Raw genomic sequence first — 64,003 nt, forward strand, 5'->3', positions numbered from 1 at the left:
CTCATGTCCTCACATTTCAAAACAATCATGCCTTCCCAACAGTCCCTCAAAGTCTTAACTCATTTTAGCATTAATTCAGAAGTCTACAGTCCAAAGTCTGGTCTGAGACAAGACAAGTCCCTTCCCTCTAGGAGCCTGTAAAATCAAAAGCAAGTTCAAGTTAGTTACTTCCCAGATACAATGGGGGTACAGGAATTGGGTAAATATGCCTGCTCCAAATGGAAGAAATTGTCCCAAACAAAGGGGCTACAGGCCCCATGCAAGTCTGAAATCCAATAGGGCAGTCTTGAAACCTTAAAGTTCCAAAATGATCTCTTTTGATTCCATTCTCACATCCAGGGTGCATTGATGCAAGATGTGGGCTCCCATGGCCTTGTGCAGCTCTGCCCCTATGGCTTTCTCCTGCCTGCTTTCATGGGCTGGCATTGAGTGTCTGCAGCTTTTCCAGGTACACGGTGCAGACTGTCAGTGGATCTACCATTCTAGGGTCTGGAGGACAGTGGCCCTCTTCTCACAGCTCTACTAGGCAGTACCTCAGTAGAGACTCTGTGTGGGGGTGCCAAACCCACATTTCCCTTCTACACTGCCTTTGTAGAAGTTCTCCATGAGGGGCCCACTCCTGAAGCAAACTTCTGCCTGGACATCCAGGCATTTTTATACATCCTCTGAAATCTAGGCAGAAGTTCCCATACCTCAGTTCTTCACTTCTGTGCACTCATAGGCCCAACACCACACGTAAGCCACCAAGACTTGGGGCTTGCACCCTTTGAAGCAATGGCCTGAGCTGTATGTTGGCCCCTTTTAGCCACAGCTGGAGCTGAAGCAGCTGGGACACAGGGCACCATGTCCCAATGCTGTATAGAGCAGGGGGGGCCCTGGGCCTGGCCCATGAAACCATTGTTCCCTCCTAGGCCTCCAGGCCTGTGATGATAGGGGCTGCTGCAAAGGTCTCTGTCATGCCCTGGAGACATATTTGCCCTTGTCTTGGTGATTAACATTTGGTTCCCCATTACTTTGCAAATTTCTGCAGCTGGCTTGAATTTCTCCCCAGAAAATGAGTTTTTCTTTTCTATCATATTGTCAGTCTGCAAATTTTATAAACTTTTTTGCCCTGCTTCCTCTTGAAGGTTTTTGCCACTTAGAAATTTCTTCTGCCAATCTCTTGAAATCCAGAGTTCAAGACCAGCCTGGCCAACGTGGCAAAACCCCATCTCAACCAAAAGGTACAAAAATTAGCCAGGCATGGTGGCACGTGCCTGCAGTCCCAGCTACTCAGGAGGCTGAAGCAGGAGAATTGCTTGAACCTGGGAGGCAGAGGTTGCAGTGAGCTGAGATAATGTTACTGCACTCCAGCCTGGGCAACAGAGTGAGACTCAGTCTTGGTTTTAAAAAAACGCTGCATGCAGTGGCTCTCACCTGTAATCCCAGTACTTTAGGAGGCTGAGGCAGGTGGATTGCTTGAGGTCAGGAGTTCAAGAACAGCCTGTCCAACGTAGTGAAACCCCATCTCTACTAAAAATACAAAAATTAGCTGGGCATGGGGGTGCATGCTTGTAATCCCAGTTACTGGAAGCTGAGGCATGAGAATCGCTTGCGCCAGGGAGGAGGAGGTTGCAGTGAGCCGAGATTGCAGCACTGCACTCCAGCCTGGGTGACAAAGTGAAACTTTGTCTCAAAATAAATAAATAAATAAATTTCTGCTGCCAGATAGCCTAAATCATCTCTCTCAAGTTCAAAGTTCCACAGATCTCTAGGGCAGGAGCAAAAACCCACCAGTCTCTTTGTATAGCAAGAGTGACTTATTCCAGTTCCCAACAAGTTCCTCATCTTTACCTGAGACCACATCAGCCTGGACCTTATTGTCCATATCACTATTAGCATTTCGGTCAAAGCCATTCAACAAGTCTCTAGGAAGTTCCAAACTTTCCCACATCTCCCTGTCTTTTGAGCACTTCAAGTCTCTAGGAAGTTCCAAACTTTCTCACATTTTTCTCTCTTCTTCTGAGCCCTCCAAACTGTTCTAATCTCTGTGTGCTACCTGGTTCCAAGGTTGCTTTCACATTTTCAGTTATCTTTACAGCAACACCCCATTCCTGGTACCAATTTACTGTATTAGTCTGTTCTAACATTGCTAATAAAGACATATCTGAGACTGGGAAATTTATAAAGTAAAGAGGTTTAATGGACTCAGTTCCACATGGATGGGGAGGCCTCACAATCATGGCAGAAGGTGAATGAGGAGCAAAGTTGTGTCTTACATGGCAGCAGGCAAGAGACTGTGTTCAGGGGAACTCCCATTTATAAAACCATCAGATCTCATGAGACTTATTCACTACCATGAGAACAGTATTGGGAAAACCACTCCACCTGTCCCTGCCCTCAACACATGGGGATTATTACAATTCAAGGTGAGATTTGGGTGGGGACAGAGCCAAAACATATCAGTGACTCACATTGTGTTTCTATAATTTGACAGAGCTGATCTACACTGTTTCCACTGTACTCAGCATGGATTGTGTTCATACACAGGCTAGGCATGCCAATTACCAGGTGTGGGTATGGGGTGAGGTTGGGGTGCACTAAGTCATAAAACTCTTAGTAACTTAGTGCCTCAGAAATTTTGTATCATGCTTATTATGTACCAGGAACGTTTTTCAAGACTTGACATTTATCATTTCATCTAACCTTACCACAATCCTATAAAGTAGATACAATTATCTGCATTTTACAGATGACAAAACTGAGGCATAGAGGCATGTACACATATTTAGTAGCCACTAAATCAAATTAAAGGAACAACTGCAATTGGGATATACACAGAATTTAAAACTTAGTCTTTCAGAACTTTCTTTAAATGGCTTTGATTTAGAGACTTGGTTTCAATTATTTGGACTTCTGAGAATGTTTTCGTCCTCTTAGGACACTGGCCTCGTTTTTGCATGCAAGCCGCTTTCTGAATTGTACATCCCTTCCCAGAATTCTAAGGCATTTATTCAAACAATGTAGATGAAACTAGATAGTTGGCCAAGAGGAGTACATTGTATCTGAGCAAATGGATTATTAGAGGGGTCCCATTTGAGAATTCACCATTTTCTTTCAGTAGAAAGGGTAGTTTAATCTCTTTTAAAAGCCTGCCACACCCTGTGGTAATTGACTTAGCAATGGAATTGCTCTCGAAGAAAGCTCCTGCTTTTCTATGCCAGAGATACTGATGGAAGACTTGAAGTCTGGGGAACAGCTGGGTTGCACTTCCTAGATGTCTGTTCACATAGGAGAGAAGGTGACCATCCTAAGGCAGTTAATTTTCTTTTGTTTTTTTTTCTGAGATGGAGTTTCGCTTTTGTTGCCCAGGGTGGGGTGCAACGGTGCAATCTCGACTCACCTGCAACCTCTGCCTCCTGAGTTCAAGCGATTCTCCTGCCTCAGCCTCCCGGGTAGCTGAGATTACAGGCATGCGCCACCATGCCCAGCTAATTTTGTAGTTTTGGTAGAGATAGGGTTTCTCCATATTGGTCAGGCTGGTCTCAAACTCCCGACCTCAGGTGATCTGCCCACCTCGACCTCTCAAAGTGCTGGGATTACAGGCGTGAGCCACCTCGCCCAGCTGAGGGAGTTTATTTAATTTTTTTTTTTTTGAGATGGAGACTTGCTCTGTCGCCAGGCTGGAGTGCAGTGGTGTGATCTTGGCTCACCACAACCTCCACCTCCTGGGTTCAAGTGATTCTCCTGCCTCACCCTCCTGAGTAGCCAGGACTACAGGTGTGCCACCACGCCCAGCTAATTTTTGTATTTTTAGTAGAGGCAAGGTTTCACCATGTTGGCCAGGATGGTCTCGATTTCTTGACCTTGCGATTCGCCCACCTTGGCCTCCCGAAGTGCTGGGATTACATGCGTGGGCCACTGTGCCCGGCTGAGGCAGTTAATTTTCTAAGTGCTAAGCTTTGTTCATTTTGAAGGGAACCTCGATTGGCCAGTGTTCTAGAAACCATAGTAAAGAAACTCAGAGAAGACATCCTAAGTTACTGGAGCATTTTGGATAGGCAGGCACGATTGGTTTTCTGTGTGAGAGATCAACCCCTACCCTTCTTTTATGAGTATGTCTTAAAAGTTCAGGTCAGTGCTGACGCCAGTTATAATCTATGTCTATTGCATGAAGGCAATGACTGCTATGGTCATTAGACCCAGCATGCTCTATGCTGCTAACACATTGGCAAATCTTTCAAATAATAAAAATAAAACAGGGAGCTTTGTAAATTCAGGAAAAATGCCACCATAGCGTCAATTCTCTGAGGGTAGAAGGTGGTAACATGGAAAAATCTTGAAGAGCAGAACACTCTGAGGATAACAAATGTTAATTTCTGCATTCTCCTAAAAGCACAGAAGGTGGCAAATATAAATATCTAAAAGGTGTTATGTTCTGAAACCACAAAATTAAAATATCCAGGTTTGTTAATCATCAGTGACAAATGGTGTGGAGCACCTTGCATTTTGTTTACTCTAGACCAGTGCTGCTCAGAGCGTGGTCCCCACCAGAAGCATCACCTGGGATCCTGTTAGAAATGCAAATTCACAACCGGGTGCAGTGGCTCACGCCTGTAATCCCAGCACTTTGGGAGGCTGAGGCGGGTGGATCATCTGAGGTCAGGAGTTCAAGACCAGCCTGACCAACATGGTGAAACCCCGTCTCTACCAAAAATACAAAATTAGCCGGGCATGGTGTCGCATGCCTGTAATCCCAGCTACTTGGGAGGCTGAGGCAGGAGACTTGCTTGAACCCAGGAGGCAGAGGTTGCAGTGAGCCGAGATTGTGCCATTGCACTATAGTCTGGGCAAAAAGAGCGAAACTCCGTCTTGAACAAACAAACAAAAAAAGAAATTCAAATTCACAAGCTTCCCTCCAAATCTAGTGAATCAGAATTACTGGGATTGGTGATTTGAAAAAAAAAATCTGCTTTTTGAAGAGATATATGAGTTCTTATGTTCATTGCAGCATTTTTCACAATAGCCAAGATATAAAATCAAGCTAAGTGTGCATCAACAGATAAATGGGTAAAGAAAAGTGTATATGGTTTATATACACAATGGAATTCTATTAAGCTGTAAAAAAGAAAGAAATTCTTCTTTGTCATTTGCAACAACACAGATTAGCCTAGAGGACATTACGTTAAGTGAAATGAGCCAGGCACAGAAAGACAAATACTGCATGATCTTACTTCTATGCAGAATCTGAGAAAAGTCGAGCTCGTAAAAGTAGACAGTAGAATGATAGTTACCAGAACTTGTGGGCTAGGGAGGGAGGGGTAGGGAGGGAAAGAAGTGACTCAGTTAGACAGGAGGAGTAAGTTTTAGAGATCTAAACTTAGAGTCATGATTTCAGAATCATCACAGCATGATGATTTTAGTTATAATAATGCATATTTCAAAATTGCTAGAAGAGTAGATTTTAAAAGTTCTAATCACAAAAAATAAGTATGTGAAGTGATAGATATGCTAATTAGCTTGATTTAATCATTCCACAATGTAAATATTTATCAAAACATCACATTGTACCCCATAAAACCCCATAAATATATACAATTATTATTTGTCAAGTAAAGAGTCTGCATTTTGACAAGATCCCTAGATGAGTCAGACCAGTGCTTTCTAAACTATCTGTGGAGAAGGAGCTAAATTTCTTGTTTCTGTTTTAAGTTTGTTACTGACCCATTACTTTAGAAAACTTCTTATTCAGCAAGACAAATCCAGTGATCACTGACTGGCCTGCTGCAGGAATGTCCAATTGCTACATTTTTTTAAAAAAACTTACTCTAACTTGTGTACCTTTCTTACTGGACACTGGTAACAAGAGTCCCTGGGCTGGTACCAGTCCATGGACCACATTTGAGTAGCATTCATCCAGACCATACCTCTCCAGTTCACTGGCATTTCAGATCCAGAATAGCCACTGTCGCTGCCTAGAACTTATAGATCTTTGCCAGGGAAACACCACGAGCCTTACAGAGAATAAAGACATGGACGTGCAAGTTAATCAGCAGCCACTTCTTCTATCTAGATTGGTCAGACAGTTGCTAAACACACTTTCAAATGACCCTTTTCAGCTTAAATAGATCAGGTGGATGGTTTGTCTCTCATTGCATTAGGATGATGAATTACAAAGATTTGCTCTTCATGTATTACTGCTGTGGTTCATGAAACTCACAGTTCCCATGAGTATGTAGATATTATGGAGCAAAGCAAATTTATTTTCATGTCTCTCTTCCAAATAGGGCTGAGTTTATAATTTTCTGCTAAAATGTTGTGTTGCGAAATTTGGCTGGTCAGATGACATTTGGAGGCCATCAGATTATAATTGACGAATAAACACAGGAGACTATTTTTTTCCCAGACTTAAATTATGGAGCTGTCTTTGTCATAAGAGATGGAAGTATTATACAACTTTTGCTTTAGTCTGTACTCCATTTGGCTATTCTCATCCCAAGGCCACATCCTTTTAAATCTTGTTAAAATACATTAGGGCTTAATGTATTTAAATCTTGTTAAAATATACCCCTTGTTTATATTAGGGATTCACTAAGAGAAGGTGTCAATGATGTAAACATTACATAAAAGTAAAGACTGCAGAGATGAAAACAGTGCTTAATGGAGCTGCTTTGCTAGTGGGAAATGAGTTCTGATATTAACCAGAACTGTTTCTTACTCTGAGATGTTCCCCACTTACAAAGAGTGTCAAACAGCCTTTTAGCAACCTTCAGGGAAAAAAAATCTAGGATTGTTTACATGAAAGTGTTTCAAACTCTTCCTCTGCTATAAATTGTCTACAGCCAAGTGGGTGCATTAGGATTTATACTAAATCTCTTTATCTGGTAAGATAAAAGGAATGTTTATGATTTCCCTGAAATATATTTGCTTTTCTCATGGCTTTTGATAATACCCCCTAGGAGGAACCATTTAAGAAACAGCTGTTTAACCTACAACACAAACAGTAGCATAAGACCTTTGGTATTTTCTAATGTCCAGAAAATGAATAATTGTGCTTTTTCCAATTATTCAGCCTCTCCTCTAAGAAGGGGCCTAATTTGTGAAGTTTTTCTGGTTTTTAAGGATACAGGTGGCAAAATGTTTCTCATTTTGGTTTCTTGAATTCATATATGAGGAAATTATGCCCTAAAGAAAATACAAACTAAAACCACAATGAGATACCATTTCGCAGCCACCACAGAGGCAAAAAGAGAAAAAGGCCAACAATACCAAGTGTTGGTGAGGATGTGTTGCAAAGACACTTATACAAGCTGGTGGAAGTGTGAATTGGCACAGCCACTTTGGAAAACAATTCTATCTTATCTCATAAAGTAGAGCATCTGAATACTACACAATTCAGCATTTCCCCTCCTGGGTGTACACCCTAAGGAGATTATTGCGTATATGCACTAGAATATATGCAACAATATTCTTAGTAGTGTAGTTTTTAATAGCAAAAATCCCAAACAGTAAATCCAAATGACCATCTAATAAGAGAAAAAGTAAATTCATTTTGTTATGTTCATACAATATAGTATTCTGCTACATGCATCAGCATGGATGAATGTTAATATTAGATTGAAAAGCAAGTTTGAGAAGAATACATACAGGAAGATTCCATTTGCATAAAGTTAAACAATGTGTAAAACAAAGAGATTCTATATGTGAGATAAAATGATTAAGAAATACAAGTGAATTATTAACACAAAGTGAAATAGTGGTCATCTTTTGGGAGGAGGCAATCAATGGAGGTGAGTTGGGTCATCTTTTGGGAGGGGGCAATCAATGGAGGTTAGTCACCAGTGGACCTTGAAGGAACTGATCATGTTCTATTTCTAAAAGTGGGTGGTAGGTTCATGTGTGCATTTTAAAAATTAGGCAGGTATGTCATATATAATTTGCAAGTGTGAAATTTTTATAACAAAATATGAGTACATGGAAAAGAAGAGTATGACTAAAAATAAATCACATGGGACCTATATGTCTCATTAGTTTATTCTCCAAATTCTCAGTGACTTAATGAACTAAAATTTTTTTTTTCTCTCATGCTACATGTCCAGTGAGAGTCATCAGGGGCCTCTGATTATTGTGGTAACTCAGGGACTCAGACTCAAGAGTTTATATGGAAAAGAAATTCTGTGATTACTGCCTGTGGGTAAAGTTATCACCAGATCATGACAGGGCTGGGGCAGGGAAGGAGGACAGGAACATGATGAGTCAAGCACTGGCTCTCCAGGTTTCTATCTGGAAATGACATGTCACTTCCACTCACATTGCATTGGCCAAGTCAAGCCCTAAGGCCCTGCTAACTTCAAAGATGTCAGAAAAGTACAATCTCACTGTGTCTGTAGAAAGAGAACCTGAATATTTGTGGACAGACTTAAAGGCCATAATGACTACCATATAACCATAGCCAAATTTTGAGTTCATTGCTGCTGCTTCTATGCCAAGCTCTAGAAGAACACACATTTGTGCTTATTTTCCATTACAACTCTAATAAAGATACAAAGTGCTGATTTAAAAAGGCTTCTTTCTTGATGATCTTGATAGTCTCAGAAGAGAATGCCTTCTAAAGATAGGTTACTCTTAGTCCAAACAAAAGTCATCCTCATGGAGTAAAAGCCTCTTATCTGGATAAAGGTTCATGGATTTTGTCTGTTATCTGCAGGGGTGAAAGGCTTACTGTTCTACTTCCCAGAATTGTAGAAAGTCATGTTGGGGTGGCACTAAAGATGGGTAGGGGATGGCGGGCAGGGATATCAACAGAAATCCAAGCTTACTGGAAAACATGGCCACTGGGGGTTGCAGATTTATGCCCAGGACCTCCCCTTCTCTTTGTGTTTCACAGAGGATGCTGGCCAATCATTTTTGTTGGACACACCTGCATCCAGGCAATTGAGGGAGTGAGAAAACACATGCCAATCATCTGACCTGGGTGGTGAAGCCAACCTCTACAGTGTTGTCCCCAAACGTGGGGCAGAAACTGGCTCTTTGCTTTCCAGCCCCATTTCCTTATCCAGTGCACACTGCAAAGCTACTTAGGTTAGGGCTATGGAGTCTAAGTTCTGGATGATGGAACATGTTACATGGGATGGGATGTCCAAGCCTGATGATGGAACAGCCGCCTAATATTTCATACTTTCTTATGTCTCTTTCTTTTAGCCAAATGCAGAGGAACCACTCTGAGGAGCCACCAGATGTTAGGAGACTGTGTTCTCAAATCACCACATTGAAGGCTGCCCACTGAAAACCCAATTGGATGATGACGTGAGCAAGAAATAAGCCTTTATTTTATGAAGTCAGTGAGATTTGGAGGTTGTTAGTTTCATGAGCTAGTGTTAGTAACCATCAAAAAATGTAAAAGATCACAGTTCCTTTCTTGAAAGATACTTCTGACAAGGAATTCTGCTGGGTTGAATTCAGATAATGCTCTAGGACAAGTCTTTCTGATTGGTATAAAAAAGAGGCTTGTCATCTTTTCTCACTACCTTTAAAGTGGCTAGGCAAGCCAGGCTCTGCCCACATGTTGAGTGATCATTCAGAATTGGTATTACAATTTGGCACACAAAAATGCTTTGATTGATTAAAACAATGGATCCCATTTAGAGTTTTTTGGGTGTCTGGAATTTTGAACATTGGTTTACCTTTGCAAATGTTAAAATAATTGCTGGGTATTTTTAACAGAAGGTGTGATATGATTTAGGAGATGGCATAATAATTCTGCAAAAGTCTGGACAGGCTACTTTTTATGCTTCAGGGTAGATTACACATAATAAACCCATTGGATGAGGGGAAATACAGGTCACAAATGCTATTTTATGTATGTGGAATGTGGGAAGAGAAATGAGCCAAGGGAAAAAGGCTAGAAACCAAAGTGAATGAGCAGGCAAAAATGATGGTCAGAAGGGGAGTTTTCCAGTGATTTTTTTTGGCAGACATTAAAAAATATATACACTTGCAGATTGTAGTCATAGTAATGGAACCTGTAAGGTGACACTAGCGCCCATGATGTAGGCATGGTGATCCTACATGAGTTTATTCTTCTCTACAGAGTGGGTAGGAATAAGACTGTACTTGTTTGATATAAGACACATAGGGACATTGGAAAAACTATAATATCTGAGTGGCCCCTCAGAGGAGTTAGTTACACATCAGCTAAGGCATTAGACGTGTTGGGCACTTGTCACATAGAGCCATGTATTCTTGTTTTTCATGTACATGCCCATGAGGCAGCCTAGTGCAGTCGCTGACTCATGAGTCAGAAATCTAAACTTAAATTTTGACTCCATACCTTATTCTAGGTGTAACCCTAGGCAAATTCTATAACCCCTTGGAGCTTTAATGTCCACTCCTATCAGATGAGGATCACACAGACATTTTATGAGATACAAATGCAAAAACAACAACAACAACAACAAAAAAAACCACAAAAAAAACAACCATGTGAAAACCATGACAGCAGTACCTGGCATATCACTAGCATTCAATCCATTAATCCCTTCTGTCTTCCATTTGACATGAAGTTCCTTGAGGGAAAGGATCAGGACACGCTCATTTTGCATCACCTTAAGGGCCTGGCACATTGCAGATACTAGATAAATGTTTATTAAATGCACAAATGAAAAGGGCCAGTGGTCAGATTATGGGGCTAACTGGACTCTAGAAAATTAAAATACTGATTTTTCTCCTCTCAGGAAATTTCCCTTAAGATGGGTGTATTAGATAAGATTTAGTTCCACAGCATTCAACAGAGACTCAAGGACAGTGGCTAAAAAGATAGAAGTTCATTTCATGCACATGCAAAAGCCTTACTATAGGCAGAGCAGGGATGGTGTCCTAGCTCCAGTGGAGGTCCCAGGGGCCTTTGACCTCATTGTCCAAGATGGAGGAAAGGGAGGAAGAAGCTGCCCGCAGACACTGCCTTTAACGAAACAGCCAGGAAACTCCTTCATGACCCCTTAGCCAGAAGTTCTAGTTGCAGCACCAGCAATGTGATTTTTAGTTCAGGTGGCCACGTAGCTTCCATTAGCTTGGGAAAGGAGAACAGATAAAACAGTCTAAAGTTCCTCCCATAGACTTTCTTCTGTAACACTGCTTCGAAAGTGGAATGATTGCTGGTATCACATCCGGGACCGTGAGGGTGGTAATCATGTCCCAGTGACGGAGGAGAGAAAGGACAGAAGCACCCCGAGTCCCAGATAAAGGAGAAGCCACCCGATAATCTTGAATTGCCCGTTTATGTGTGAGAAATAAATTCCTTTCTGAAAACTCCGATTCTTTTTGGATCTTTGTTGCCCACAGCTAAATTTCTACGCTAAGCACTACAATCCAGCTGGTGCACGTGTGCGCCTGTGTGGCTCTAGGTGAGCATGGAGCGCTTTAACCCTTCTGCGCATGCTCAGCCTTAGCCATTGCCCAGGATGCTCCGGTCCGCTTCCTTTTCGTCCTGCCTGGGCAGCCCCGTGGACTGGCAGGAAACCGTTGTTCTCTCCACCCAGCTGTGGCTTCATTCCATGAGGCTGGAATTTAAATCAGGGGTGAGTTAATATACAGAATTTTACCCCAGTGACCTCCAATTTATTCTCTTCTCACTTACGGGGTCAGGCCCCGTAGTTATGTTTCATACTAGCAGTACAAATTGTACAAGACTCTTACAAAAATCAAGCCAATCAGAAGTAATAAGATGATAAAACTCAGCCCTACCTCACTGTAAGAACTCTCAGTATGTGAAAATTTATATATGTAGAATGATAATGCCTCTACAAAAAGACGGATCCCATTACAAAATAATTACTGAAAACTAATAATTTGCTAAAGGCCTAAATACACATAAATAGGAGCATTTCCTTACAAATTTACGGTACTGTGCCCAAATTTTGCTCACTTAAAATGTTCTCTTACTGCATTTGTTACACAAAGATAGACCAGCTCAAACACCCATCCTGGGTCTGGATAAGATAGATGGAATTTTATCAATGTCACTTTTGTTTCAGTGTTGCTGCTTTGACATTAAGTAGGCAGTATGAATAACCTGAAGGAATAGTAAATAAATATATTCTAAAGAAATAGTAAGGGAATTAAAGTAAAGTGGTGTTCCGGTGTTCACACAAGATCAAGCTTTCTACGTTTCTTCTCCATTGCATTTTATCATAGTTCTGACATACCTTTTTTTCACATTTTAGAGTTCATGCCTTGTGTACTTTACAGTTTTATACCTTGTATATTTTTAATGTCATTAAAAAAAAAAGCCTCAACTCTAGGCATTTTCACTTCCTATGCCGTGGCTGACACTACAGAAGGTTGGACCTAAAATAATCGTGACCCCTTAAGGCAAGACCTCCAGCTTTTGAAGTGGGCCAGACTTCATGCCTAACAGCTTTAACCTCTAATAACACAGAGGGATAGAAAAAGAGCCTAGGATGAGAAGCCAGCCTTTCATCTGGGCTATCTTTTCCTTCTGAGTTCTTACAAGGGACTACTTTAATTATCTATTCTGTTGCTTTTCTTAGCAGGCAGAAAATTTTCTGGGTTTAAATGTAACATCTTTCTTTACCCATGAATCTATGGAGAAGTCCACTTTTCATGAGCAGTCAATTAAATCACTCCTCAGCTCTGCGGCCCCAGTTCCATTTGCAGCTCACACTGCCACTTCATGAGGAGGAGAGGTGCTGGCAGGCATCCAAGTCCACACACCAGGCTACAGAACCAAAGTTTGGGAAGTGTTGAGTACCATCTCTACAGGATTATGCCGCCACGAGTGTGCCATTGTGAACCGCCGTCAGAGCCCTGGATTAGGTTTATTATCTCCTCTTCCATTCCCCGGAAATGCCTGCTCCAGATAGGCAGGGATTGGCAAATCTTTTATCGGCATTCTAAGTACGAGTTTATGGAACAAAATTCAGTTAGCAGAGGAAAAGGCACACACAGATACAGACCATACATGATTGTCATGATTGTACAAACATCTGGCTTCCACCCAGAATATCCACTCTGCAGTCCATCCTTATTCTCTGCCTCTGGAAAGCAGGATGCTCCCTTTCCAGGGCTCCTCATCCAAGCCTGCCTTGTCTAGGGGTTCCCCCTGTGACCAAGGCAGTGAGCTCTGACCTGGCTGGAGTCCCCTGGTACTTCTCCAAGATTCCAATGGAGCGTGCTCATTAGGAGTTTTGCTTTTCATGTTTCTAGGTTCCCCACGTTGGTTGTTGAACTATAGTCACTCCACTTGGAGAAAGAAAGCAGAGAGAATCCTCGGGGGTTCATTTCTAAAGCAGTGACTCACTTTGTCTTCTTGCCACTGTTGCTGGCCTATCATCTACCTCCATCTGTCTTTATGCTACACCAAGCAGACACCAGAGACATTTAAAAAAAAGTCTCTCTCTGCATCAAAAATGATCAGCAGGACTCCACCTAACCATAGGTCAGGTGCTTCCAGCTTGAATTCTTCTCCATGACAGACCCCTGCAGATGAACTCTGGTGACCACTTTCTGTTCTGCCTTTTGTTTTGTTCCTGTGTGAACCACAGTTGCTCGGCTGAGTGGAGGAGGGTGGAGTGGAAGGAAGACAGTGCTGAACTTGAAGCCGGCAGACAGCGGTTTTGATCCTCCTGGCTTGTGAACTTAGCATTGGTGTAACCTTCAGATATTGTTTAACCTAATTGAGACTCAGTTTCTTCACCAGTAAAATGGATACACGAAAGCCCCTGCTGAGTCAGCAGGAGCTAACAGAAACCCCTTCCTCAGGCCCTCAGACTTAATCTCCATATGATTAAGGATTTACTACACGTGTTCTGTTTAATAGCCAAAAGCCAGACTCACTTAAGAAAGTACAAATGGAAGCCAATATCGAAATCTAGAGACTACTAATTGATAGAAAAAAGCTCAGCAGAGTCTGATATATAGTGGAGATTCAGCGGGATTAGCACTCTTTGCCTTTACAGCAGTCCCCTGCAGCACCTGATGGATATGCTTTCACTCTAGATTCCAGGCAGAAATCCCTAGGAAATCAAGGAAGAGGAGGTGAAAAGTATTAAATCCTCATTGCAAGACATTCGGCATTGTTAGGTTTTCTCTTACAGAGCGAGCTTGTTGGTGTGTGTTCTCTTAAAGCAGAATCGTAAAGCTAAATAGCACTTATCTGATTGTCTTCAGGAGTGTTCACTGAAGGTTTGTTAAGTGCCTCGAGGTGAGGCTTCTCTAACTTCCCAATCTCCTTATTGATTGTGATCTGAGGTGGCAGAGTGTGAGCTTCCCTGAGGTACCTGACAAGCCAAGGAAGGGATTCCCGGGGTGTGTGGTCATTTAAAAAACCGTACTTGTGGATAAGGCAGTCACAGTGCAGGGGGTCGCTTTGGATGTGAAGGGGAGAGCTGAGGCTATTACCATAGAGGAATTCTTTCTTTAGAAAGGCTTCTCATCTCTCTTCATGTGTGGTTTTGGGGCAGAAAAGAGGTGGGAATCAAATTCTGTTCAGCTTTCATCACTCCCACGTCACTCAGATGGGGCACTCTTACTATTTATTGAAATTAATGTCTTTTCTATTAATTCTGATAATACGGCTTCCTTGGAAAGACTGATGGCCGGCCTTTTATTCATTTGCCCTGTGTGCACATTTACTGAGTACTTACATTGACACATTTTGTTTTTCAAGTGTCCTGCAGGTCTTAGCTCATTTATTCCTCACAGCATCTCCATGAAGTGGGCACCATTTTTATCCCCAATGCACAAAGGAAGAAACTGAGGCAGAGAGAGGCAAACTTTCTTAGCACCCTTCTATTGCTAGGGATCCTTTATGTTGTATGGCTATTGACTTGAAAGTCTCAGTTTCCAATGAATTTTTCCTAAATGATCTAGCCTGCACCATTTGCTCACTAAGCAATTAGTATGTTTGTTTCACACAATGACAGACAATCTGGACAGTAGGGGAGAGTACCACCGGGAGGCATCGGTGATACTAGATCCTGTATGTCATAAAGCAGATGGCCTGGACGGTCATGTTTATAGAGTACACCTGTAATTTTAAGATATTTTCTCAGTCTCTGACCTCATGCCTGTGGTTCTGTAAAACATCTCACATTTCCTTCCAAAGCAAAGGCACCAATGTGCATTTCTTCTCAAATGATTTTTAAAGCACTCGATAGTCTATCCAGTTTGAATACATTTGTGAAGCAAATTCCAAAATTGCGTATTATATCTTCTGGAATGGTGCTTGGTTTGGATATGGTTTATTGGTCCCCACTAAATCTTATGCTGAAATGTGATCCCTGTTGTGGCAATATTAGATATATAGCCTGGTGGGGTGTGTTTGGATCATGAGAATGGATCCCTCATGAATGGCTTGGTGTCCCCAGGTTTGGCCCTTCTTCGCACATACTCGTTTCTCCTTTGACCTTCTCTGACATGTTTTGACTCATCATGGAAGACCTCACCAGAAGCCAAGCAGATGTAGGAGCCATGCTTCTTTCACAGCCTACAGAACCGTGAGCTAAATAAACCTCTTTTCTTTATAAATTACTCAGTCTCAGGTATTCTTTTATAGTAACACAAAACGGACTAAGACACATCATTACTGTAAAATAAAGGAAGATTTTAAAAAGTGGAATTAAATATACAGTTACTCCATAGACAATTAGGAATAATTTGGGCAGCATGGTAACAGCTCGTGCACTGCATTTGGGATCCACTCCTGCTCTTTGAACCCAGAAGAACCTGATTCAGATTTGATTGACAACATGACCAGGGTAGGATGCCTAGAGCTGGGGTCTGGTTGAAATGAGATGGGATGATCAAAGTAGGTGATCTGCTGTAGTAGAATGGTAAACCGGGATTCTTTTCAGGATGCTGGCAGACAATATTGAAAAATTGGAGTAAAGTGAGTAAGAAAGAATGTGGAAGGCAGGTAAAATTGATGAAGGCAAGTGATTCAAACCCTAGGCTGTTAATCCCAAGTGTTGTCACCATGCTGTTTTTTATAGTAGCTGGCATAGGTGAAGTGCCACCCAGGAGCCAGGCTAAACAGCACTGGATTTGCTCACGTATGAGCCAAAGAATGCTGAGTTATCTGTGACAACAGGTGTTTTTAAGGATGGAAAAGGAGCAGGGTCTGATTCTTTGCTCTGTTCTTACCCCATGAGTCTAGTGATGACACATTGTGTGTTTCCAATTTTCCCCCAATGCCATGACCTTTAGGAATTCCATCCATTTGGCCCCTTAGCATGGGTTAGTCCAATGCAGGTTGGCAATATTGGGAATTCACCTATTCTCAGGCAGTCAAACAGGCTCTTCCATTCTCCTTTTCCCTCTCCCACCTCTTGAAATACTTTACACCCTTCGAGGTGCATGTCAGAGGCTATTAGTCTACAAGGCTTCTCCAATATTGTTTCCTTCTCTCTGGAGCTGGATTTAGTCTTTCTCTCCTTCGTGCTTCCTGTATTATAGCACACACCAAAGACTATCTTGTATTTATCTTCATTATTTGTGTTCACATCTTACCTTGACTGAAAGCTCCCTGATGGTAGGATTCGTATTTTCCTCATCATTGCTGCCTCCATATCACCCTTCATAGTGCCTTGTACAAAGTGAATGCCCAAGTGACTTCCTGTTGAATTGAAGCAGATTAAAAATCTGCCATAGTCCAGGTTGAAGTGAAAACATCAAATATTTTTGAAAATGTGTAGATTTGGGTGGTGGATTGAGGCAGAAATAGATGAGGCCCCAGGGAGTAGACACATTTGCAAGTTTGATTTCTACACCAAGCCCGTGTAGATCTGTTTCCTCCCTAAGCAATCTATCATTTTCATTGTTTTCTCCTATACGGTCTGTTTGTTCTTCTTGCTTTTTCAGAGATTAACTGAAGAGCATTCATTTTTCTGGCATTGTCTTTGGGTTATAGCAGAGCTTCTTTTGTCAGTGGAGGGGAGGGGCTCTCTGGGTTCCTGCAGGGCTGCTCTCCTCCCTCTCCTCTCTCTTAGTCTGGAGTGCAGCACTGACCTCCTTTCCCTGTGAGGGAGAATCTCATCTGGCCACCAGGCTTGGACTTGTTTGGCGCCAGGAGAAGATAAGACAATGTAAGCAACAAGTTTCCTTTCATACCAGCTGGTTGGGGATTAGCCTCACCAGCCCCAAGGCAAAGCTTGCCTTTGCTGTTTAAAATAATAATCTATGCTTGCTTTTGTATATCTTAAGGACTGGGCGCAACAGTTCACAAATGAAAAGCTAATACAGAAATTCTTCTCTTCCTACCCTAATGTTTTCATTTTGTTTTGGGCCATTTGTTTTAAAACAGGGGATGTTCTATATCTGCAGTGGCCCCCTAACTGAAATATTAGACAATTTCTTTCTTGACAATAATTCTCATCTCTGCGAGCCTGGATTTGGGGAAGGGGGAGAGAGGGAGAGAGAGAAAGAGAGAGAGAGAGAGAGAGAGAGAAGTCTGAGGGCTTGGGGAAGGAGTTTCTCCTCAGCTCCTGGTGACTCAGCTGGGCTGTCTGGGCTATGGAAGACGCAGGAGAAGAGAGGCATTTGGAAGCAGATGAATGGAATGATCCAACACATCTCAATCAGGCCACAGGGGCAATAAAGGAGACATGAAATGTCCCCTAGTCCTTCCAATCCATCTTGAATATTTCAGGCCCCAGTGGTCTTTGGTCTTTAAGAATTTTCATCGTCTCTAGTCTCTTTCTGATCACAACCAGCATTCAGTAACTGAAAGCACAAGAATTTCACCTGTCCCTAAGTGCTGGCAAGACATCAGAAAACAGTAAGCATAAATCAGGAGTAGAAAATACAGCTTCATGCATATGTAACCAGTGGGTTTTACAAGCATCAACTGGGTTATAAGCAAAACACAGCATTATAATCTTTCATCCAGCATATCTTGAAGCTCAATTAAGTGGGATTAATTTTCCCCTGGCTTGGGATGTCAGCTCTGTGGATCTTACTGCTTTTGCCTCCGTTCTTATACAGAAGGTACTCCAAGGTCACTGTAGGTTGCAAACATACTCTCAATTCAGTAATTAGAATGTCATGGTAAAGATACTCATCAAAACTTTGAACGTGATAGCATTGAATCATTTCCATTTCTTCAGTGCTGACCTGCATCGGGGTCCATCCTCTGGTTGACTCTTTCTCAACTGCCTCTCCCTGCTCACCTCTTCTTCCCATACATTTTTTCTTCCTTCTGATTCCTTTCCAGGGTCAAAGGTGGGAGGAGGAGAGATAAGGGTGCACTGTGGTTTTTACAAGGCTGGGTAGCTCTGTTATCTTTGGGCCTAAGGCTGCTGTCCTGAGGTGGGTTGTGGATAAGAAGATGATTAAAACAGATCCTTTCTCTGTGGATGCTTTTTTGGCCTCTTTGATGTACCTGCTGAGCTCCTTCTCCTGTGGCTTCTTTTGCCTGTGTGGATTTCTCTCTTTCAGGTGGCCACTTGTAACTTCTCTATCAGCCTGTAGGATCCGGCCGTACCCTTTCAACTCCTGCTGAGGTCTTCCCACCCTTCTGTGTTACCCTCTTGGGCAGGACCCAAGACAAGATGAGCTTGGTCTCTCTCCAGGGGCATGGCTCACCCCAGTCCCCAGGATCTTTTACCCAACAAGTCCTGGGCGTGCAGGCTGACCCCATGCGGAGCACTCTCCTGGCTTTGTCATGAAAGAGTGAGACAGTTCCTTGCTCCCAGCACAGTGCCTTGCTCCCCACTGGAGGGCAGGCCTTAGATAATGCTTCACTTTGGCTTTCTCAGTCATGAGTCAGAAACCGGTCCTCTACCAACTGCAGGGAACATATTTCAAAATGTACTGTGGGGTTTTAGACATCTTCTTCACCAGCCTGTCGTCCTATACCTTTGTCCCCTCATAATTTCCCAAAAAAGGGAGAATGCAATACAGCAACACCTCTAGCAAACAAACAAAAAAGCCCTTGCCAGCTTTCTTCTACCTTCTTTGATGTCCTTTTATCATTTTGATCTGGCTAGAAGGTTCAAGATTCACGGGACAAGGTTTTGAGGCCATATTCTTTTTCCATTTGCATATGGAGGTGAAGGTCTTGTTTTATTCACTTTGATATGCAATATCTGTTGTTTTATCCTAGTCAAAGCTGAGGCTAGAAGGATTCAGTTCTCACATATGGCTGCACATGTTACCCAAAGCAGCTCTGACTAAAAAGTGATGGGCCTTTAACTCTGCCCTTGCCCAGTAATATTGGGCAAGCCATTTGGGTCTGCCAACTTCAGAAGCCACAGAAGAATAGATCTATAGTGACCAGTCATTTTTATTAAGAGCAAAAGGCGGCTGGGCATGGTGGCTCATGCCTGTAATCCCAGCACTTTGGGAGGCAGAGGCAGGCGAATCACCTGAGGTCAGGAGTTTGATACCAGCCTGGCCAACATGGTAAAACCCCATCTCTACTAAAAATACCAAAAAAAATTTGCCAGGTATAGTGACAGCGCCTGTAATCCCAGCTACTCAGGAGGCTGAGACAGGAGAATTGCTTGAACCTGAGAGGCAGAGGTTGCAGTGAGCCAAGATAGTGAGTGCCATTGTACTCCAGCCTAGGTGACAGAGCGAGACTCCATCTCAAAAAAAAAAAAAAAAAAAGCACAAGGCAATGCCAGTATTTCTACCCAACTCTTGGAGGTAGAGGTGGGGAGGGTAATAAGCGCTTAGGAAGGGTTTTAGCTCATTGTTGTGAGGGGAGAGACAGAAAACTTGAGGATGTTTTCTCCCTAGTGTTTCAATGTACGGGATGTGGTAGGAAGGGAGACAAGCATATTCATTGTATTTAGGGGGAAATCACTAGATTCCTTCTCTAATCAATAAGTTCACAAGTTCCACTATCACATATTTCCCTTATGGGCTATTTGGCTATCTTTTAATATAATAACGCTACAATACAAATGACCACAGGCTTGGCGGCACATAACAGGCAATATGTATTGCTCATGATTCAGGGGGTCGATTGGGGGTCAAGTAGATGGTTCTGCTGATCTGGCTGGGCTCACTCACTTGAATAAAGATTAGACGGGTGATTGAGGCTGACCTTAGCTGTAGCGACAGTGGAGATTTCGCTCTGTTCCATAGACATATTTTGTTTATTTATTATTATTATTGTTTTTTGAGACAGAGTCTCACCATCTTGCCCAGGCTGGAGTGCAGTGGTGCCATCTTGGCTTGCTGAAAACCTCTGCTGTCTGGCTTCAAGTGATTCTCCTGCCTCAGCCTCCCAAGTAGCTGGGATTACAGGCATGCACCATCATGCCTGGTTAATTTTTGTGTTTTTAGTAGAGACGGGGTTTCACTGTGTTGGCCAGGCTGGTTTTGAACTCCTGGTCTCAATTGATTTGCCCACCTCAGCCTTCCAAAGTGCTGGGATGACAGGCTTGAGCCACAGTGCCCAACCTCATAAAATATGCAAGGACTCTTGAGGTTTAGGCTTGGAACACACACACCTCATTTCTACCTGGATGTCCTGTATTTTTTTATTTGCTAGATCTGGCAACTCTACACTTCATTTTACTGGTTGAAACAAGTCACATGGCTGAGCTCAGAGTGAAGGGGTGAGGGAGATCACCTTGTTCACCATCAGAAGCCGTGCAAAGCTACATGGCAAAGGGTGAAGATCTAGAGACATAGTAATGTGGCCGATCTACTACATGGATGTTTGGTGAGCTTCTGTTTTCTGGCTAAGGACCTACACAATACATAAGAATCTTCCTCATGTTCTTTTCACTGTGTTACTGGCAGTAATCTTTGGATTTTTTTTGAGGACCAGAGTTACTGCCTACAGGATGTGTTGAGAGCCATGCAGAGAAACTAAGTGAACACAGTCCCCTGTTAAACTGACTTCTGTCCTCACAGTGGCTTTGCAATACATAGGATTCAAATTCCTGCTTTGGCAACATGACAAATTTCTTTGCCTTTTGGCTGGCACTCCATGGTTCTGAAGAGTCAAAACTGTAAATGTTAACTTTGAGAATATCAGCATGTTATGGTACCTAAATCACATATGAGAGAAAGAGAGAGTGACAAGGTGAGCTGGAAGAACAAGGCAGGTTGCTAAATGGGTGTTAGAGAGTTGGGAAGATGGACAGAAGAAATGGCAGAAAGGAGGTTGGAAATGGAATGTAGCTCAAGCCATGGTTTCCAAGGCTGTATGATTGTCACCTGGTGACATTGTAAGTTCCTTAGTTCCCAGTGAGGATTGGGAAACTTTTGGTTCATATCAGCTATAGAGACAGCAATCCAGTTCCTCAGCTGGGTTCCTTACAGGTTAGATACATGTTAGTGTGAGTGGGATAGCTCCCCTTGGTAGATTGAAAATTGGTTGGAAAACTTTCCTGTGTGAGAACAAATTGCACATAAATATTATTTAATCTCTGTTTTTCTCAACTGCATTTTAATTTTATAACCAACATTTCTTGACATTAGAGAAAATGAGTAAAAACATTGTATTTGATTCATCACATATTCTCTTACATTTTTGAGTTGCAAATCCCCCCAGAGATAAATCAAGCCAATTCCTTATTACTATGGATATTCAGAATTTGGTTCCCGCTTTTGTTAAATGCAGTAACCTTAAAAGTTTTATGATCTATAAGTATTTGTTTTATGAAAATAAGGTTTGGGAGATGGAAGAAGAGAGGGCAGCTATTAGCATGACTTAATTTTTATTGCTTTTGAAGTAAGAAATATTCATTGACTTGAAGGTGAATTGTTTTATTTCTGTAAAAAATATAGTTTACAATGAGTGAGGGATGATGATGATGTATTTTTTTGGGCTAGTACTTTCAAGAAGACTATTTCTAAATGCAAAATGCCAAGCAAAATCCCTAGAAGAGCAATCTCCATATTGCTTTAGTACTTTCCTAGCCATGTACTATACCCCTTCCATTTCCTCTGTGCTTCTTAGGAATCCTTTCTTTATATACTTAGAATTTTTTTCTGCTTTGAAATGAAATACTCCACAGAGAAATTACTTTCTATATCTGTTTTAAACCTTTATTTAGTTAATTAAAATGCATATTTAAGAGTTATAGTCTGTGCAGCTTAGATTTATGACCCTAAACACTTAAAGTCAACAGTGTATGAAGTCTGGTATGGTTGACGGGGCAGAGAAAATATGTAGTGCAAAGTACTGAAATTTTACAAGCTTTGGCAATAAAGGGTAAAGACCTATATTCATTTAGAAACTAATGTTAGAAAACAATGCTTTGTAATTTCAAAGTTTATCATCTCAGTTGATTCTCAGAATAACCTTGTGTAATATAGGCAGGTCAAGTTCTTATATCCCCATGTTAGTAATGAGAAAATTGAGGCTCAGAGAGGTTCAGTGAATTTTCCAGCATCATCTTGCTGGTATACTGAATAACTAGTTTAGGAACCCAGATGTTCTCTACCTGAGTCCTGACTTCTGTGTTACAGCATTATGATTTTCAAGATAGAAATGAATAGTTAGGGCTAGCCCTGGAGATACAAAGACAGATGAGATTTTATTCTATTCTCTGCCTCCATGAAATCAAGGTTGGTTAATAATAAATAATAAATAATAAATTCTAGTGTCCAATAGCTATGTAGAATGGCTGTAGTTAATAATAATTTGTTGTATATTTCAAAATAGCTAGAAGAGAAGATTTGAAATGTTCCCAACACAAAGAAATGATAAATAGTTATGGTGATGGATATTCTATTAATAAATATCCTTATTTGATCATTACACATTGTATGTATGTATCAAATTTATCAAATATACCCCATAATTATGTACAATTATTATATACCAATATAAAATATAAATGAGACATCTTCCCTGTTTTCAAGGGCTGTTTGGGGGTTCATCTGGGAGACAGGAAAGCCAGGATCTTTGCAATACAATTTGATAAGAACAATCTTAAGAGCTACAGAATGAGGCATAAGGGAAGGAGGGCCTATTTCTATTAGGATGGGGGTGAAGAGAGTTCAGGCTGTTGTGTTTAGGAGAAGGAATTTTGGTCCATGGCAATATTTCACAAACTCTGGATATAAAAGAGTAATTTTTCTTTCTGCGGTCAGGAGACTGAGTGATTGAGGAATTAAGTTGATGGTTTTGAATACAATTCCAGCTGAGCAAGAAAGTCTGTGGCAATTAAAGAATTCTTAGTCTGAGAGTAATGGCCCTTCCCAGAGAAGGTAGCAGGGTTAAGTCCTGTAGTAAAAGATGGACCCCGAAATTTGACCCTGCCTGGAATTTCAGAATGCCATTGCGGCAGATGGCATTTTCCAAAGACAGCTACTACAATCTCTTTTGTCTCTCATGCTTTTCTGCAATGTGACCTTCTCCTCTCCTATCAAGAGGTTGAGTCTGATTCTCCTCCTCTTGAATCTGGGTGGACTTGTAACAGCTTCAACCAGTGGAGTATGCAGAAGGGATGCTGTGTGGTTTCCAAGGCTGGTCATAAAAGGTGAGGCAGCTTCTGCATTGTTGTTAGAACACTCCTGTTTTATTTAGGGTACTTTCTATGAAAATTAAATTGGTACCATCAAGGATGAGCTAAACCATTTATATATCACATCTATCTATATAATCTATCTAGTATCTATGTGCCTATCTATCTATTTACCAAAAAGTACCCAAGACAAGCCTCAATTTAGAGATTTATTTTGCCAAGGTTAATGACAATGGCCCGTGACACAGCCTCAGGAGATCCAGAGAACATGTGCCCAAGGTGGTTGGGTTACAGCTTGATTTTATACATTTTAGGGAGACAGACATTATAGGCAAAGACATACATCAATACATGTAAGGTATACATTCGTTAAGCCTAGAAAGGTGGGACATCTTGAAATGGGGACTTTCAGGTCATAAGTGGATTCAAAGATTTCCTAATTGGCAATTGGTTGAAAGAGTTAAGCCCGGCCTGAAGAGTTGAAGTCAGCTTGAGTTAAGGTAAGGGGTGGAATTGGTTGTGGAAACCAAGGTTTTTGTCATGTAGATAAAGCCTCCAGATAGCAGGCTTCAGAGAGAATAGATAGATGGTGAATGTCTCTTATTGGACTTTAAAAGGTGTCAGACTCTTAGTTAATTCTCTCCTGACTCAGGAAAAGACTGGGAAAGTGAAGAGAATTCTCTACACAACGTAGATTTCCCTGACAAGAGATAGCTTTGCAGGGCCATTTCAAAAGATGTCAAAAAATAGATTTTAGGGGTAAAATACTTTGATTTCCTTTAGGACCTATTATCTGTCATGTGATGTTATACCAGCGTCAGGTCGGAATTGGTATCTTATTGCTACAAAGAGTCTGTTCTGTTAGTCTTAGAGTCTCTATTTTAATGTTAATGTTGGTCGGTTGTGTCTGAAATCCAAAAGGGAGAGGGTATAATGAGGTATGTCTGACCCGTCCTTCCTGCAGTGGCCTGAGCTTGTTTTTCAGGTTTCTTTAGAATCCCTTTGGCTGAGAGGGAGGTCCGTTCAGTTGGCTGGGGGGGGTCTTGGAATTTTAATTTGGTTTACATATTCATCTATCTATTCTCTCTCTTTCTCAATGTGAGAGAAAAGTGTTTCTATCACAATTCATTCTATTTTACTATTTTTTGTTTTACTGTCAGTAAAATTATAGATATGTAAAATTTTTTATTACAAAGGATCAGAATAAAAGTTGAAGTTGAAAATGGGTATATTTGTTTATTTAGAAGACAATAGAGAAAGGAAAAAGCTAGTTAAAAGAGAGGAAATATTGTACACCACCCTAAAAGGGTCTAATGTTACTCTTCCACAACGTCTTGTATTTTGGGGGTTTTCTCCATCTCTTAGGCTTCTCTTACTCAGTTTTTTTTGGTAGTCTCTTGTTGCTCTAACTTACTTTTTGATGGTTTCCATGGTTACTTTGAAGGCCCTGTTTTGCTTCCTTTGTCTTCCTTTCTATTCCCATATTTCCCTTCCTTTCTTTTTCCCTACACTCTCCAAGGGTAAGCTTATCCCCTCCTTTGGCTTAATTACTATTTACTGCCAGCAGCCATTAACACTGCAAACATTTATTGAACGCCTTCTGTGTGCCAGGCATTCTTCTAAGAGCTAGGGATACAGTTATAGCTTAAATTATTTAGTGGTTTTATGCTTGTGAAATTTATTTTCAACTGGCAGTTATCACCAGAGAAATTCAAGTATTGTTGTATAAATTTATATTAACATAAAATATGTGTTCTGAAGATGAGTGTTTAGGAAAGAATGAGTAACTATTAGCAGCTTGAGCCACAGACATTTCCCACGTCTCTTGACTTGGAGAGAGTAGCTCATTGTTCTTGGAATTAAGGTAGCATGATTGATGAGAAAATAATTTTCTGTTTTGACACATATTGCACTGAGTAGGATGCGATTGGGAAGTCCTCTATGATGACAGCTATTAATGGCAGAAAATCTGCTTGAAGCAGATGCCAAGAGAAAATAACCAGGAAGACCTTACTTTGTTTGGTCTGCTTGGCTCTCATACCTGCATTGCTGATTAAACTGGATCACTGTGAGCCAGGCTCCTGGACTTTAGATTAATTTTGATAGACTTTTTTCTTGGTCTGGGGTTGTTTGGTAATGTTGATAGAGACTTTCGAGAGGAATAACTAGAAAAAATACCACGAAGCCATTCGTACACTTGAAAGCAGACATCTTTGGTGTTATTTATATTGAGTATATACTATTCCTTATTTTGGGTTATGTATGAGGACATTCTTGGCCTCCAGCAAATTCTAACCCTAGTGTAATTTGTAAAATTATTTGTCTTGGAAAAATACAGAAAATCACATTTTAAATTATTATGTAGCTTTTATTTCCAATCCATTGAAGAACTTAAAAATCAACATAAAGCTACACCCCATCAGTGCTATGTATTTATTATTTCGACTATTTGGAAAAGTCCATCTAAACCAAAATAAACAGTCAACATCTTTTCATAGACTATTTGCTTCTAGACTTTCTGCATATTTGATATATTTTGTTATCATGCTGTTTAGGGCTCTTTTTCCTTTTGAATTCAAGACACCCAAGGACCTTGTTCTGAAACTACCCTCCATGAAAGCAGCTGGTGGTCTGTTGCACACACAAAGAGCCGTTAACTTTGCAAAGCTCAGCCTCCTCTTCTTACGTCCATGTTCTGCACTGTTCTCAAATGCCAGTAGTTACTAATTGTCTTCAACTGTGTCACTCTCTTGAGGGCCCTTTGGTATTAAAATCTACAGAAAAATTTCTCAATCAGACCCAACCCTGGTGATGGGTTTTGTTACGAGCAATTAGTTTGAGTTCCCTTTTGTTTTCCTTGGTCAAGAAGTTGCCCGCTAACCTGAGGAGAAATACAGATGCATCTGTGATAGGAATGGGATAGAAAATAGGAGAAATTAATATTGTAGTGGAGTGCATCTTTGGGTAATGGCAATATGCAAACTTATAAAATTTCTCTGAAGCATAATAACTTCTGAGTATAGCAGAGTAGCAAGAGAGAGAAGGAACAAACTCTTATAGAAATACCTACCATGCACTTTGGGAGGCTGAGGCGGGTAGATCGCTTAAGCTTGGGAGCTTGAGACCAGCCTGGGCAACATGGTCAAACCCTGTCTCTACAAGAAATACAAAAATTGACCAGGCATGGTGGTGTGCACCTGTAGTCCCAGCTACTTTGGAGGCTGAGGTTGGAGGATCACCTCAGTCCAGGGAGGTTGAGGCTGCAGTGAGCTGTGATCGCACCACTGCACTCTAGCCTGTGTGTCAAAGTAAGGCTCTATCTCAACAAACAAACAAACAAACAAACAAACACCTACCATGTAACAGTCTCTGTGGTAAGATTTTCCTAATTTTTCTCATTTATATCTCACAAAACTAAGATGTTATTATTATCCCTAACTCACAGATGAGAAAACTAAAGTTCAAAGATATGAAATGGCAGAGCCAGGATTTGACCCCAAATTCAAATCTAAAAGCTTAACTTGTTTCCAGTTTACTAATGTTAGAGCTCAGAAAAAAATACCCCAAAGTATGGTGCTTTGGCATCCTGAGTACTTTGAAAGCAGATTGGAGGGCCTGAGAAGCAGCCTGAGAAGAAAAGTTCTCTTGACCTTCTCTTGCTTTCCTGTCTTCCAGTCTTTCTCCCCCAAAACAAGACATGGAAACCAAAATTCCTCTTCCCCAAGGAGGTCATAGAAGATAGAACCTCTCTCTCACAAAGCAAGCCATAAAACCTAGAAAGGTCACTCTCTCTCTTCTCCCTTGAAGACTCTTATTCCAGAGGGGACCTGCCCATACCTAGGGGAAAGAATGCTACACAGAGAGGCCAAGAAGAATCTGAACAGACAGGCCTGGTCAGACTTCCTTCCTCAGTCTATTTTCATTAGATTATACCCTCTGTATAATCACATTTCTACATGCTGTTCATTCTTCTTCGAATCTAAGCTTAAAAACAGATAGATTCTGCATCCCACCCGCCCTCCCATCAACCTCCTTTGATCTTTGGGTCTTCATTTCTTTCTTTCTTTTTTTTTTTTTTTTTGAGACCAAGTCTCACTCCGTTGCCTACGCTGGAGCAATCTCAGCTCACTGCAACCTCCGCCTCCCGGGTTCAGGCAATTCTCCTGCCTCAGCCTCTCCAGTAGCTGCGATTACAGGCACCCACCACCATGTCTGGCTAATTTTTGTATTTTTGGTAGAGACAGGGTTTCACCACGTTGGCCAGGCTGGTCTTAAACTCCTGACCTCAGGTGATCCACCCGCCTCGGTTTCCCAAAGTGCTGGGATTACAGGTGTGAGCCACTGCGCCCAGCCTGGGTCTTCATTTCTAAAGGCTCCCATGCTACATAAAATTTGGATTAAACACATTTGTTATGCTTTTCTTGTATTAATCTATTTTTTGTTATAGGAGTGTCAGCTGCGACCCTTTTGATGGGAAAGGAAAGGCACCACACCTTTCTGCCCCTACTCTACAAACACCATACTTTATATGGTATCCCCTGATTATTTCACGATGACTCAAGAAAGGGTGGGTCAGGACATCCCCACAAGTGCTTTAAATGTGACATTTGACCTCCGTAAGTGAAAATAACCAGAGGAAACACCCTCACAGAAAACCAGGAAAGCAAGTTAAGGTTTTCGAATGTCAGCCCAAGATACAGTCTTGACACTCAGATTAAGAGTCCCTATTTGCACTATAAACAAATTGCCTCAAAACCCATGTCTTTCATTCTCCTATTATAACCATAATAATAATAATAACAATATTAACAATAATAATAATTTTAGAAGGGAATCACTATGCTGGTTTTTCTGTGTGTTGAAAGAAAGGTGAAAATGCTGCACCTTGATGCTGTGGGTCTCCCCTCACCTTACACTAATTGGCTTCCGGAAGCTTTTTCTCTAAGTCTTAAATAGAAACACTTTACCTGGTGCTTTAGAAATGTGAAGATTCTTTTTGTTGTTGTTGTTAAGCAGTTCTTAAAAAAAAAAAAAGAAAGAAAGAAACTTAATTCAAAGTTTAGTTTCAATATGCTTGAATTTTAATCTCACATTTCTTAGCTGAGGCACATTTTTTCTTTTGGATGAGAAAGCACTCCTGGCTGCTATCGATAGTAAGAAATACCGTCCTGAGACAGATGTCTGTTTCCTCTGCCAGGCTGGTGTGGAAGCCGACCCATGTCTCCTCCCTCTTCTGAATATCGGAGGAAGCAGAAAGGAGGTATCAAGCTTTCCACCCAAAACATTTTTTCTCACCCTAATGCTCTTGCCATATCCAGTGTCTTTTAAAATAGCAGCAAAATGGCTCTGAAAGTCTATGACGTCAGCCTGAGGTCGGTCCCTACGAGCTCTCTATTTATGAATTGTGCCTATACTGAGAGCGGGGCAAGCTCTGAATTAGGTCAGACCTGGATTTGAATCTCAGTCCTAATACCTTAATTAAGCAGCCTTGCCTTTGCATAGTTATGGAACACAGTGTAGCATAAGACCTTTCCTGAGATCTAGGAATTTCAGTGAAGTCTCATAAACTAAAACAATGGGTGGTAAGTGCGCATACTTTGCAAGAAGTGCTGACATTTCTACGTAGACTTCCTTAGGAAGCAGCCAGACTCATCATTTCACAATTTGTCCCCATTGCCCAGCTTCATTCTATAAAAGAAAAAGGTGATACAGTAGAGAAGAGGAGGATTCATTGAAGGGCATATCAGGCTTAGAAAATGCCAGAGTTTTTCTCCGGTACTCCTTTCTTGGCCTCAATCTCTGGAAAACCATTGTTAGAGACAAGGGCCATCTGATGGAAAGAAAAATGGACATTTCACAATCCTGTTGTTTGCTTTATGGACTACAGCAGAGATCAGCAAACTTTTTTTGCAAAGAGCCAAATAGTAAATATTTCAGGTATTGTGGGTGTTAGGTCCTTATTGCAACTATTCATTTGTGCTGTTGTAGAGTGAAAGGTGTCATAGATAATACATAAATATGGTTGTATTCCAATAAAATTTTATCCTCAAAAATAGACTGGTCAGATTTGGCCTGTGGGTCAGAGTTTGCTGAACCCTGACTTACAGATTTATCCTTTAGTTCTTTTGGTTGGATCACAAATGAATTCCTGGAAGAACGTCTGATGGGCATATGGGAAAATAAAGACTAGAGTATCTTATGATGGCCTTGTTGGGAAAAATCGTAAAAGGTTTTGAAAGGAGCAAAAAAGATAACTGGGTATTTTTTAATAGAAAGCTAGACATTTCCTAGAACATTCTCCATAGTCGTGTGATTTCCTGGGGTCTCTTTCATCTGCTTTGAGTAGCTTTACAATGCTGTAACTTATAGAAAACTGAGTAATGCAAATTATTCCTGTCCATAGACATGCAAGCGAACTTTGTCTAAGGGAGAGGCACTTGATTTCCCTCCCTTCTCCAAAGAAGCAAGTTTTATATCTAAGGAAATTATTTTTACTTCAGCATTATTAAGGGCCTAAGTGTAAATCTGCATTTTGCATTCTTTTTTGAACTGATTCTAACATCTTACTGGTTCTCTCATTAATTAATGACTTGCAGATAATCTTTATACATGCTTTTTTTTTTTTTTTTGAGATGGAGTCTCAATCTGTCACCCAGGCTGGACTGCAATGGCACCATCTTGGTTCACTGCAACCTCGGCCTCCGGGGTTCAAGTGATTTTCCCTCCTCAGGCTCCTCAGTAGCTGGGAATACAGGTGCCCACCATCATGTCCAGCTAATTTTTGTATTTTTGTGGAGATGAGGTTTCACCATGTTGGCCAGGCTGGTCTCGAACTCTTGACCTCAGGTGACCTGCCCACCTCAGCTTCCCAAATTGCTCAGATTAGAGGCATGAGTCACTGCGCCTGGCCTATGCATGTTCATTTATATTTATGTGAGAGTCATAATTTCATCCTTTTATTTATTATTTAATTTTTTTTGAGACATTTCACCCAGGCTGGAATGCAGTGGTGTGATCTTGACTCACTGCAACCTCCGCATCCCAGGCTCAAGCCATCCTCCCACCTCAGCCTCCCAAGTAGCTGGGACTACGGGTGCACACCATCACACTCAGTTAACTTTTTAAATAGTTTTTGTAGAGATAGGGTCTCTCTATGTTGCCTAGGCTGGTCTTCAACTCCTGGGCTCAAGCAGTCCACCCACCTCAGCCTCTCAAAGTGCTGGGATTTCAGGTGTAAACCACTGTGCCTGATGATTTTATCCTTTTGAAAGCAATTATTCTTTAATAGCCAGAAAGGAGAGAGGACTTAGAGAAAGTGTGTTGGGCATCTCTTGTGCATCACTTCAAAGGTTTCTTGGCCACCTCCCTCTCACTCCAATCACTGCTGCCCTTTCCTACAGGTGCAGTGGGACAGGTCCTGGCCTCAGGCCCACACTGCATAGCCTTCCCTTCCTGGCCTTCGGTTTCTCTGATATAGTGAACCTGAACTCATTTATACTCAACTTGGAATTGTGGGGGGTTAATACCAGTGGGGCCACACGTGGTCAACCAGCAATGAGAGACAATAGATAAATGTTTTCCGCTTTCCTCAGCTTACCCGTCACCCCCCAACCCTGGCCACCATCCAACCAGCTCCAAGATGCATTTCAGAAAGGTCCATAGTCGGCCATGACAGGAAGACCACCCCTGTCATTCACTGGGGTCAACTTCATAAAGCATACCTGCTGTGGCTCTGCCTCCTTCTGTTTCTTTCTAGCTCACCTGCTGTCTTGCTTCCTAGGATTGTAATCCCAAGTAAACTACCTGCATGCAAGCCTCTGTCTCAGGCCCTACTTTTAGGGAACTCAGGTGAAGACATGCAGAGGCCTGCACTTGAATTGTTTGTTGGGACAAGGATTCACAATGTTTCCTGGAGGCTAATTGACCCTGAGCAGGACAATCAACAGTGAACGCTGTTGGAAAAATGCCATCCAGGAGGAATGTTTGCTGGGACGACGGGTCCCCACAGAAAGAGATTGCATATGGTGTACAAATAGAGCGTAAGGATTGAGGTGGAGTGAAAGAAACAAGCTTGAAATTGCATCCATCACCCTAGGGAAATGGTGTAATGGGGAGATCTCTGAGGAGGAGATGAAAACATTTACAGTGAACCCCACAGAAGAGCCAGAGTTTGAATGACTGCTTTGCAAGAGCTATTAGGCATATAAAAAAGAACTATAAAAAAGCATCAGCCAAGAAAAAAGCTTATTCCACTTACTGCTCTTGACCGTGGAGGAGCCACAGCCAACAGGATGAGTAGGTGAGGAACTGGATTAAGGACAGGGAGAGAAGAGACCATGCCTCCTCTACTGTCCACTCATGGTCTGAGAAATGGTGGGTTCAGATTAGGGGTGCAGGATGGGAGAAGTTCTTAATTGCTAAAGAGATTGAAGTTTTGATTTGGACTGGATTGGATTTTTCTTTTTTTCTGGGACATAGTCTTGCTCTGTCACTAGGCTGGAGTGTGATGGTGCGATCTTGGCTCACTGCAATCTCTGACTCTTGGGTTCAAGTGATTCCCCTGCCTCAGCCTCCCAAGCAGCTGGGACTACAGGCGCATGCCACCACGCCCAGCTAATTTTTTGTATTTTAGTAGAGATGGGGTTTCACCATGTTGGCCAGGATGATCTCGATCTCCTGACCTCGTGATCCACCCGCCTCTGCCTCCCAAAGTGCTGGGATTACAGGTGTGACCCACCGTGCCCAGCTGGATTGGACTTTTCAATATCTGAAAATGAAACTCTTTCAGTGCCTAAAAATGACTGAAAATCTGTAGAATCTACCTCAGGTATTGTCAAAGAACAGGGAACGAAAAGCTGGTGGTATTTAAGATGGTCTTTCTTGAGTTTGTCCCATTTGAGAAACCAGTTACAGCAGTTCTTTAACATCTCTGGTTTTATTTTTCTTGTCTTTAAGATGGGGATACCAAACCTATCTTAGAGTTTATTTGTAAGGATTCAGATGCTTGGTGTGGTGTATGTTGACTAACTGATTCACTAAAAGAGAGAATGAAGGCACATACATGTCCAGGCCATGGCTGTTTTAAACTTCATAATTAGACTCCATTGGACAGATATTTTTACTCTTCGAGTGATCTCAACTCAAATGATCATCATCAAATGTTGCCACCTTCCAACTCTTACAGACTCTCTTGCTTTAAATACTGTCTAAATCATGAGTGTCCCTTTCTCAGGTAACTCAACTGGATAGATAGGATATTTTGATTGTGGCTTGGATGACATTGTTCCAGTTTCTGTATTATTCCATCAGGGTAGCCCAACACTTTTCCCATCATTTTTTCCTGATGCTCCTCTGTGTAATTTCCCCGTTGTTACCTAAGAACATTAAGGAATATTTCTGCCAAACTTAGCAACAGTATTAGTAAGGAGCAAGGGGCTGCAATGGAAATTTTTTATTCTCAAATGCTCTACCCTGAAGAATTGACTGCTGGGAGCATATACATAAATTTCTGCTTAAAGTCATAAGATGTTATTTGTCACTCAATCAAAATAAAGATGTCATTTTTAAGATGAATTTACAGGATTGCCAGAACTTAATTTTTCTGAGTGAAGCAGGAGATGCCTCCCTCTTTGCTCCACTGTGCTTCTGACTTACACTTTGTTCTTGTGTTTTTACCTTGCTGAGAGAAGCATATGACAAAGGATTTTGTCTGGGGACTGTGGCCAAGTATGACTTGAGAACATTTTCCAAAAACTCCACTATCAACAGGAGATTATCTCCTCACCCCCACCTCTGCCATTGTCTCTTCCATCTGAATTTACTTTGTAAATTTTTTTTTCCAGAAGAGAGAATAGTCTCATTTGGGAAATCATAAGAAAAAAATTCCTTCTGTGATGTTGATGATTATACCAATTGCCCATAAAGCATTTACAGAAGAGCTATGCATATCCTGTCTTTAATTCCTGGAATGTGCAGAGTCTCACCAGCAATAGCACATCTCCCACTAGGCTTGATCCAAATATGTGCCTGTCTCCTTTGAGGCAGAGAGGAAGTCTAGAAAATGACATGTCTATTTGGGTGACTGGTGACTGTGTGGAAGCATATATAGCAGCAAGTCTCCAGTAGGGTTGGCCTTTAGCAAAATATCCAAGTCACAAACACTTGGCACAGGTACATTTTCATTATTATTTTAGCTTGCTTTTTTCTAAAGTCAATCCCAACCTCACTTCCATGTGTCCCAAGCTGCTCATGGTGCCTTGCTGTCTTCTCAGTCCTGCTACCTTAAAGAGGGTGGTGGCTGGCCACACAGTCATATATACTTTGTTGGAAATCGCTGACAATGTATTCTAAGGTTATTGTTTACACAGGTAATTAACTTAAACAGGTAATTATTTTTCATATACCCCCTTCTTTTTCTTTATATTATTTTAAAGTATAGAAAATACATGCTTTTTGTAAAATGTTACATTGATACAGAAGAAGATACAATAGAAATTGAACATCCTCTTTTATCTTCTCTCTCACTCCTCACTCACACATCCTTTCCCAGAAGTAACCACATTTAAGAATTGATGTCAGTGGTCTATACTTCCTTTTCAGCTATTGTTTTTGACCTTCTTTTACTTAATTGAATGTTTATTAGCATGCCTATGGGAAAGTAGATGAACACAGTTAGAATAATATCTCTTGAATGTGGATATTTATGTGAATATTAGCACAGGTTTAGTGAAGGGTAAAGAGCTATACTGTATCTGAATTCTAGCTTCTTTTGAGAGCTTTCCATTAATTAGGACAGGCCAATGTTTCCCCAGTTACCATGGCTAACTCAATGCTGACTATGATACAGACTGGTTTTACAGATTTTAACATTGGGTATCAGATTTTAAGAAAGATTATTTTAAAGAGTTTCCTTGTATTCTACGGTAAGAGAAAGATCCAATTGGGAGAATAAGAATGAGGTAAAGAATCTGAACTGACACCAAAATGAAAGCCTGTGTGCTGTGAGAAGCATTCAAATAATTTTTTAATGAACTGGTTCCTTTGACTTATTTTAAGATCTATATGTAGGGGGTAATAAATGCATGACAGGAATAGAATAGATGGAAAAAAATCAAACGAGATTCTGCCCCATTAGTTATGACTGACAAGGAAAAGATAATAGCCAAAACGCAAATGGAGTTTGTTAGCAGAGGGAGATAATGATAATGGGACTTTTACAAATATATCAGGGAAGAAATAGATAAAAGTTTTTAAAAAGTTCAATAATCAGTAGAGATGGGCATAACATGAATGACTCTAAAATGGCTGAGCTTCTAGTGTTTAAATTCTGTAATTATGAAAAGAAATAAAGAAGGAGAGTTTAGACCACTGATGAATAATGAAGAAAATTGCAAACATGGCTGCCAAAAATGCAGATAAGTGACAGTCTGTACTTGGAACTTAGATATATCAGCACATCTGGTTGGTATGCCTCCTCTTGGGTAATATGAGAATTAGCTAATGTGTTTACCAAACTACTTACGATGCATAATTTTTATAAGATAATTGTGCTGATTTAACATGAACTAAATATCTAAATGCATTGAACTCTGGAGCTGCCAATTTTCAAAGAAAGAAAGGAGGGAAATTTGAGTAACAAATATTTGAAGGCACCAGCTCCATGGTTTTATTCTTTAAATTGACCCCTTTCCACTTTAGCTCAGAAGGCCAATAGTTGAAAAGGATTATGCATAATCCCTTATCTGATGTGAATTTAAGCTAAGAAAATGTAGGCACATTCTTCATCTCATTTCATTCTCTCTCTTATTTGTAAAAAGAGAAAAAAAGCTGTGTTAGTTTATCAAACTCAGGGAAATAATGTGGAAGATTGTCTAGTATCCAAAGCATGTCTCCACAGAGGGATCAATTGAAATATGGGAGAAAAATAGTAGTGCTTCTCTTTGTCTCTTAATCTTCTACTTCTATTAATATATTCTCCAAAATGAGAAATGAACTAAATTTACTGAAATTTAATTTATTGGTTGGCTTGGATATATTTATTTCAGTGTTCCACAAAAGAGATGTTGGTAGACGATTGATGATTTGCTTGCTTTCAGCATCTTGCAACATTTTATAGCCAGTCTGTTAAGTGGTTCTATTTTGTAAAAGTAAGCAGTTAATTTTTTAGAAATGGGGGTCTCATTCGGTTGCCCAGGCTAGGCTGCAGTGGTGCAATCATAGCTCACTGCAGCCACAAACTCCTGGGCTCAAGTGATCCTCTCACCTCAGCTTCCCAAATAGGACTACAAGCATGTGCCACCATGCTTGGCTAACTTTTTCTTTTTGAATTTTGTAAAGATGGGGTCTTGCCATCTTGTCCAGGCTGGTCTCGAAGTCCTAGGCTCAAGCCATCCTCCTGCCTTGGCCTCCCAAAATGCTGGGATTATAGGTATGAGCCACCTCTCCCAGCCTTATGTGGTTTTATAGACAATGTTACCTTGTGTGCATCTCAACCTTTAGATGGCAAGTGGACAAAAAGGTTCTTGCAAAGATACCAAAGATAAAATATATTAATAACAATGATGTAAGCAACAGGCAAGCATCAGAAAAAAAGAGACAGAGCTGACATTTTTGCAACCCCCTACAATATGAGTTCATGGTTAGCCACTTAAGAAGTAAAAGCAATGACAATCTAATTATCTAATTCTTGGACATAAAGCTTAGAAATTTTCAAGAAGACCTTTTGACATGTGAATTTATACCCATAACAAAGGTATTAGCTACTAATAGTATGAAGTCATCATGATTGGCAGAATGTTTATAAGTAGTTTTATCTAACTTTGCTATAGTTTGTTTTGTTTCGGTCCTCCAGATCTCATGTTGAAATTTGATCCCTACTGTTGTAGGTGGAGCCTAATATGATGTGTTTGGGTCACGAGGGTGGATCTTTCACTAATGGCTAGGTGCTGTCCTTGAGGTTGATGAGCGAGTTCTTGCTCTATTAGTCCCCCAGAGAGCTGGTTGTTAAAAAGAGGCCCCACCTCCCCCTTCTCTTGCTTCCTCTTTCTTGCTGTGTGATCTCTGCACATGCCTGCTCCTGTTTGCTTTCTGTCATAAAAGAGAGAAGCCTGAAACCCTCATGAGAAGCAGATGCAGGTGCCATGCTTCTTGTACAGCCTGCAGAATGGTGAGCCAAATAAACCTCTTTTCTTTATGAATTACACAGCCTCAGGTATTTATAGCAACACACAAGTGAACTAACACACACTTTATTTTATCTTTTAAAATTTCTAAATTTGCTACGTATAAGATGTATAAATAAGTATCTATATTTCTGGAATGCTTGCTAAACATTTATTGATGGCATGCTGAATTAAAAATGCTTGAAGATCACTGTATGTGAGAATGCATTTTAAAAAGAGTTGCTGTAGTGATTCCCCAAGGAGTGCTCTATAAAGTATGTGTGTTTATTACCTTATATGTCATATTTAGGTGTAAATTTCATGTACACAGTTTGCAATTGCTAAATTCCTGTGCCTTTCAATGAATTCTTCTACAGGTTGGTCATGGAATTTTCTGTTCTTCCATGGTGTGGAAATATGTGAAGACCAACCAAAAGCAGAGACTGTTTATTCAGAGGTTGTTATAGCAAGGGAGTCAGCTACCATTGCTTGCATTTTAGCAAAGACTTAAAGGCAAGAAGAAGGGTAGGAAAGCTCTATAGCGGAAAAAAGGGAAGGGTTCAGGTATATTCTGACTGACGGTTGTTGGCATGGGGTAGTTGGTAGGCAGGCTAACTAGAAGTGGGGCATCCTATGTGATTGGTTAGGGGTACATATTTGGCTTTGTCTGGTTGATCTTAAGTTAGAAATGGGGAAAAAAATGAGGGAAGCTGTCAGGTTAACCAAATCCTTGCCATTTTGTGCTGTTATAGAAGTTATCATTAAGCTTCTTGGATTGTTACTAGAGATAGGAGTCTGACTTCCTACAAGTCTGATTTATATTAGGCTGGCACCCTGGACTGCTTATTGTAGGTAAAGAGTTGGTTTCCTGGGCAGGTTGCTTCAGGTTGTGGGTCAGCGTTCTACTTTTACTTATGGTCCAGCCATTGTCCATTTGTGTATTTATCTCTCAGTGCCTGTTTAGTTTTATGATGCTCCCTCTATGACTCTGCTTAAAAATGCCTTCCAAGATTTTGCATTAGTACTTTCTGTTTTGACAGTTTGCTAAAAATTATACAAAATGATTTAAAATAGTTTCCACCTTCTGAATGTTGCACAACGAAGACAATAGCGCTGAAATCACTGCTCTGGATACTGCTGGGTGCATGTTAATTCTTTCCAGCCTTTGGGGAAGTAGATCTACAGCATCTATAAAGCTCTGTTCCAGAGGGTCTCTGGGGTCTTTCTGATGCTGGGCCTAAGTAGAATAAGTGTGCTAAAAAAAATTAAGTATATTCCACTCACAGGTGCCCAGCTTTAACTATAAAGATGTTTATTCCAAAAGGCAAAGTTCTTCTCATTTTCTTAGGATAAATGTATCAAATTGAGATAAAAATTATATTGCTTATTAAGAAAAAAGAACATTTTAAAAATACCAATTTTAAAATCTATTGAAATCACCATGTACCTTGGTTCTTAAAAAAGTATTTATTAAATTTTATTAAATATATTAAAAGTTTTAGCAATACTTGCTCATGAAAGGGAATTTGGAACAAACAGAACAGTGAAAAGAAGATAAAAAGAGTTATGAAACCCAAAGGAATTCAGCGTTATTTGAAAGTATTTCCTTCTAGTCTTTTTTTTTCTAGGTAAAAATATAAAAATAACATGTAAATAGAGCCATCGTTTTCCAAGTTTTTTTTTGTTTTTTTTTTTTTTTGTCTTCTTGCTCACTTCAACATATAGAGCATTCTGTTCTTACAAAAAAGTTCTACAAAGCATTCCCTGTAATTCTGCCCCATTCATCTTATCTGGCTTAAGTGAGAAAATAAGAGGAGGAGGTAGCAGCTCACTTGCTAGAAAACCACATTGAATTGTGTCATTGTGTTTCTATTCCCCAACCTGTAGACTCAGGAGGAATTAAGGGGAAATGATGTGATTAGCCACTTTTCTATATAAGCCAAAAAAGATACATGCATATTCTATTAAGACTTCCCTGCTCTATCCCTCCCCTCTCTTACTGTTTCCACAGCAGCATGGACCCTGAGGCTGACTTGTCTGACACTGCACGAAAGGAAAGAGGTAGTTGTACATTGATTCAAAAAGGGTGTGAAAATACCTGTATTATATGGGAAGACATAATATGCTTATAAGTAGGCCAAGTGTGGTGGCTTACACCTGTAATCCCAGCACTTTGGGAGGCCAAGGCAGGCGGATCACTTGATATCAGGAGTTTGAGACCAGCCTGGCTAACATGGTGAAATCCCATCTCTACTAAAAATATAAAAATTAGCCTGGCATGGTGGTGCGTGCCTGTTGTTCCAGCTACATGGGAGGCTGAGGCAGGAAAATTGCTTTAACCTGGGAGGTGGAGGTTGCAGTGAGCCAAGATCACGCCACTGCACTCCAGCCTGAGCAACAGAATGAAACCCTGTCTCATAAAAACAACAACAAACAAACAAACACAATAATAATATGCTTATAAGTAAACATATTTTGCTATTTAATTTGAACATGATGTCATTGAACACAGTATGAATTTTGTTTTTGCTGGTATTTTCAATGCATGCGCTCCCTAACCTCTTTTGTCCCTGAGGGTTATTTTTACCTACTCTGGGATATGAAGGAGTGGTAAAAAGGAATTTAGAAATGTTGGATTTACTGTAGTTGCTGTGAGTTTGTCCTGAATTCTCAACACTTGGGGGTCCACAGCTTTTCACAGATGGATATCCTTAACCATCTCTAAGGAGGTGGTCAATATCTATCAACAGCCGTGGAGAAAGGGAGCCATTCTTCTCCATGGGCCAGATAATTCTTTACCAGCACGTCTCTGAAAGAAGGGGTTTAGGTAGTGATAGTTAATGCCCCTTGGAGATAGGGTGGGGCAGGATGAGGGTGGGTTGGTGGATCAAGTATTATACTGTAATCTGGTTACCTTGTATAACACAGGAGACCTCACTACCAAAGCATTAGGTGAGGAGACAGGATTCTAAAAATTGTAGAAGTGAATTTCATGGAAATTTTGATTTTTTGTTATGTACAGATTAAAAAGGATCTTCAGAGTTATGTTTGTCACCCAGAGTTAATAAACATCTGGCCTCTATTTAGTCTTGGTCATCAGTATTAACACAAAAAGGCAAATGTCAACTTAAGGCAACAACTGAAAAAGCATTCCACAGTTCTCTGTACTACCTTTCTTCTCTAACATCTGTCCTTTTTTGCCTTCATTTTTCACAACCCATAGCTACCTCCTTTATGGGAATCCTCTCCCCCACCTCAATTCTCTTTGCTCCCCATCTCTTGCATTTCACAGAATAGGCTACTCCTCAATACAGAAATAATGATATTCAGAGAACTCTTTGCACTTTGCCAGTTTTACACTGTGTCTGCTCAGTGAATGCCAAAGCTTCTCTACCTCCTGATTTCTGCTGCCTCTGTAGAGGTCTTGAGGGGTGAGAAGATAAAAGGTGAGTCAAACTTTTGACTCTGGACTGTAGTTAGAGTTTATCTAATTTTTGTTACTTTTCTTATGGTCTGTTTGATAATTTTTCTTTTCTCTTTCTCAATATTTTTACCTTATGCAATGGGAGCTAATAATCTTGACTTAGATCATATAATAAGAGAGCATTATTCATTTTTCTTGCTTGCTCTAGGAATGTATAGAACAAAGCTTTCCTGCAATGACAGAACATGAAGGGCACCTGCCCAAATCATTTCTCATTTTATTAATCCATAGGAGTTTCTAGAATGCTGCTCTAGTCTGGTAATTCTGAAAAGAGTTTCCATGAATATTCAGGAAGATTATCCTACTAGTATAATAGTAATCATAAGTATTTTCTATGTTAGAATATTATTAACATCTTTTGTTTCAGATTATATCCCATTCCATCCATGTTAAATAATTTGCTAAACATTTCAAATCATAGCTAATATTTAGGTTGTGGCCAATTAAATTATTATACGTAAGACTTCTCTGAACATCTTGGCATCCCAGAACAGAAAAAGTTTTCTAATAAAAAGAGGCTCTGCAAACAAATAGTTCTTTTATCTTTTCCTTTTTACTGATCTTTAAAAATTGGCATAATACATTTTTCAGTATTATGTTGTTAAAAATAATCCAATTAATATATGTTTCATTATAATACCAAAGGTCAGTGAATACTTATTCCCTCCACCTTGTCTTTCTATTTGTGTATTGTGTTAGTATTTAATAGAACATGTTAGTGAAACTTAATTTCTTATTTATTAAATTAAAAGTACATTCTTTTAATTGAAAATTAGTTAATGTGGCAGTTAAATAGTGAAATGTTAATTTGAAGAAATAGACTGAATTATGTGATTACTTTCTTGAATATATTTTCTTAATTGCTTACAAACCAAAAGATATTATATTAAATTCTTCTCCAAAGGATTACACCAATGGGTAATTTCAAAATCTGAACCAATTTATGTAAAAATAGAAATAAATTAAGATTCTGTTTTGAATCATCTATAAAATAAAAAGGAATTATTATTATTACTTCAAAATTTTTATACCCATTAACACTTCTAGTAAAAGTGCTTAATCTTTGCATATTTCCTTATAAAACTTAGTTTAATTTTTGAGAAACCTGGCCAATAAATATAGAGAGTAGGAAAGTAAATCATTTTTAGGTTTTAATTTGACACCTAATCAAATATGTAATGATCATCTGTGTTGCACAGAATAAAAAGAAATGCGAGGTAAACTCACTGCATTCAAAGAATAGTCAAAATGAAAGAGGCAAAACAGACTTATACAATGTTAATTAATTTATCTAACCTCAATTTAATTGGAGAATTGGACCATCTGAGTGTCACAAGTAATACTATATAAACACAAAAATTTTAATCAAACTTTTGTGATGAAGTATAGTTTGATAAACAGCCTAATTGTTTTGGGAGTGGGCTAGGGAGTGTGTCAGGGAGAACTCCTGAGAGACAAGGGATTTTTATTCTATCCAAACCTCCCTCATCAGTGGCTACATGGAGAACCCATGGAAGGTGTGTAAAGAACAAAGCTTTCCTACATGGACAAACTACGAAGCATGTCCTGCCCAAATCACTGTTCTTTTTATCAAGCCATAGGATGGCAATTGTGCAAGGGAGTTCCACAACTATTTAGGAACGTTATCCTGCAAATATAACACCGACCATAAGTATTTCATGATCTGCAGTTTCTCCAAATCAGTTTGGAGCACATGAGTCCTGGTGAGTGAATAATAACAATGGAAGACTATCTTCAGAGAAATATAGAAAATCTGACAGAGGTTATTGCAATTTAAGCAAAAGTACCATGAAATTTATATGACAAAGATGAACAAGCATAAGGAGCAAACTTCATTTTCACTGAGTGTAATAGGTTGAATGGGTCAGATGCTAAGACAGATATACTAAGAAACATTGGGGAAAGTGTCCGGAATGATAAAAAGGATAGAGAACAGATACAAGTGGAGAAAGCCTTCAGATCATAATAAAGGTTTGACACCTATGAAAGGAGAAAGGGAGGAAAAGAACATCACTTTGAAAGAGCCTCAGACTGTGGGACACATGGCGTTGGAGAAAATCTCAACCAGGCATAGAGCCAAATCAAGGCAGAGGCTGACTGTGCCAACTCCAACCATAAAGAATGAAGACATTTTAAGTAAGATCAAAAGTAAATTACACACGAAAGCTGCTTGATTTTGCAGTAGCAAAAGATTACAAAGGGAAAGGAAATATATTTTAAAGACAGATGATTGGGATTTCAGTTTCTGGCAATATGTGGCAGACTAGATGGCATAAAAATAACAATAACAAGAAAATCTTGGGCTATAAAACAGCTGAAACTGTTTGGTAAAATATAACAAAGGCATTTCTAAGTGAAGAACTGAGCACTGCAGAAACTCAAAGGAGTCCTAGTGACCAAAGATGAAAAGGAACCTGAGGAACTGAGCTGAATGTGGGAGTTAACTTTTGACTGCCTTGGGATGGAGGTGGAGTGCTGGTTCTGAAAACTATGGGCATATATTTTCATGACCACCAGGAAGACAAGAGGAGCTGAATCTCTGGTCTATGTAAGGAACGGAATTAGAAGAGAAATGGACTTTATCTTAAATCTCCACATATAGAAGCCTAACAAGAATTACCCAAATGACAATGGTGTAGGGGAAGCCAACTAAGAAAATGTAAAGAAATGAATACCAAACTACAAAGCTACCTATCAGCCCAAGGAAAGCGGGAGAACAATCTTGTTTTTTGACTTGTGTTCTTGGTGGGGGGAAAAAGTGTGATTTCATAATTATGGCTCTACACTCAACTAGGCTTGTTACACTACTTTTATAATTTTGTAATCTGCAAGTCAAGAATTTATGGTCAACATCAGTGTGGGTCTGATGATATCTCTTGGTGGTCTGACAGAGGCAAACACAAAAGATTTGTAGGGGAATGTAGGATTGAGGAAGGCTGAATGGAAAGGAATGGGATAAGATACGCAACAGAAACATTAACCTGGAGTAAGCTGGTATAGCTACATTTAATTCTGGCCAAGAGCATCTTTAGGGTTAAAAAGATTACTAGACCTGGTGCAATGGCTCATGCCTGTAATTCCAACACTTTGGGAAGCTGAGGCAAGAGGACTGCTTGAGGCCAGGAGTTGGAGACCAGCCTGGACAACACAACGGGACACCATCTCTAAATACTACTACTACTACTACTACTACTACTACTACTACTACTACTAATAAATCAGCCGTGTGCTGTGGCATGTACCTGACGTCCTAGCTGCTTAGGAGGCTGAGGCGAGAAGATCACTTGAGCCCAGGAATTCAAGGTTACAGCGAGCTATGATCTCGTTGCTGTACTCTAACTTGGTTAACAGTTCAAGACTCCATCTCAAAGAAAAAAATTTCAGGAGGCAATATGTGCTATGAAAAATAATGATATAGTGTCAGGGGAGAAAGAAAAACAATACAGGGGTATTACTTTTCATAGGGTGGTGAAAGAAAGCTTTTAAAAATATGATGACATTTGAGCTAAGGCCCAAAGAAAGGGCAGGAATAAGCAATGTAAACATATGAGGGAAGATCTTTCACAGCATAGGGATTAGCAAGTGCAATGTCCTTCAGGTAAGAGTATGCCTAATGTGTTCATGGGACACTGAGGAAGCCAGTGTGATAGGAGTGGAGTGTATCATGCAGAAAGTGGCAAGAAATAATGTCCAAAAAGTCACAGGGGTCAGATTATGGAGACCTTGATGGCCATTTTAGCAATTATGGATTTTATTTTTCAGAGTGAAATGGAAACTCTTTGTGTGTTTTGTTTTAAAAGACTTACTTGGGCTGTAGTACAGAGTTTGGACTGTTCGGAGGGCAAGGAAAGAAGCAGAAAGACCAGTTTGAGTGCTGTTGCAATGGTCCAGATGAGACACAACTGTGGCTTGGACCACTGGAGGTGAGGAGAAGGAATCAGGTTCTGGGTAAATTTCAAAATAGAGTCCATGGGATTTGATGTGAGAGAAAAAGGGGAATGCAGTAATAACCTCATGAATTCTAATTTGAGAACCGGAAAAACAAGAGTTGTCAGTTACTGAGAAGGAGAACAGCAGAGAAGTAGCAGGTATGGGTGGGAAAATTAAAAGTTGGACATGAATACCTAATAAAGAAAATGATGTAATTTCAAGGAGCAGAGGATAATTTAACATAGTGTGGATTGTAATATACTTTTCCCTTTAATGTACTGATCAAGTAGACAAAACTTCAAGTATAAAAGATCTGAACAGTGTCATTAAGAGGTTTTATTTAATGGGAATATATAGACTCCTGCAAGCCATGGTGTCTTTTAAAATGTGCATACAACATTTACAAAAACTGTCCACGTACTGGACCAGAAAACAAGACTCAACAAATTTCAAAGGATTGGTAATCCACAGATTACTTTAACCACAACACAATCAAGGAATAAATCAACAACAAAAGAGAACTAAGGGATAATTAAAAGAAAGATAGCAGGCTGGAAAGAAAAAGACTTTAGAAAAATGAAGTATCACTAACAGTATATTCAAGAAGCTGTAGCTGTGTCTGAATAAGCTCAATGTCTTTGGTTATATCTGGGGTTGGGATAGGCTTTTCATCTCACCTGGTTCGTGATTAGGAGTTTCCTTGAACAAGGCTAATTTTGGTTTTCTTCAGGAACAAGTTAGGGATCCCTGTAACTTGGGCAATTCACTTCAGGGTGATTCATTTCTTGGAATCTGTAAATCTCTTAAGAATTTTTTTCTTCTTACACTTGTCCTAAAATCCACATCATTTTAGCTTTCCAAAAGTAGCTATGGTCGTTGGACCCACCAACCTTTTTCTGTACAGGCTTTAGTGTCTGGATGGTTCTTGGAATGCTAAAGCTGTCCTGAATTCAAAGATATGGCAGAAGACAGGGGCCTCCTTGGGTGATTCTGCTTTAGGTGTCAAGGACTTATCCTTCCCTGCTGTGTAACTGGCACACACGGTTGTGTTAGGAAACCAGCCATGAGCTGGTCCTGACTTGCATAGCTCCCTTAAGCTACTGTGACCATCTTAGAAACATGCACCAACAATGCATAAAGTGAAGCTCTGTAGCTTCCTGCGATGTCTGGTCCTCTTTCTGAACTTACCCCCGCTCGGCTCCAGCTCTCCACTTCTGCTTCTGGTCTTTCTGGCTGTGGACTTTCCTCCTCATACCCCATAGGGTAGATACTGTTGTATTTCCACATATGACATTGAAACATCCATTGATTGGCTTCATATGTTTGATTTTTATTGTTCCTTTATACAATGTTTTTCTTCAGTTAAACATCCCTTTCTAGGTAGTTTCAGTCCAGTGTAAGAATCTGTCTCCAGTACTCCTGGGACCTGGGCTGAGAAGGTGAAGAGCTCACAGCAGACAGCCTGGAATCAGGGCCTGTGCAGATTGGGATAGTTATTCTATAGTTTTCTAATTAGGGTTTTTTTTCTGACTATAAAAGTAATAAGTAATTGTAGGAAATTGAAAAATAAAAAGAACATAAAGAAGAAATAAAGCACTCTTCTAAGTCAGTGGGTATCCCTTGTTCAGTGGGTATTCCACTTCTAACACTCAGGGGTATCCTTTGTTAGCATTTTGGTGTGTGGTGTTAACAGTTCCTACTTAAGCTTTCTATGCATATAAATTACTAAATGAATGGATTTTTAAAAGAATTTAATTATACTCTGTGTACAGAGCTTTAGGCTACTTTTTTCTTTAACATAAATGCATATTACCCCAAGTTTATAAAAATCTTCATAAACACAATTTTAAATGCTTGTTTAATATTTAAGCATATGTATAGCCTTTACACTTAATATTTTATTGATAATTTTAAAATTTGTGTTATTTTTTTCCTGGGAGGCTTGTATTTTTCCTGATGAAACAATGACATTTGCTAGTATTATTTATTTTTTATCATATTTTCTAAAGTTGATGTCTTACATATCTAATTATTTTCCTTTCAAAAAAGGAATAATGAACACTGGTATTCTTAAAGGAAATATAATTTTACCTTTGTGAAAGAATTCAATTATTTGAGTTTCCTATCATGAGTAAATTAGCTTTGGATATTTTTAAAGATTCAAGGTCTTATTAACTTAACAGAGTAACAACTAAATCTCCAAATCCTTTAGGAATGAGACATAATCTCTCAGGAAGGCCAGAAAAGTAAAATTTCAGCTTCACTTTCCATTTCTAGGGATAGTAAAAATCACACTTCTAAAAATATTCCAAATGCTTCCAGACCAACAAATATCTCCTTTTATAAACGATTATAAACTTGAACAGAATAATTTTTCATTTCATCTCTTTATCTCCACAATATTCAGCCCAAGCTCCACCATTTGCTGGTTGTGAGTTTTTGGACAAATTATTGAATCTCCCTAATCCTCAGTTTCCTCATGTATAAATGGAGTAATAATTGTGCCTTCCTCACTGGGCTGTGGTAAGGATTAAACATACTATGCACGGTGGCTAGCCTGGATCATTGAATTTTAGATATTATTAATATTGTTGTTATATTATTGGTGGACATAGCCAAACATGATAGTTAATATTGTGGACTCTGGTGTAAGGGTTGTTGGTTCAAACTTGGCCTGCCACTTACTAGTTCTGTGGCCTTGGGAAGGCATGTGACCTCTTATGCCTCAGTTTCTCATTTGCAAAAAGGATATAATAATATTATCTATCCCATGGCATTTTTATGAGGAGATATATATATATATATATATAGATAGATAGATAGATAGATAGATTGATAGATAGCACTGAGAACAATGTCTACTAATTGCTATCTAAGTGATTGTTTGACTGAAATAAAAAAATGCATAATACATTTTTAAAGCAAAAAGTGAATGGTGTAATTACAAAACAAACTAAATCATTCACTCCATCTTCTTACATGTGCCAATATTTCTTTTTCTCTGGAGTGTTCAGTAACCAGCTGAACTGCAAAATCTGAGATTGTTAGCTTGAAGGGTCCTCAACTTGACCAATATCCAAGGAAGCACTTGTAGTACTGGTAGGGTGTGAGGTTACTGCTTCAGGATCATCAACATCTGAGATGAGTCAGCAGATGCCTACTCTTAGATTCTTCAGTAGAGCCCAAGAATAGTAGAGAAGTATCATGAATAGGTGGCCTTCCCTCTATATGTTTATGGGACTGTTGCCATCCTTTCAAGTACAGAAAGGTAGTTGTGGATTAGAGAGATGAAGTTGCTTTTAGAGATTCAATGTCTTGGACTGTTCCTGGGCAAAAAGGAGTTCACGTAGAAATGAAAATTAAACAATGCGATTCCATTCCTCCTATACTAAGACTCTTCATAAAGTATGACCCAATAGAGTAGAAGACTTTCAAGCAAAGGAAAATTATTTTTCACAAGGCAAATGAGTATTTGGATTATTTCCCTATGTTGTAGACATCTTAAGAGTTCTTCAGATGAGGTCCAAGGTGCAGCAGAACATAATCATCCCACTTGGAAGACAGCCATGGAATGGGATGACTGAATAAATACTACCATCTAGCATCATTTCTCTCAGGCTTTAGTAGGATGTGGGCAAGATTGGGGAAGGATTTCTTGCCAAATTCTAAAGTTAAACCCAGAGAGAAGGCAGTCCAGTCCAGGGGCCACTGTTCCTCCATTATGAACCTTCATGGACTATTATTTATTTATTTATTTAAATGATAGATTTAGGGAGTAAAAGTGCAGTTTTGTTACATGGAAATACCGCATAGTGGTGAAGTCTGGGCTTTTAGCCAGAATAGTGTACATTGTACCCAATGCTAGTATTTCATCCCTCACCCCCACCGTCCCACCATCGCACCCTGCCAAGTCTCCAATGTCTATGATTCCACCCTGTGGGTCCATGTAATTTCATTGATTACTTTAAAATTGTATTTTGATTGGTAGGAGGCAGAGTTGGTTTTGAGCATCTATAATTTGAAAATGTGACTGGAAATGTGATAGTCAGTTTGCATGGATAGGAATATACTTTTGCTGCTGGCCTTTTCTTTAATATATTATTCTGCCGACAAATTAGGGCCATTAAAAATTCCTTGCAGTAGAGGCAGTTGATTATTTAAGGTAAGACTGTGGATACCTCTGTCAGCCTTTGACAGAAGACACAAACCATAATTCATAACCTGTAATGTAAACCTTGAAACAACTGAGTAACTTAACAGACTTGAATCAAGCATAAACAATGAAGTGGTTTGAAAGGGTTGGTCTCCCCAAAATGTCACATTCCACGGAAGAATGCTTTCTCTATTTGATCTGTCACTAGAGCTCTCAAAACATGACACTCCTTGAACACAATATACTTTGATGATAAACTAGATTAACTTTCCCAGTACAAGTGAAAGGCCACCTGTTGCCAGAATGGCCATATTCCTCGTTGGCTGTCTTGTAGCTGTCATCACTTCAATGCAATCTGCAGCCGACATGCTGGAATATAATGAATATGTCAGAAGTTGGAGGTCAGCCATCCAAGTACATGAAAACTTGGCTCGCCTACAGTGTCAGCATGGAGGCCTCCCTATCATCTTGTGCAAAGGATTTCTGCACCACTTGATTTGTTTGCACAGGGTTTGTTGCTGTTGGATGGGGCGTATTTCTGAGAGGCTTTTTGACAGCCCATTCAAATATTTTCAGTGTGGAAAAACAGGGCTTCTGGTTTCAAGCTCTTCAAATAATAGGTGTTGTGAAATGCTGTGGAAGCTGATGGTGGTGGGGATCTGTTGTTGGTTTTAGTGTAAAAACACCCATAGAGACTGTTAGAAGTGTTTTGGTTGGAGTGGAGAGGAAGATGGGTTGGAAGATCAGAGCTACTGAGGAGATCTCAGTGGTGCTCAATTCCTACCTTCTCCTGCCCACCCTTTACTTTCAATGGTGTTGGGTCATGCGGACCACAAGTTCTAGGCACTGGAAGGTATAAAATAGCACATCATTTGTAGTTATATGCTATACATTTATTATAGAGAGAGTGCAATATGCATCTGTTTTCCCAGGCCACAATGCTGAGGAATAATGAGAGGCTTTTGTTCACTCATGGCATGTCTATTCTTTCCCTGTTTCTTCTCCCAGTAAAGTCTGCTTTGGCTAACAGCACCAGAAAGAGGCCCTCTGAAGTCTTGGTCAGTGTAATTAAAGGATCATGAGTAATTCCACTGGCTGAAAGTAAGAGAGTTTAAAAGCAGTCTTAGCTGTTGTGAAATGTTTGCCCCAAACCTTTAAAGATGAACTAAAAGAATTCTGTCCTTGGCTGTAGCTAGGGAAGAATTTCTCAGCCTTGGCACTCTTGACATTTTGGATCAGATAACTCTTTGTTATTGGGGGCAGTCCTGTGCATTTTAGGATGTTTGGCACCTCCTCAGTCATGATAATGAAAATATCTCTACATGTCCCAAATTGAATATCCCAAATGTCCCCTGGGGCCCACTGTGGGGCAAAATTGCCCTTAGTGCAGAACCACTAAGTTAGGGGCATACAAAGATCCTAAAAGGATATTACATTGAAATATCATAAAGAAGCAAATTATATGCATAAACCCATCCTCCCAACTTTACCTCCTCAGTTTTAACATCGAAATATCAACTGAAAAGGAGGAGGATGTTTACTGTACTCTACCCCATAATTCACATTCATACATCCTAAGCTCGGGTGGCCAAGGATGCAAGATAATCTGTTTGTTTTGGTAACAGCAACAAGATTAGTTCTCATATACTGAGAAACTGAGCCATGTGCTAAGTCACCTGTGTGTGTTATTTCACTTCCTCCTCATGACAAATGTAGGGTTAACTATATTATTACCATACTTTCTTATCAGACGAGTACACTGGAGTTTTGAACATTTAAACTACTTTCCCAAGCTTGTACGGTTTGTAGGTGGCAGTGGTTTCACCCAGAGCCTGTATGTTGAAGTCCTTCTGCACAGTTCTCCCTCTGTGGCTGAATCACAGTGGAAGGAAGCCTGCTCCTGGGGTCTGAACGGTTATTGGTCCTCAACAGCTGATGCTCAGCAGATTTCTTTCTAGCACTTTCACATAATTTAGGCCTCAATGAGTCACATCCTATAATAGTTTTATGAGAACAAAGTGGCAAATAGCTAATTTAAAATTATCCCTGTCAAAAGAAGATAAGAAAATTACGTGTGGGTTTGATAAAAAACATTTTATATCTCTTCTAAAACACTTGTTAAATTTTATCGAGCTGTGACCTTATAAACTTAGACCTATAATGTATCAGCAAGCTACATGCTCACTAGGAATCCAAATCCCCACTCAATATTCACTTTGCATTAATTAACTCAGTGTTTAATTTTGCTATTTGTTTCCATCATCTTTAACATTTTCTACATGTGGTGACAAGGAGAAATATTTGACTACCGCATTACCTTTTTTTTCTCTCTCTTGTTCTGCTAGTGGAGGTTTAAAAACTAGTGAAATGGTCAAGAGTCAAAAACATTGAGCAAAATACAACAAAATGAAAACAGAGACACCAATTAATCCACAGCCTGGAAAATGAACTAACAAATTTGCCTTCATCTGTGTTATCTTAGTCCAATGCCAGAGTTCCTTTCCTCCTTTATTTATACATTTTTAAGATCTTCCCTTCAGTTTATCTCCATTTATCCTGCTACAATTCCCCAAGTTGGATATAAAAGTAATGTAAGAAGATACTTTCCTCTTAGTTTCTATTTTAATCTGTGCATTGGGCCATTTCTTCATTAGTAGTTATTAGACACTCAGCAAATGTTTACTGTCATAAAGAGCTCAGTTGACAAATCAGAGTAGAAAACACATCAAAACAGAAGAGATAGACAAAACTTAGCTATATGGAAAAGAACTCTACTGCCATTAAATGGTGCAGGACAGAAAGAATGGTGAATTGTTAATGCTGTATTTCACAGATTCCTTTTTAAGAACTCCTTATCATGGAGAATTTCAAACATATACAAAAGTAGAAAGAATAGTAAATGAACATATACTTGTCACTCAGCCCCAAAAGCCAACCATCCATGGCCTTGTCTAGACTGCATTAGTTATCTATTAAGATGAAATGAGTCATCCCATATTGTAGCAGCTTAAAAAAAATACATCTATTATTTCACAGTTTCTGTGGACTTGGTCTTTGCATTGGGCTTATTCGGGTCCTCTAGCTGTGGTTCTCTCACAGGCTGCAGTCATGTCAAGACTCACCTGGAAAGGATCCATTTTCTAGGCCCGATTCAGTTCCTCATGAGTTGTTGGATGTAGACCTCCCTCTGTTCCTTTTCACGTGGGCAGCTCTATAGAGAGCATCTCACAATATGGAGTTTGCTTCATCAGAGTGCCAACAAGAAAGAGAGAGCAAGGGAGAGCGAGCAAGATGGGAAGATTCAGTCTCACGAAAGAGGTACCTGATCGCCCTTGCCATATCTATTCCTTAGAAAAAAGTCACTAGGTCCAGCCCACACCCAAGGGGAGGGGATCACATGCCAGGAGGCAGGAATCCTTGGAGGCCACTTCTGAAGTCTGCCTGCCATGCCTCCATTCATCTCTACCCTCCAACATTATTTTAAAGCAAATCCCAGATATCATGTCATCTCTTCTGTAAATATTTCAACATACTTGCCTAAAAGATAAGGGCTCCTTCAAAAAATACATAACCAAATATGTCAAAAATATTCTCAAATATCCAGTGTTCAAGTTTTCAATTGTCTCATGACTATCATGATGCATTGAAATTGATTATGTTTTAAAAATATGTGTTAAGTCACTTTTAATCTATTATTTCTCTCTTCTCTCTTGCAATTTACTTGTTGAAGAAGCCAGCTTGTTTGACCTGCAGTTTCCTGTAGTCTGGGTTTTGCCAGTTGGATTCCTGTGGTGTTCATTCATCATGTCCTTTATATTTCCTTATAAATTGATAATCATTTATTTTTAAGATAGCATTTTTCACAAATTGAAATTAGGTCACATCTTATCATCAAAGGCATTGTATTATAATTTCTCAGGTGACAGTTATGATACTGTTGTCATTGCCCAGCCTGTGCAAACTTGTCTTGGCTATTTATATTTTTATTGCATCAATTGAGTTGTGTGGTATTACGTGTGCTGAGTTTAAATGCCATACATTTTTTTTTTCAAAAAGATTATGCTATGATTATGTATTGAAAGGAAAAATTACTGTGTGTGCAGAAAAACAGAAACAGAACAGAGGGGTATAAATTTGATATATTCATGACTGGACCTCAATAACTCCTTGATACTGGTGACCGCAAGCCAAGTAAGAACATTAGAGAAAGGAATGTGTGTCCTGATATTGCCTGAAAAGATCAAGGAAGCACCAGTATCAACACTTGCCAACTGGGTGTCAGTCCTTTGGAAGAAAATTCCATAGTCAACAGTGGAGTATTCTATCCTGTATTATCTTTCAACAAAATAGTATAGAAAAACATAGAGAGACTATTTAAAAAATCATAGAGACCAGGCACGGTGGCTCATGCCTGTAATCCCAGCATTTTGGGAGGCCGAGGCGGGTGGATCACGAGGTCAAGAGATCCAGACCAGCCTGGCCAACATGATGAAACCCCATCTCTACTAAAAATACAAAAATTAGCTGGGCGTGGTGGCGTGTACCTGTAATCCCAGCTACTCAGGAGGCTGAGGCAGGAGAATCACTTGAACCCGAGAGGCAGAAGTTGAAGTGAGCTGAGATCATGCCACTGCACTCCAGCCTGGCCACAGAGCAAGACTCCATCTTAAAAAAAAAAAAAAAAGAAAAAGAAAAAGAAAAAATGAAAAAGAAAAACATAGAAAGACTAATTTCAAGGCATATCATTGGTGATTCAGTGTATAAAAGTGATTCCTGCTGAATTTTTTTCCTTAGAATTTTTTTCAGAGTATTTATTGGCTTTGAGAAATATTAAGTGAAAATGATAAGAAACAGCATTGCAGAATCAATATTATCCTAATTGATACCCAGGGAGAAGATTGGAAAGAAATATATCAAATTGCTACTAATGATGAGATTCTGGGACACCTATTTTTTCATTTATATTTTGTTTTTGTTTTTCTGGATTCTTTACAATAAACAAGGATACTGTTCAAAACCAGAAGAAAACCCCACAAACCCCAGCAAATATTATTTTTGTAAAGGCACCATGTCAGAAGACTAATATGCCAGGTTGTGGGATGGCTTTTGTGAGAGAAGCTCTGGATGTCCTCAGGTTCACAGACTGGGGGTGAATTATATTTCTTGACTGTGGAGGCCCTCAACAATCTTTGTGTCAATGGACCCTGCCTCTTCCTGCTTGTGAAGCAAGCACACTATCCACCCCGACTCTGGCAGTCTTTGATGCTGACTCATGAGGGATTTTCTCCAATCCTTATTGGTTGTTTTCCAGAGTACCCAGGTATAATGTTCTCATGATGAGCTTGGGTTCTTTCCATGAAGATTTTTTGGGTTCTTTCCATGAAGATTTTTTTTTTTTTGGTAGTGTCTTAACTGGTAGCATTTTAGCTGACATTTTCATTGTTTTGGATACAGAGGAGTCTGGAAAAATAAGTTTTAAGAAATAATTTCAATAAGTATAAAATAAAAAATGTAAATAATAAGAAGGCATTTTTATCAGTTTAATTGGTAAGTTTTTTTTCCTTGGTGGCTATTAAAATAACTGTGTGTTTTTCAGCTAAGTTATCAGGTTTGATGAAATATATTAATAATAACAAAACTAAAAAAAAAAAAGAAAAAAACTGAATAAATTCTCTCCTCTACAGCTAAGATTAGGAGATTTGGGGATTTATCTCTTTCTTCTCTCATCATATGTCTTTTCTTGTTGATAATCCCACATTTCCTTGACAGCAGACACCAGAAGTTGCTAAATACATCATGAACTGAATAACAGCTTTTCAGAAAAAAATAGGTACCTATAAAATTGCACAACTTTCTTTTTCCTGACAGATATATATTCTTCAGTTCATAAGTTTGGTTACAGCATAAGCTTTTTTGCATTTAAAGTCCAAATATTCTCCTGGGTCTATTTGGACACCATCCGTGGGATCATGGTGACTTCTCCACTTCTCAGAACCTGAGTTTTGTAGTCTATTCCTCTTTAGCATGTTCAGGAACAAAAGACTAATTTCAAGGCATATCACAGTATTTCAGGCTTCATGAACAGTTCCCATGTGGTTAAAATCATCATTACATTTTTTTTCCTTTTAATTGAATCACATATTGATGGACATTAGACAGTTCTTAAGAGTCAGCTGGGAATTTCTGATGGATGAATGATGGTATCAGAGTGATAGTCATTTAGGATTCAAGAACAGACATCATCAAACCTTCATAGTTTTAGAAACACATGCCCATCCTAAGAGATTTGGCAATTGCTATTGCATGTAATTGTACTACACAGAGCATGACAATTCTGCAAAAACAATACTCATTTGTTTCTCTGTAAAATTTTCATATGTTCTTTTTGAAGACATTTTAAATGACAATTGAAATCCAAATTTAAAAAAAGGTTCAACAACATGCCATACTAACAAGGCTTATATCTCAGCTTAGGTGAGACTCAGATGAATCTCTAACCTTCTACACACATGCTAAATTTGCACATGTGCAGGCATTGACATCTATGTCACAACTCCCTCCTCTGCCAAGTTTCTTTTGGCACTGGTTATAAATTACATGCGAATTTGAGATATGTTAAAATGTGAAAAGTTCTGCATCTTAGACTTGATGAAATTCAGTAATAAATAACATTTATTGAGTATAGATAATATGCTTGATGCTTTACTTATTTCACTTAGTCTTCATAATTACTATAATTACTTTATGAAGATTTACTGTTATTGTCCCCATTATACTGATGAAGAAAACAGAGACTTAGGGAATTTAAACTTAACATTCACTCAAGTGAAAGGCAGAACTGAGTCAAAGTTTGAATTTGAAAGCACATACTATATTTCCTTCCCCAATTTCATCCCAGTAAAGCCTTACTTTTTAAAGCCTTACTTGTGCTGTCCAAAAGAACTTTCTCTGATGAAAATGTTCTCCATCTGAGCTGTCTACTATGGTATAGCCAGTAGCTACCTGGGACTATTGAGCCCTTGAAATGAGGTTAGTGTGACTCAGCAACTAACATTTTAATTTTATTTAATTTTAATTAATTTAATTTTAAACAGGCATATGTGGCTGGTGGCTCCCATACTGAATAGGGCAGCACTGGAATGAAGGTCACTATATTTTCAGGAAAATACCAAAGAATTAAGGGACACAGAATTCGCTTTTTGCTCTTGCAAAAAGTCATGCAAAAACCTCTTGCAAAAAGTCATGTCTACACAAGTGCAAATATTCTGAAGTAATTACTTCTCTGGGACAGTTTGACTATTTTCATGGCCTTTTGGAAGCTGGTCAGGAGATCTCTGCTTACACAAAAGGGAGCAGCTAGAAAAATTATCTTATTATTGCAAAGAGTATTTACTTATGATGTAGAGATGTCCTTTATGGGATTCTTCTTAAGTTTACTTAGGTTTACTGTGACCATATTTTTGTTGATATTTTTATTAATATTTTATATTGGTAAAATAATTTATATTTTACCTATCAGTTTCCAATTATCTTATAAAACTTTTCTAGACATCCTATAAGGTAAGCAGAATTGGTATTAGTGTTCCCATTTTACAGATGAAGAAATTGAGACTCAGGGAGTTTGTATAACTTGCTTGGGGCCACACAGCTAAGGAGTTGACTTACCTGGAACTGGTACCTAGATTTTGTGACTTTCAGTCTTCTGTGTTTTCCATTACAAGGGGTTGTTTCTATACAATTGGATTCAAGCATATTTCACCAAACCAACTCTGCTGATAGAAACTCAGACCTTGGGCAGGGCACAATGGCTCACACCTGTAATCCCAGCACTTTGAGAGGCTGAGGCAGGCGGATCACGAGGTCAGGAGATCAAGATCAGCCTGGCCAATATGGTGAAAGCCCATCTCTACTAAAATACAAAAAATTAGCAGGGCGTGGTGGAGTGTGCCTGTAGTCCCAGCTACACAGGAGGCTGAGGCAGAAGAATCGCTTTAACCCGGGAGGAGGAGGTTGCAGTGAGCGGAGATAGTGCCACTGCACTCCAGCCTGGGAGACACAGTGAGACTCCATCAAGAAAGAGAGAGAGAGAGAGAGAGAAAGGAAAGAAGGAAGGAAGGAAAAGAAAGAAAGAAAAGAAAAGAAAAAGGAAAAGGAAAGAAAAGAAACTCAGACCTTGAGTGGAGATGATCCCATGCAAGCTGGTGAAATGAGGTGTTATCCAGTGAAGCATTTGTTCCTCCTAAGGGGAGGCTTTACCAATGGTTTGGGTGCCCTTCAGTGTGCTTACATTGAGTGGCATCAGGTTTTCAGGTTAACTTACTTCAGTCCCAGTGGCTGTGGTGGGAGATCAGTTGCAGCTGCGCTAATTCTGCTCCTCTTCAATGTGGCCATATGAGCAAGTGTTAGGTTTGCACTTTGCAGAGGAAATGAATATGTCATAATCCCAATTCCTCCCTGGGTATTTTGGTTGGCTTCAAATACCATTCCTTTTGTAATTAAGTGGGAAAGAGAAAACAGATGGTCACCTTGTCAAATCTTGTTTTCAAGTTAAATACACACAGCCTTTTTTCCTAAGTAGGATAATTCCTTTTTAATGGTAACGCTTTAAGACAGGGAAACACTGGTGGCTGTGTCTAGAGTGCAGTGAATCTGCATGTGTTGTCTACCTGCTTGAACAGTGAGCTTGGAAAAAAAAAGTCCTTGATTTTTAAGAACATGCCACCTAGAATCTTCTGTGTTGTCTATAATCGTGATTATTTAGCTTCTCTCTTATTCGGTCTTCTCAGGGTTACACCTTCTCCACATATGGCTAAAGCGCATGCATGGAGCAATGATATTTACCTGGAGACTAGACAGTGCCATTCAACTGGATATTAAAGGAACAGTGAGGAGAGTTCCTCTGGTGGTCCCACTATCTCTGCATTTTATTTACTTTTGGATATTGAGAAGGATCTGGAGAGGTGAAAGAATTGAATGACTCAATAATTCTTCAAAAATGGAAGCAATCTCTTATCCATTACCTTCCTGGAACAATGAGGACCAATTGATTAGGGAGCTCTTAGGTCCTTTTGTCTCCACGCTATGAGGAACATAGAGAAAATACCATCATTTTTTCAAAAAATTATAAAACAATATAGTGAGAATCGATTGAATGCTGTCTACAGGGCACTTTATGGCCCTCTAAGAGTACATCTAGATCAATTCCTTTATTAGAATGATGAGATAACTAGTCCCCCTCCCCTGCTATTGTGAAGGGATAGGGAAATGAGAAACGGATCTTGTCTTTGCTAATTCCAAAGTCTCTCTTTCACTTCCTTAAGTGCTTCTTTCTTACTTTCTTGTCCTTTTAGTGTTACACTCTCTGGAACATCTACACTACCCAGACAGAGAGAAAACCTTGATTCAGCTTCTATTCTAGAAAAACACAAGATTTTTGTCACTGCTTTGCTAGCAATCAACAATGATTTCTTGAGTGCCTACTGTGTGCTTAGAAGTGTGTTGGAGTCCTCCCTCTTTCCCTTAAGCAGAACGAATTGATTTTTAGAACACTTTTAGTTAAAACTTTAATTTAAAATCCAATGTTATTTTTAAAATGTTTGTCATTCCTCCTGGATTTCTGAAGTCTTTTCCTGTCTACGTGTTGGCTTGGGGGAAATTTCCCTTTTCTTTGTTTATTTCATTTTGCTACAAGTAAAGGAGACAATTTAAGCTTGGTATTTTTGTGAAGTTTCTTTAAAAAGCGTTTTGACATTGTGGTTGGTGGTCTGATTAGTTCAGAAAGAATTTGTATTTAGTATAAGTGCTTTTTACCTAAAAATATATAGCTTGAGAGACCAGCTAATACTGTGTACTCAACTTAAAATATGCCTATGTACATATTTAAGCTCAGTTTGGCTAAAAAGTCCTTTGAACTAGAACATCACATACCACTCCCCAACTCCCATGCTCAAATGTTGGCTAACAGAGAGGACAGTAAAAGATAAAGATCCCTTGAACATATAGAACCTATATAAGTCTAAATTTAAACAAATAACAACTGGACTTTAACCACTGCTGGACAAATATTATCAGCTCAGAAATGGAGACCTAAATACTGATTCATTGATTGTTTAATTAAATTTATTATTAATAAATTAATTGTCCAAAAAAAAGTCTGGGTAGTATGAATTCCACTCTGAACAGGGCTACACAGCCAAAACAAATGACTTTTGCAATGGATCTTATTTTTCTCTATGATTCTTAAGGAAGGTCTTCTTTGCATTATTCGCTGTTCTTGGCTTATTTATTATTCCTGGAGGAAAGGCTGCACAAAACCACAAATATTTCAAATGTCATTGTTATCATTGAAATTACTCATTCAGACTGCAAATGAAACCAGGAATGTTTTTGCCATTTAAATCTTCCGGAACAAGAGTGAACAAAATACGGAGTCTTCAAGGTTAAACAGATGTGGTAAAAGCACATTCGTTCAATGTTTGTTTTGCTAATGAAAGTGAAAGTTTAATGCATGTTACCGATTTCTCCTCTGCCTTTTGTTAAACTGTCAGTTGATTATGAATTTGAAAAAGGAAATTGTAAGAACGTAATTTTCTTTATGATCTGAAAACTCAAGAATTTTGATTGAGTGAAATATATCTTTCATTTTTTAATTAATGCATTGATCTGTGTGGTATTGTAATTTATAATTTAGAAGTTATATTTTATTGAAAAGTGTTTTTAATAGTGTTAACTGGTTTGTTTATCTGGGACAGTTTAATGAGTTCAACTTTTTGTTTTTATATATATGTACATATTTTTTGAGACAGGGTCTCACTCTGTTGCCCAGGCTGTAGTGCAGTGGCATGATTATGGCTCACTGCCACCTGGAACTCCTGGGCCCAAGCGATCCTCCTACCTCATCCTTCTGTGTAGGTGGGGCTACAGGCAAGTGCCAACAGGTCTAGCTAGCTGTTTTGGTTTTTTAAAAAATATCTTTTGTAGAGATAGGGTCTTCCTATGTTGCTCAGGCTGATCTCCAACTCCTAGGCTCAAGTGATCCTCTTGCCTCAGCCTCCCAAAGTGCTGGAATTATAGGCATGAGCCACCACGCCTGGCCAAGTTCAACTTTGTAAGGAAACTGTGTTCAAGTTCCTCAGAACTGGTTTCTAAGACTTCGGTCTCTTTAAGGATGCCTTTTTCACCCTTGGCCTAAGTACTTGATCTTGAAGTTCTAAAATGGGATTTTTCTGTTGGCTTGCATCCCAGCTTCTCACATTTTTTTGAGGGAGAACTTGAAGATGATTACAGGAATTCATTTTTTTTCCTCTTTGCATTTTGAAGATGAAGAAAACATTATCTGTGTGAAGTTTAAACTCCTAGATGATTACTTAGAGTAATAATAATAGTATGTGGTATTTACCTGAAAAGATGCTATGAGTTAAGAAAATTTTAATTCTTATTTTTAAAAAATGGTATTAGATTTAGGTACAGTTAAAAATATCACTGTAATCCCAGCACTTTGGGAGGCCGAGGCGGGTGGATCACGAGGTCAGGAGTTCAAGACCAGCCTGGCCAAGATGGTGAAACCCCGTCTCTACTAAAAATACAAAAATTAGCCGAGCATGGTGGTGGGCGCTTGTAATCCCAGCTACTCCGGAGGCTGTGGCAGAGAATTGCTTAAATACATGAGGCGGAGGTTGCAGTGAGCCGAGATCTCCCCACTGCACTCCAGCCTGGGCGACAGAGCGAGACTCTGTCTCAAAAAAAAAAAAAAAAAAAAAAAAATCACTGAGGTAGCTAATGGATGATGGTTGCCAGTTGATTTCTGGTGTTGACAACTAGATTTCCTTTTTGTTCTCCCTTCAACTTCAGTCATCCTGTAGTTACCACTTGCTGTCCCTCCCTGACATGAGCACTTGTTTTTTTTTTTTTGTTTTTTTGTTTTTGAGACGGAGTTTTACTCTTGTTGCCCAGGCTGGAGTGCAAAGGCGTGATCTCAGCTCACTGCAACCTCTGACTCCCAGGTTCAAGCAATTCTCCTGCCTCAGCCCTGCCAGTAGCTGAGATTACAGGCATGTGCCACCATGCCTGGCTAATTTTGGTATTTTTAGTAGAGATGTGGTTTCGCCATGTTAGTCAGGCTGGTCTTGAACTCTTGACCTCAGGTGATCTGCTCGCCTTGGCCTCCCAAAGTGCTGGGATTACAGGCGTGAGCCCCCATGCCTGCCCTGAGTACTTGCTATTTCATACTAAGTAATGAATACTACAGTTTGTTGTTAAGTTCAATGCCTAACTAAATATGACCGATGAATGCTTACCAGCCACCTGAAAGTTAAAACTGGCTGTGAAGCACCACCCCCCATCCCAGGGGTTGCAACTTGAAATCAACATTTGCATATACCTTTAGAAAAATTATTATGGAAATTTCTGGAATGTTGCCATACTCCCTATTTGAATTCAAATGATAATACAGTCAATTCAGGAAAGAAAATCATCCTAAAATTTCGTATTATGATTAGAAGTGTAATTTTGCTGAAATAGAAAATTTCTAATTATTAAATTTGACAAGTCACCACTCTCTAAGCAAAGATTCTGGGCACTGAGTCTTTGGAGACAATGACTACACTCGGCACTGTGCTTGCCACATTGTTAGCACTCTATAAATATTTGCTGCATTAAAATTTAAAAGGTCACCCACTCTTAAAGTCATGGAAAGCTTTACTAATTTTTCTTGTGTTGTTTTAAAACAGCATGCTGATTAATTTCCACTATGAAAATAAAAAGTTTCCTGTCTAAATCTAGCTAAGAATTTAATAATAATGGAGGAGTAAGAGGATGGACTGAGAAAGAAAGAGAAAAGAAAAAAGGAAGAGAGCCAGAGGAAGAAAAGAGAAGGGAGGAAGGAAGGAAATGAAGACAGTCTGCACCCGCATTTGGTTGCTGTCCTGAGATTAAGCCCGACCACACGAAAACCCAAAGGAAGCAAGCATCATTTAACATTCAACTTGCAATTCATTTTGTGACTCTATCATTATGCCAGCTCATTTGTCTGCAGTTTAAAATGTGTTATAAAGTCAAAACTTAGAAGTAAAATTCTTTCACTTCCTGATACTAGACTGAGCGTAGTACATCTGCCTGTTTTGGATCATTTCTAAGCATTTCTCAAAGGTTAGTTCCACTTTGCCTGAAAGATCGTGTTTTGAACCATTAAAATCTGTTGGCTCAAAACTTCATCAGATCACAATTTCTTTTTTAAAATTATCTCTTGGCAGATATTATCATTTAAAAGGTTTAACATTAGTTACCCTGCTCTATTAATTTTATTTCTAAAATGTCTCTTGAATATATCTGCTTTTATCCATCCCTCTAGACACTTTCATTATGTCCTTAACACCTCTCACCAAGCCTGTCACTAGGTCCTAGGTTGCCTTCCGTTCCAATCTTCACTAATTTAATTATTTCTTTAGGCTGTTAGCAGGATTATTTTCCCAGGAAACACGATACATCCTGAATTGTTTTTTTCTTCCAAAACCTTCAATGGTTTGTATTTGCTTATATAACAAAAGTTTGGAGTACCTGGTAAATATTCAAGATCTTTTATCATTGACTTCTCAAATACCATCTCAGTCTCAACTTCTTCTCCATTCCTTGTTATATTTCTGTACCAATGAGTTATACAAATGCACTGGATAGTTTCATATTTCTTTGTCTCTGTTCATGTTAATTCCTCATCCCAAAAGTCCTTACTCTGCTTTTACACTTTTGGAAATCCTAGCTCAACTCAAATATTACTTCCTCCATGAAACCCTGACTGTATTACTCAGCTGAAGGTAATTGTTCTTTCGTCTATCCCCTACGTGAAGTAAATTAATATGATGTTAGAGATGGAAAAAGTTTTACACTTCAATCATTCTCCATTCAGGGATCATCTTGGTATTGGAGAGGCAATTTAGTTTTCAATGAAAGATACAAACGAGAGTAAATAAAAGAAGTATTTATTGGCTCAAGTAACTGAAAATCCAGTAGTTGAGCTGGCTGAATTCAGTGCCTGGCTAATGTTCTCAGGGATCTGTCCCTTATTATATTTCCTGGCTCTAATTTTCTCCATGTTGGGTTCAGTCTTAAGCAGACCCTACACTCATACATGATGGGAAAGTGGTTCTCAGAAGCTCCAGATTTACATAGTATTTTTAGCTCTCAATCCCCGAAGGAGAGAAATCCTCTTTCACAGCATTTATATCAACTCGTCATATGACTTGGATTGTTTGGAGGTGGGACGTATGTCTACCTTGGGTCTATCATTGTCTCTGGGAAGCCTGGGTTATCGGATTGGCCAGTCCAGGTCATAAGCTTGTTTCTATGATGAACGAGGTAGGGTCATGTGATGAACAGGCAGAATCATGTAGAGTGAGAAACGGTTTCCAAAAAAAGTAATTTTTATTCATTACATTCTATATTGGGTACTTTCATTTGCCCTCTGTTACAGCTGTTTATTTGTATCTCATCTTTGAATTTTAAGATTATTGAGAGTAAGAATCAAAACACATTTAATAAATGTTTGTCTCTTAGCTGAATGTAGGACCCAACAGGCAGACAACAAATGAAATAATATCCAAAGTCACCATTTTATTTGACTTATGTTCTTTCAGACTTTTTTAAAGCCTCATTGACGAGACTTGATACTTTCCCGTAATTAAGGAAAATTGGCCTTCACATAAAATGGTGGACAGGATTAATTTTGAGATACAATAAATTTACTTAAAATATCAGACCCCAAATACTTCTAGCCATGATTTGGCTAGCGAAAGCCATTATAAATTAAAGTTTTCCCCTTTAGAAAAATTATTGCTTTTACTAGAAAAAATGTCGATATAGTTTATTACCATTACTAAAACAACAACACTTGATGCTTGCATTAAAAAATTTATCATAATTTGACAATTTTGTTTTATAGTTTTAGAAAATACAGGGTCTCTCCAAGTAGAGTATTAAAATCTTCAAAATGGGCCAGGCGCGGTGGCTCATGCCTGTAATCCCAGGACTTTGGGAGGCCAAGGCAGGCAGATCATGAGGTCAGGAGTTCGAGACCAGCCTGGCCAACATGGTGAAACCCGTCTCTGCTAAAAATACAAAAAATTAGCCAGGCGTGGTGATGCACGCCTGTAATCCCAGCTACTCCGGAGGGTAAGGCAGGAGAATCGCTTGAACCCAGGAGGCGGAAGTTGCAGTGAGCCTAGATGGTGCCATTGCACTCCAGCCTGGGCGACAGCGAGACTCCATCTCAAGGAAAAAAAAAAATCTTCAAAATGGAAAATTAAAGAGTAGTTCCTTTTTTCTGTTCTTAGTAACTTTAGCTAATCTAAGGAAATAAAAGGAAATAAACCCGCTTTGCATTCTTTGCTCAAAATAATCTACCTGCTTTATTTAAACTAGTTATTTCATTGGCATGATGTTCCACAAGACCATTGATCACCATGGCCATGACATGAACAGTACCATATTGTGAACACCTAATTTGTATTGTTTTCTTCAATTAGCTTTTTTTTTTTTTTTTTTTTAGATTGAGTTTCGCTCTTGTTGCCTAGGCTGGAATGCAATGGCGCAATCTCAGCTCACTGCAACCTCCGCCTCCCAGGTTCAAGCAATTCTCCTGCCTCAGCCTCCCAAGTAGCTGGGATTACAGGCATGCACCACCACTCCCGGTTAATTTTGTATTTTTAGTAGAGATGGGGTTTCTCCATGTTGGTCAGGCTGGTCTAGAACTCCCGACCTCAGGTGATCCGCCTGCCTTGGCCTCCCAAACTGCTGGGATTGCAGACGTGAACCACCATGCCTGGCCCAATGAGTT

The 64,003-nt window shown here is 39.5% G+C and overlaps 1 long non-coding RNA gene across 1 annotated transcript; it reads left to right on the plus strand.

Annotated features, from left to right (window-relative positions):
* Positions 1-11,436: 11,436 nt before the first annotated feature.
* On the plus strand, positions 11,437-38,650 carry LOC129047885 (uncharacterized). Its single transcript, XR_008509746.2, has 3 exons — positions 11,437-11,555; positions 15,366-15,494; positions 38,601-38,650. It is a non-coding gene; the product is annotated as an uncharacterized LOC129047885 (long non-coding RNA).
* The last annotated feature ends 25,353 nt before the right edge of the window (positions 38,651-64,003 follow it).

Source organism: Pongo abelii, chromosome 13 (genome assembly GCF_028885655.2).
Source record: "Pongo abelii isolate AG06213 chromosome 13, NHGRI_mPonAbe1-v2.0_pri, whole genome shotgun sequence".
Lineage (NCBI taxonomy): Eukaryota > Metazoa > Chordata > Mammalia > Primates > Hominidae > Pongo > Pongo abelii.